Source organism: Vanellus vanellus (genome assembly GCF_965231255.1).
Source record: "Vanellus vanellus genome assembly, chromosome: 15".
NCBI lineage: Eukaryota > Metazoa > Chordata > Aves > Charadriiformes > Charadriidae > Vanellus > Vanellus vanellus.
The window spans coordinates 18867504-18937946 of NC_138920.1; the positions used below are offsets into that span (position 1 = coordinate 18867504).

A 70443-nucleotide genomic window follows, 5' to 3' on the forward strand; every position below is an offset into this window, starting at 1 on the left:
CCGGGTCTGAGCGATGCCTCCACCAAGGCTCCTGCTGCCCCAGCGCCCATCTCCAGCACGTCCTGCCTGCGAACAGGCCTCCAGCTGTGCCCTTCCACGTGCCGCCCCGTCTCCCGTTCCCTGGGCCCGTGGGTGACGCTGTGCGCAGTTGTGAATGGCGAAGCTGTGCCTGCTGCAGCAGAGCGCGTGGAGGACTCTGTCACCCGCCAGTCAAGGAACTGACCTGCCACAGAAGAATCACATATTACTTAAAGCTGTGTTTTCTTGCTTGAAGACCATTTAAGGATGTACTGTGTCTGTGTCTTAAAATACAAGAATCCTGAGTCAAACACAATCTGCGGCTGCATCCCCGCAGCCGACAACCAGGAGGGCTGGCTTCCACCAGGGTGGCAAGGCTTCTGCCGGCTGGCGTCTTGCGCAACACGAGGAAGCGTGTAGTGCTTACCTTGACTTACTTATGGCAGTGCTACGTGTTTTAAGTGCAAAGGACTGTTAGTTGCAAGGTGGTGGGCTCACCTTAGTTTACAGACAGCCCCCTTTTCTGGCCAGTCTGTCAAGGTCCACTGGAAGAGGGTCTCTAATATTCAGCTGCCAAGTGTTTTAAAAAGAAAAAAATATATATTTCCAGCTAAATAATAAGAAGTGGGTTGATTGATAAAGCTATCTGAACTGGCGTTGGTCTTCAGAGTTTTGACCGTGCGTGTGCCTTGCTTTAACTTTCAAGCTGGCCTTTCTGGGGCTGGCGGGCTCCCACTCGCCCGAGACCCACATCCCTGTAATGGGTAACATTGCTCCACATTTTCATGGAGCATTTCTAGAAATTTGCCTGTCACAAAAGAGACTGGGACTCCAGGACCACCCTAAAGGAATCAGCCAGAAGGCAGGTAAGAATTACCCCTCCTGCACTACTGATGAGGAAACCAATCCTGGGATCAAAATAGAAAAATAGGAGTGAAAATGCCTTATTTCCAGTTCTAGCGTAGGTTTTTTTCAGGTAATTGTCCCTCCCCTCTCAGGCCTGCATACTATGGCGCCGCTCTCCCCTGCATTTGGGGATCAGCACTTGTACGATAACTCACATCTGCTTGGCACTGGGAAGCATCAGTTTCTCAAAGCTCATTTCTATCCGAGCTGCAAGATCCTCTTCCGTGTTTCCTTTGGATTAGTAATTGTTGGGAGTTACCATCTGTCAAGTGGCAAAGAGTAAAAGATTAAACAACCTGGCAATTCCTTGTTCCTTCTTTTCGGGCATTTTCACAGGACTGGATGGGGCCACAGGAGTAACGCACAGGCGCATATTTAACATTAGTTTGTAAGTAGTCATGTAGAAATAAATTCCATTTTTGGGGGGGAGATAAAGGTTAAACCTTACCAGTGAGTGCCACCATAACTGGACCTGACTCTCGACACCATCTGTCTTGTGTGATTTCTACAGCTTTGCACAAGATTTGGGTTGGTGGCCTGTGCCCTTCTGGGTGTAATCTTCCTGGCAGCATTGCTCAGGAGCACAGACCCAGCTGGGGACTCTCCAGATCCTTCCAAATCCTAATTCAGAGCTATCAACAATTATGGGAAAATACACTTTCTTAGAAGATAACTGAAGCTGTCTTTATCTCCCAGTAACAGGATTCACCAAGTATTATACCAGCTACTTCGCACCACTATAGTTAAGCTTGTTTCAGCATTTTTCATTATAAACCTCTGTTTTCACAGGTTTATTTCCCGGAGAAAAAAAACAAACAAACAAAAAAAACCAACAACAACAAAAAAAACCCTGTCTTGACTAAAACTTGTCACACTAAGCACTCAGGGAAGAGATTGTTTTTTCCTTTTACCTGTCTGAAAAGTGAATGGGGTCGCTCCATCGGGTCGTTTGAAACAAAAATGGGAGAGAGTTTGAGCTTTGCAGAAGTGAACGGCATTGTTGCCGTTAGCACTGGAGCGAATGGCAGAATTTGCACCGAGTTCAGCCGTGGCCAAACCCGCACTTAGACTTCCCCCCCACACTTCTTTTCCAGCCTTTCCCGTTTTCCCTTTGGGATTCTGCATTTGGGCGCTGACGGTGCAGGGAACGCCGCAGCCCCTCTGCCTCCTGCGCCGGCGGGGGCTCAGCGGACGGGCGCGGCGGGACCGAGCCTGCCTGGCGCGCCGTTTTCCCGCAGGATGGGCCAAATCCAGGTGCTTTTGGGGCCGGTCCGTGAGGCCGCGCCGCCGCCGGGGGAGGACTGGCGCTGCGGTGCCGGCGATGGGTCAGCAGCGGTGGTTCGGGGGGTTCGGGGCGGGTCAGACCCCGGGGTGGCCGTTACCGGCCCCCGCCCCGCGCGGGCAACCCGGGGCGCGCGCCCGCCAGCCCCGCCCCCGCCCGCCGGCGGCGCGGGACAGGGCAGTCCCCGTCTGGCGCTGACGTCACGGAGCCCGCCCGCGGCAGGCGGTGGCGCGCGGCCGCGTCCCCGTGGCCGTGAATGAGCGCGGGGGGCGGGAGCGGAGCGGGAGCGGGAGCGGGCGGGCCGCGCTCCCACCGCGCTCCCACCGCGCCGCGCCCCACAAAAGTGCGGGGCCGCCGCGGCCGGGCCTAGCCCCGCCGCTTCCCGGGCTGGAGGGGGCGCGGAGCAGCCGCAGCGCCGAGTCCAGCCCCGCCGAGCCGCTGCGGGGGGCGCTGCGCCGCGCCGGGACGGGTTTTTTATTTCCAATTTTTGATCGCAGCTGCATTTCCCTCCCCCCGCCCCCCCGCGCCGAGGAGGAGCCCCGGCTTTATGTGGTGCTGCCCGGCGAGCGCTCGGCGGCCGTGAAGTTCTTTGTGTCGCCGTCGCCTTTTTTTCTTTTTTTTTTTTTTTTTTTTTTTTTATTTAAATGTATAACTTCATGGGTCTGAACAGCACGGCCGTAGCTATTCAGCCCAATGTGTCCTGCACATGCAACTGCAAAAGGTCTTTGTTCCAGAGCATGGAGATCAGTAAGTACTCGTCCTGCCGCTGCCGCGGGGCCGCCACGGCCTCCCGGGGGGGGGGGGGGGGGGGGCGCGGGTGCGGGCGGTGCCGCGGGCGGGGAAGTTTGCGGGAGGGCCGCCGGCGGCGCCGGGACCCTCCGCCGCGATGCGCTTTCTCGGAGTGACTGTGCCCCCCGTCCCCCCGTGCGAGCGCTGCTCGCCCATCTGTTGCCGTCGCGGTGTCCGGGGCGGGCGGGCGAGTCCCGGCGGAGCGGCCCCGGGCGCAGCCCCTCCGCGCTCTCCGCGGACCCCCTCTCCCCCCACCCCGGCGTCGCCCTGTGAAGTCCCAGCTCTTCCCCGGCTCGGCTCCGTCGCCGCCCGCGTCTCGCCCCTTCCCCCGCGGCTCAGCCCCGGCAGTGCTCCGGCCGCCCCGCGCCTTCCCCTCCTGCGGGGGTGATGCCGGGGGGCCCCGGCCCCCGAACTCCTCCGGGGTCTTCACTAGCCCCGGCGTGAATCCCCTTCCCCTTCTCACGGGGGGTGCGAGGAGCGCTGCGGTCCCGACAGCCGAGTAGGGCTTATATTTGGGAACCTGCGCCCCCCGCCTCCAGCCCCTGGGGGCTTTCTGTTATGCGGGGCTATTTGCCTTTTTTATGAACATTTTTCAACCCTCGCCGAGCAGCAGTGAGTTCAGCGCCTGACCTAAATATCCACTACTTTTCTGTTTGCTCTTTCCCTCTTGGAAGCAGAGTGCGTGGGGTGAGAGAGAAGGAGTATTATTGCAGAGGAAAGAGAAACGAGTCGGTTTCTCTGGCAATTTAAAGCGAATGGAGGATTTTCAAGGCATCCCAGGCTGGGTGGGTTGTCAGGTTTGTACCCCGCTTAACACCTTCTGTGCCGTGAAATCTAAACCCTACACAGAGTAATGCAAAATGGCCCCAAATGAAAACTTGGGAGAGAGTCTTGGTTTTGCATATGTTCCTGGCACTGCGATGGGGCAGGCTTGCGCTCAGTGGATGTAGGGGAGAGTCAGCTGCGCTGTGCCTGTTTCTGTTAGCACAGGATTTGCCCCGTTACCTCCAGCGGGGTTGTGGAGTGGTATTTTGGAGCCAGCATCTGTCCCTTGGTATTTTGGATGGCTTTTGTCCAGTGTCATCTGCCTTCGCCTTCTCCAGTTTCATGGCTGTTTTAATTCAGGTGTCTGAGTCCTGGAGAAGGTCTGTAGGCATTCGTATACCGACTACTAAAATGTGTTCGTTCTGAATTTTAGCATAAACCTTACCCTTTGTCCTGTATGCACGTTTAATCTTGATTTAATCTCATTCATGTTCAGACAAAACTAAGCTGGATTTGCCTGATTTTTATTAACGCTACCAGTACTGAATAGACCATTATTCTTTCCTGACTTCACCAGGCCGGGCTAGATGCGCATACCAATAGCAGCAGTGTATAAATAATGAAGGTACAGTTCTTTTTTGTGTCAGACGGTTGCTGAACATAAACTGTGTCCCACAGAATTGCAAGGATGAGAGACTTGACTTTGTGTCTGATTGAGGCTCGTGGTTGTGATAGAAGTTGTGAATTAAAATGTGTAATGTCTTTTGAAGAAAAAGCTTCTCTTCCAGTCTAACTCTTGGCATGAGCTTTTGTTGGAACAACTCGGGCCTTTAATTAAATTCCTTGACTTTTTAGAAATGGCATGTTTTGTAGTTTTTGTCCCATTTTTTCAGCGTATGAAAGGCTCAGTAGGAGGCAGATGCCAGTTCTGGATGGGGGGGGTGAGAGGCTGGGAGCAGTGAAGTACACTGGAGGACACCTTGCCTGAAGTTGGATGGGTGTTGTGGGAGCCTCATCCCTGACGTCGTACGGCTCCCGAGGTCCTTCCCCGGCTTGTCCCCTTCCAGCGCTGAGCCTGTCCCCCTGCGTCAGTCACTTGGCTCCTGGGTCCCAACATGCAGGCGATGAGTTCCCATTAGCTCCCAGGAGCCTTGGATGGAGCTCCCTTACTGCTGCCCTTCCTTATTTTGTTTTCGGCTAGGTTTCTTTATCACCAATATTATTTATTTATTTATTTCCTGCTGGCGGCGGGCAGCATTAGCTCACCTCTGTGCTACAGGAGGGCTTTGGTTGCACTGCAGAGGCTGTTACCTGATCGCTTCCTCCACCTGGGTTCAGTGGAAAGGACAGAGTTGAGCCTCCCTGAGATAAATTCATTATACAGCTTTTTTCCTCCTCTGGTCGCTTGATTTTATTTATCTTTCTAATATGACTTTGAGGGAACCTCAGAGCAGCTACCACCAGATGCTACTTAATTTTCTAGCCGAAAGTTAGCATGCAGGAATGCTTCAGGAAAGTGGCATAATGGTAAACTTTTTTAATTTAACCCTCTAATTAGGTTAACTGTACAACTGATCCCCAAAAATATTTCTTTGCATGCTTTATTCCGTATGGCAGGCTGCGGCGCTGCGATGGAGGAAGCAGCTGGTTTCTGTGTGTGGCGCTCCCAGATTAGGATTATAAAAGGGCCTTTTGGGGGCAGGGGCGCGGAGCCTGGCCCGCCGCTGGTGGGGCTGCAGTGCCAATATGCCGGGCAGCGCTAAGCAGCAGACATCTGCGGCTGTGGTCTCTAATCGCTTCGGCTGGGTGAAAGAGGTCAGGGGTGATTGTCGTGGCGGAGGAGTCTGTAAATGACTAATTATTTGGTGCAGGAAGCGGAGCGAGGCTGCGTGCCGGCCTCCCCGCGGGCTTCCCCGCTCGCTCACCTGGGGCGGCTCCGCTCCTGCCACCGGGTGGGTCGGTGCCAACCGCCGGCACCTGCTGCCCGCTGCAGCCAGCACCGCGGCCCCACGGCGGAGGGCCTCTCGCCTGCGCTGGGCATGCTTTTCACCCCGCGGGGACTTCTCCCAAAGGCTTTGGGTGCCGCGGGTGGGGGTCCTGTGTCTGCCCCGTGCCCCGGCATCCCTAAGAGTGGATGACTTCATGCGCGGGGTGTGAGGGCAGGTCCCTCTCCGGGCTGGGTGGCTCTCAGCAGCGGCTTTGCATGTGCAGCAATGTTAGCGTTCGGGAGTTGAAGAGGTGTCCTTGTGTCTCCGCAAGGAGACGAGGCCATCCCCTCAGCTGCCATCAGTGCCGTGATGTTTGTGTCAGAGCGGCGTGCCCAGCCGGTGGCGGACTGGGGCGAGCGAACCATGAGAGCCGGTTCCTGGCCAAGCGAGGACTTCCAGGTTTTCACATTCTTTGGTTTAATAACAAACCAAATGCAGATGGGTCAACCAGGGATCATGTCTCCTTTCCACTTCAGACTGCCTGTTTGGCAGATATGTTACTTTCCTGACACTGTGTCAACAGCAGTTGCGGCTTCTTCCAGGGCAAAGTAGATAATAGTCATGTACTCCTTTATTCCCCCCTGAGTTTTCCTCCAGGAAGTGGGGACACGGAGGGAAGCCAGAGCTGCTGCCAGTGTTTCAGCAAGCTAGAGAGTGTTTGCTCAGAGTATATTCAGTTTGTGGCATCTCCGTTTGACTTCAGCCAAGCCAGGGGAGGTGTCCGTGTCTGGTTCTGCCCACATCTCCATGGCAAGCGCCGCTTTTTGCTGCGGCCAGCGTCCCCAGGTATGATCCAGGAGGAGCAGAGCACGGGTGGCTTTTGCTTACAGTGTCCTCAGGACTTTCGGTGTGCGCCCTTGGCCATCCCCGGGGGCGCCTTGCAGTCTGCGGTCCCAGCTCTACGAGTCCCACCTCTCCTACCAAGGACAGCAGGGAAAGCCCTGGTTCCCTGAGCCTGGAGAGCACAGGGGTCTTAACATTACAGTTTATTTTGTGCCCTCAGGCAGCAATTTTAATCTTAGTGTTTTATAACCCGTGTTGAGTGGGAGAATGAAAAGACACAGAGGAGGAAACAGGAGGAAAATAGTCAAACTTTGTTTTTTTTTCCTCTGGGTGAACACCTGGATTGTGTTCTGCTGCACAATAGGATGGGTACACACATGGCACCAGAGGTGATCCTGTATAATCAGAGGTGATCATATATAATGTAAAATGGAGGCAAGACATGGCTAATTCCTCCTTTTTGGTTGGTATCAGGGTGTGTTCAGAGGAGAATGTTTGATCTTCTGCCGTGAAGGCACCCTCTGCCCCCTGAATAAGCCTTTTGTTTCATTTAGTAGTACGTTTTCAGGTCCTGGTTGTGAGATGTCTGGCACTGAAGGGGGGGGGGGGGGGGGAAGGGGAACAGCAACCATATTCCTTTCTTCAAAGCCAGGAATTCCCGAGTTAGGGTCTGGAATCACCTCTAATTTTCAGGATATTGAATTAGCTGAACTATGGTTGCTTCTGTTGCAGATGGAGATAAGACTACCTACAAATGTATGTTCTCACTTATTTTTATTGGCTGTTGCTCACCAAACATACTAATATTTTTAGATTTACCAGGCTGAGAGTTGGTGGCTAGATAAATCCAGTTTTAGAATGATTTTGTAAACCTAAATTATAAATGGATAGACGCGAGGAGACCTTTCCAAGGGAAGTACCAAAATGCATGGTGTCACTAATAGACAGTAATTACAATCCGGCTTCTTTCCCGAGTAACTCATTGTACAGTCATGTCTGTTTGGCTTGTTTCAGGTAATAGCAACCGTCAGAATTTGGTAACCCTAATTAGCTAAAAAAGGTCATTTATTTGCAATGGTGTTTCATCTAAAAACTGACTACCAGTTTTCTTCCTGGAAGAAGATCCCGTGCGTGGTGTGTGGTTTCTCTTACCAGATCGCTCAAGTTCTCCCATACACGATGCATCATCTGTTGTTGGCGTGTTTCATCACAGTAGTAAAACCCGGCTGGAAAGCTCGCGAGGAGAGAGGTACGAGGGCCACTTTGCTGCAATTAAGTGGAAACTTGGTTCATACCATGAGCACGCTCTCAGACATCCGTAAAGCAAAGGAGTCATTAATGTCGACGGTGATGTTTTACACAGTTTTCTTCCCGTCTGTGCAACTGAATTGCTGCGTGACTATTTTATAATTACTTTGGGTGGCAGAAGGTAGGTCACTTGGGCAGATCCCAGGTGAGGAAACACCTCAGAGAGCTGCTCTGGCTGCGAGCAGCGCGGCTGAGACCGGCCCCAGAGAGGAACAGGGAGACTTCAGCACAAGGCTGCCCTCCGCGAGAGCAGGATCTGACCCATCGTCTCCGTCTTTCAGAGCTGATGGTGTGGGCTGCTGCGTCGGTGCTTCCTTGCTGCACTGAACGTAATGGTGGTCTTGGAGCTCCCTGAGGAGCGATGTGCGAGCGCAGGGTGCAGTGGAGTGGTGTAACAGCAGTACTGGCATCAGGCACGGTGCTGCCGTGGCAGAAATAGCTACCTGAGCCGTTAGCGCTTGAGTGCCTGCGGGATGTGGCCGTATACGGCTACACCTCTGAGAGCTGACAAGTTTTCCATACTCAGAAAAGTATTGGGGTACTGTCTGTGTGTGTGTACAGGCATAAACACATTTGTGAAAGTTAATTGATTTAGTAATACAAGAAAGTAGTTCAAAATGAACTGGTTAATGAAGCCGTTGGTAACCAGAGAAAGGAGTTGTGGAGTTTGGGTTTGGTTTTTCTGTTTGATTGTTTTCTAAAAGCAGATAAATTTCAGCTGTAGGAGTTTATCATCCAAATCAGAGGATTTGGGGAGCTATTGAGAGTAAAGAGAGCTTTGATGATTTGGCATGGAATACAGCTTCTAAGGCAGCACTTTGATCTGCGTTTTAAATGCTTCTTTGTAATGACAGTTTCACAATTTCTTTTCTCGTTTTAAGTCAGTTTTGCAGAGGTATGTTTTGAGAGAAAATAGTAACTGCACACATTATTCTTGCTGGCTTTGGAGCCAGCTAGAACTTGTAGTTCATCCCAGATCTTTTGCCTACTATGGTAATTTTATGATTACAGCAAAGAGGAAATTAGTAGAGATGTTAAACATTATCAAAGCTTTGCAAATCTTTTGAAATATCTCCAGTGTGAAACCTAAATTTGCATTAGCATTTTTGCTGTGGTATGTTGTACAGTTTATCTAAGTATCCACCTAATATTGCAGGTTCCTGATTTAGGGTTTTTTTTCCCTTCTAAATGACACAGTACTGTTTAGCACATGCATCCTTTTAGTCTTGCCTTGCAGCTGAAGACCTTGATTCTAGTGACTCAAGCTTTCTGAAGATGACCCGGTGCTGCTGAAGTGGTGCTATTGGGAACCTTTTTCTTCCCCTTCTATCTTCAGCACAGATAAACTCTCGCTGGAGGGAGAAGGTTATTGTCACCTACGTATTCTTGTGCAAGAGAGCTTGTTGCATTAGTTTATGTAGTATGGGCAGAGTAGGAGAAGAGAGGGTAGGAGTTGGGAATGTTTATTAAGGTTTTCGTTTAAATCTTGCATAGCATCTTTCCTTCTTGTAGACAGTTTGGGGTCGAGTTTATACCTCTCTTGGGAAATCAGCGGCCTTTAAGGGAGAGGGACAAATACACAAGTTTTCCCAAATTGATGTAGAGCTGTGTGGTAGCTCTTCAGGTGCTGTTTCTGACCCTGCTGACTGTAGGCCGTGCCAGGCTGGCAGCTCTCTGCTTGTGGACCGGGTTCAGCTGGTGTCTAGAAGAGGGCACACATTTCATATGCAAGCTAAATTATCTGGTGAAGTTGTGCCTTTAGTGACACGTAAAGGGTAGCATCGCTGGAAGGCCTTAGACAAATAGCATTTAACTTACATCTTTCAAAATGTCAGTGACTTTGTTCAGTTGGACTTTATCCTTGTTATTCTGCATATCTCCATGGTACAGGATGCTGATTTGGAGCATGTGAGGCTGTGTGGCCATGAGCAGTTGTGCTCAGAGATGCTACAACCAATGCACTGATGCGCATTGCAGGCTCAGGTTGGCACCAAGTCCCCCATCACCTTTAGATTTTTTTTTTTTTTAATTTAACACTATTTTTTTTTCACTGCATACAGCAAGATAATGTTGCTGTGGTTGTAGTCGATACAGTATCTCCTTTCTCCAAGTATTCAGGCTTCCAATTTCTCGTTGATACAAGACTAAGCTTATGCTCAGTCTAGAAGAGGGTGTATTTTTCTCTGCATGTGGTAAATGTTAGTGCTGTCACAGCCTGTGGTGTTACATAAAGATACCGGGCACATCTTTCGAAACTTGCCTCACAAGTTGTTGGTGTTGGTGGATGTCCACAGTGCTTTCCAATGGTTCGCACATTTGTGGTTTTGGTGTTTTCAGTCTCGCACATATCTTTAATAAAATGCCTCAGACTGGCCAATTTTTCACTTGCAGTACGCATTCAAAAGTGTGTGTTTAGGAAGGCAAGTGCTTTTGCCCATGGCAGTTCTCTGCTCCGTTCATGAGACCCTGCTCGTGCCCGCCATGCTGGGGAGCTGTGCCTGTGACGGTTTGCTGGTGTGAGGTGTGTGTGCTCCAGCGGGTGCAATAGGATTCCCCACATTTGCAGACTTGGCCCAGGAAACCCAGCAAAGCAGAATTTAGCCCTGGAGAATAAAAGTTCATTAACCCCTTGGCGTGGAGCATACCGAGAATGAAAAGAGGTACTTGCGCAAAAATCACTAGTACTTTTAAAGAATATATGCAGGACATCGTTTGGGGATTTTTTTTCCATCTCTTCATTATGTCCAGTATGTTAAGTAGCTAGTTTGTTACTCCAACCCCCTACAAATGTTTGTCAGTAATAATTCTGTAAAACTATGAATCAACTCTGCATGACTTTGTGCAAATAGACTGAGTAATTTCTTTGTTCTTTTCTTCTTACTTTGTAATTGGAGTCTGTAAAAGCCCAAAGGTTTGGTCTTGTGGAAAGCATGATTCATTTATTGGTGTCTGTGCCGACTAGTTATCTTTCAGTAATTCCAGAGTGCTGCTACAAGCCAAGAGTGATTCATACATGGCTAAGTGCACAAACAAATGGGGTCATGGCCATCTGCAGAAACTTTTATAATCTATTTATGGTATCGGAGAAAGAAGTGGGTGTATTAAGGATGATGGAATAGGTGTCAATTACATTAGTGAATATAACTGGTTAAGTAACGCTAACCATTACTCAAAACCACATCTGCTCATTGCTAAAGATCACGACAGTGGGTCCTAGTTAAATGCTAACATAGGTCTGATATGAGAGAGGGATTGAGTGTCTAGCCCGCCTCCTAAGGCGCTCACCATCATAACTGCTATGGTAGTCTCTTCTAAATTCCTTAAAATTTAGACATTAACTTGCACTATGACTATTTATAGTAGCAAAGTCCAGCTCTTCACTGTTGCAGACCTCAGTCATTTTATGCTTTACATGCAGAATTTGGCCTGATACTTAATTAACTTGCCATTGATGATCAGTGGTGGAGTTTCTCATTTGCACATCACGCAGAGTGGCACCTCTCTCTGTAGAGACAGTGGTGGTCAGCTGAGTCGGTTTTCCTTCCAAATGCATCTTCAGTGCTTCAAAATCTCAGGCAGATGATGACCTGCATCTTAAGAGGTAGCCTTCCTCTGCCTCTGTCCCATTTCACTAGTGGGAGAATTAATTTTCCCCTTCATAACTCGGCTACCAAAAGCAGCCCTGGCTGCAGCTGCCTCAGAATTGCTTGGTTCAGATTTTAGTCTTTTACTTCGGGGGAGGCAGAGTTTGCCCGTGCCGTGCTCGTTAGCGGGGGAGCCGGCCCTGGGCTGGCGTTGGGTGCCCGAGCTGATTGTGAGGAGGGGGTTTGGGACCAGCGGAGGAGAAGAGCGGGGGCAAGAAGCGCTGCTGGGGCGCGGGGATGGGGGAGCCAGCAGTCTCACTGCAGCCTGCTCTCTGCCAGCGCCTGCCTGCGCTTCGTCCTGCATGCTGCACCCGAGGTGAGGGTGTCCAGCCAGGTCTCGCGCTTGCAGAGGCACTGGAGGCGAGCTGGAGGCACAGGTGGACCAGCGGCATGAGGTCTGGAGGCAGCTGTGGCCCCGTCTCCCCGAGCCCAGGAGACTCACGTGGTCACTGCTCCATTACGTTTGATTTCTTAGGGACTCGACTGGAGCACAGAGCTCGTGGACTCAAATTTCCGTGAATTGAATTCAAGCATCGGCACTGGCCAGAAATACAGAGGAATTTGGCCACACGTCGTTGCTGTCCCGTTACTGACGTTTTGAACACTGTGGCCGTTCCTGCTGCGCCCTCGCTGCAGGCGCTCTCACGGAGGGGGACAGGGCCCCGGCCAGCGCACGGAGTATGCGGCGGAGGGGAATGTGACCCAGACTTTTGCCCAGAGGACTGATGAGCCTCTCCTGATGTCTGGACAGCTTTCTTCTTATGCCCTTGCTTTATTGAAGTCAACAGATTGTGTAAGCCACATGCTAGATTTACCTGCAGGGCAAGTGGGAAGGAAGCAGTGCCATTTGGATGAATTCCCAAAAGATGTCTAACTGCTGAGCATTAAGACTTAACATTTCCAAGCCTGAGTCTCTACAACCGTCCTGCTGAATCTGCTCACTGCCTCCTCTGTCCGTGTGCGACGCGCCCGTGGCTTCGGCTGCCGAGGACGAGTCCCAGGGACGCTGCCTGCTGCGGCCGCGTGCCGGCCGGTCTGCTGCGGGCTGGGCCCTGTGCTGAGCCAGCTTGGCAATTCTCCCCCTTAGTAGTTTCTCTTTAATATTATGGTTAATATTGTTATTTCTAATAAACCAAAAAAACCCGCCCCCAAAGTGGAGCCATGCCCCGAGCCTCCTGCACCCTCCCGTGCTGTTTCCCACCGTGCTGAGGGTACCGGCCGGCTGTTAGAGCTGCAGGGATGAAATCCACAGCTCCGTAGCTTAAGTGACCCAGGGCTGGACTTGTTCCTGGTGCATGCTCTGGATTTGAAACCGCATTGGATTTCGTTGTGCTCTTCACAAGTATGCGTACAGCGAGACCCGGTTCCTTGAGAGTTGGAGAGCCTCCGTGTCCCTGGCGCTGCAAGGGCTCAGCTTAGCTGAAGGCAGATGTCTCTGCTGCTTTCCTGGAGGAGCAGGTCCTGCTCTTCCCATGTTTTTTTTCATGCTTTGCACCATCATTCCACCTTACCAAGGGTAGTCTCTTGGCTTCAATAACTTAGACCAGCATATATAGATTAGGCTCTTTAGGACTGAGCTCTGAAAGTACCTTGACCTGTTAGGTGCTTCCTTTAGGACACTTCAGAAACAACGTGATTTGTGGACATTGGCTTCACACAACTCAAAGTAAAATTATCTTAATGTGCAATAATTTCCCATATAATAAACAGGAATCTCACTTTTGTTGTTACACTTATATTGCTGTAATGGGACTTTGTTTGAATTGGAAGATGAACTCTCGAGTTCAGAGTGTTCCTCACCAGCACGCTCAGACACACACACAAGGTGTGTAACACTTAGTGATACTGATCGCTGGTGTGTAATGCAATGAATGCTTTACATTTCTCTAGTGCGACTTATTCCAGTAGTATATACAAATTGCACCTTTTTCAGCTTTTGCTGTGAATGGGGGTGATGGCTGTCCTGTCAACTGATGTGCCAGAGATGGGCTCAGCAATAAGGGGGGGGCAGGGGCCTCTGGCGCGGGTCCTGCATGCTCCCAGCAAGGCACAGAGCAAACTGGGGGGGTTATAGACGTATCCTGTCTTGCTGGTGGCGTTTAATCCTCATCATTCTCGTGGGTTTTCTTGATAAATACTTCTCAACATCCATTGGCTTGCCATCCAGGCCTGAATTGTAAGGAACAATAAACATAATGGACAGCCTCAATTTAATAGATTCACTGTGAGCGTTTTGATGACTGCATTTATTTAAGTTCAGAAAGTAGCTCTTCCAAACCTGAGGGAAGCCTGCCCGAGTGGGCTCAGCTCAGCTGGTGGGGTTGTGCGGCAAGGGGAGACCCGCCGTGCCGCAGCCTGTGGGCACCGGCCAGGCTCTGCCACGCGAGCAGCCACGCGCAGATGTTCAGGGATTTCTCTTTTGACTTGGCCGCAGGGTTTTGTTGCTCTTCAGACCGCAAGCGCTCTCCAGTCTCAGCAGGTTCATGGGTTTGGAAATGCTTTTCATCCCCTCCTGTTCTGTGTTTGCTCAGGAAGGGATCGCACTGTATCTTGTAGCCAGGTGTCTTCCTTGGTTACGCTTCCAGAGATTTGCAGACCCACGTTAAGCATCTATTAAATTAAGCAAAATGGCATTTAGAAAGCTACATTTCAAGTGGAAGAAATGCTTTATGTAACGTAGGGGTATGTGAGGGGACCTAAATGCAAGCTTAAATGGGCTGTTACAAAAATAGGTATAATTGGTTTTTTGCACAGTGATTTTACAGCTTTCGAGTTTAACGTCCTGCTGAAATCCTGCATCCAGTCCGTGCACAGCCGAGGAGATGGGGTTGAGGAGCCTGAGTAATGGGACTGGTTCTAGGAACAGCCTTGTCCTCGTTTGCAAAATCCGACGTACCTGACGTTTGCTGGCGCTCTGCTTTGTCATAAGGGTGTCTGGAGCAGCGGTTTGCCCTGCGCATGCTTGCGGGTCTCTCCCTGGAGCACTCGGCCACCCAGTGCTGAGGCTGGGCATCTCTTACTGAGGTTGTGACTACTCGCAGGTGAAAAATGCAAAACTCTTGCAGCCTAACTGTGCACGTGCCAAGAACTGCAGCTTTGTTTTCCAGCCTGATCAATGCTGTTAGTTTAAGTCATTGGATAATTTAGTAGCTGGAGGCATTTCTGCGGGCTTGGTGTGAGAGCGACTGCGTTGCTTCCCTCTTGGGGGAGGCTGGGGAGGGTTCCCCCTGCACTGAGGCTTCCCCGGTCGCAACCGGGGCCAGGTGATGCTGTGGGGCCATCACCCAGATGCTCTGTGATCGGGAGCCTGAGGAAGTGGAGGATATCACGTTTTGACCTTGCATCCTCGTATTAATCCAGATAGTCTTTCCTGTTTCTATATTTAAAGCCTTCCCGTTCTTCTGTCTGGAGAGGTAGAGTGTCGCCTCTCTTGGGTAAAGACTGACCCATCTTCTTTTGGAAAGCTGGTTCCCAAATAGCTTTTCTGAATAGAAGACCCCTCCTGCTCATTGCAGGGGAGGTTGGACTAGATGACCTTTAAAAGTCCTTTCCAACCAAAATCATTCTATGCTTCTTTGAAAACAAGGCTCCTCCAAATCTTGTTGGCAGGAACTGGACAAGTAATTTTTTTATTTGGTGTATCTTCAGCTAGTTAGGACTTAGAGCTGTTTTTCCTTCTAGCTTACTAAAGGTCTTGCAAGGATGAAAAGACATCGTTGCTTTCCTAAGAGTGTCTTAGCCAACACAGGGGCAGAAAGCTTGGCACTGTGAGACAGGGCAGGAAAAGCTGAAATAGAATTTGCTGCTTCTTTGAAACTATCCTTTTTTTTAATTGTCCAAACAGCATTTCAAAGAAAATCTCTGCTCTTCTCTATCTTCTTTCAGCATTATAATTCTATATAATAACATTTCTGTATCAAAAAAGAATTGGGCCTGATTTTTTTTTTTTTTTTTTTTTTTTTCAGAAGAAGGAAGGGATAAATTCCAGATGTTGCTGGGATACACTTTTTGCCTCTGTTTAATGTTTAGTGGCTTTCAGTAAATAGGCTGCGAGAGGTGGGGCTGATGTTTTTATTCCAGGATGAATCACGTACAATAAATCCCCTCTGCTGATGGGGGACTGTATCTTGGGCGTGCCTGGGGGCAGTTAGGAGCTGGTGCTGGCTTTTCTGCCTTGCAGGAAGGCTGTGACTGGCCTGAGTCCTTTGGGGTCTGCCCCTGGTCCTTCGGGGTACTTACCCTCCCCTTCCCACCTCACTGCCGAGCTCCGGCTCCGTGAGTGAGAAATGCGGCGTGGGGGTCCCCTGCCCGCACAGACTCCCGCACACAGCACGGTGGCAACGAGTGTTTCTGCTCTAAACTGACTGGGTGGGTTTTGGGGAGCAGCTCTGACCTGCAGCCAGCCATGGGCAGGCAGAGGCTGCCCCGTCCTGCGAGTGGTCCCTGGTGGGATGCCCAGTTTGGTGGGACTCTTGGCAACGCCATGGGAAAGGCAGCCTTCGTTGGTGCTGGTGTTGCAGCCCAGCAAAGGACATCCCTGTGCCCTGCACCAGAGCGTGAGGCCAGATCCAGGAGCCGGACCCTGGGAACGGGCAGACCTCTGCCCTCCTCCCACAGCAGAGACTTGTCTTTTCAGTGCAGGCAATGCTTTCACCTGCTTTTGGAGCCTAAACCAAAAATCATTTCCAGCCTGAGTTGCACACAGGTGTCGTGGGACAAACGCGGCAACTCCATTCCCCATTTCATGTTTTCACCTGTTTAGACTAAGTACATCTTTGTTTTGTTGGCAGCCTATTTGGTTGCACAAGCAGTGTAAGACAAAACCACTAACAGGTGTTGGTCCAGCCAGTGTAATTACTGGTTCCCTGCTGCTGCTGGTAGGCAGACAGCGTGAGCCACCCTTCACATGGAGTTGTCTGGCAGGACCGTGGCTGCAGAAGGGCTCCGGGCACGGATCCACGGGGAATATGCGCCGACTGCTCAGCCGCTCCTGTATCTCTTCCCTGCTGATGATTGCATTAAAAAAAAATGGTACACGTATATGGAGGAAGGGAGGAGGGCTGAGGGTCAAGTTTAAAGCACTGACTTTAAGTGCAAATTCTGATTTGCATTTGAAAGTTGGCAAGGTGCATGGCTAAACCAAGAGGGCAAATGTGAACGCGTGAGAGCTGGGTGAGCCCAGAGAGGTGAGAAGCAGCGCCCTAAAATCCTGCCTGACTTCAGAGGGCTCAGGCTCGCTTCTCCCACACATCCCAGGCCATAGTGAAACATCTTGAGTGAGACATCGCATGTTGGGGCGACGTGCCCGCATGTGAACGGGGTGTCACGCCTGGGCTGTGCGCAGCCTCCTGCACTCAGTGCTGGTTGGGGTGTCCCTTGTGCTGGGAGCAGGGTGTGGGGGAGAGCCGGGGGCCTTTTGGAAATGTAACCAGTGAACAACTGGTCCTCTTCCAGCCAGCTGCAGGCACAGAGGCTCTTCTTCTCAACCTCTAACTTTCTTTTGGACTCCCACCCCTTTTGGGCCTCCTAAGCCTTTTGTTGGCCTCTGCTTTTTCTCAGCCTTTACTTTTCCCTTGGCCTCCCACCCCTTATTCAGTCTCCGCTCTTTTGGCCTCACACCCCTTTTCGGGCTCTGAGCAGCAAGCTGGCTGAAGAGGAGGAGGAGGTCACAGCTTGTTGCCACCCGTTGATGTTTGGCTCGGCAGAGTGCCTTCCTTCTCCATCCGATGAGGGTCAGTGGTGGTGCCGCTGCTGGTGGGGGGATGGTGGTGGCGGGCGCGCAGCGCATGGAGGCTCTGGGCTGCCCCATAAATGCAGGCAGCGCCTACGTTCGCATGGTCACTTCTGAATGCCTCCTGCGCACAAAGCATTGATTTGCAGTATGTCTGAATTTGCTCCTCTAAATCAGCCTGACTTAAAATCAGCGAGCTGATGCCAAGCCTGCGCAGCCCAAGTTATTTAGCTGCTGCAGTAATTTACAGCGACTCTCTGACCCTTAATCTTTTTTGGGGGTGAAAAAGTTGCTTATCTCTGTCTTCTCAGGTGCACAGGAAGTAACTTTTTAAAGCTTGTTTTGGGAGGAATGATGTGTTACCATAGCCCCTTGAACCTGCCTGCTCGCTCTCTGTGCTCATACCCGCAGCCGTTGGGGGCGGGAGCGGGCAGTGTGCGAGCGCCCGGGCTGCGGCAGCCGTGGCTCAGTGTCTCTGGGGGCTGGGAGCCTCCCTGCTCCCAGGCTAAAGGCCACTTTTACAGGCCAGTAAGACTCCTTTGGCATCAGACTGTGGCAGGTGCTAATTAGTACCAATTAACCATTATCGGCAACAGACAGTTCTTATGGGCTTCATAAAAAAAGTCCTGTACACAGGTTTTCTCTGGGGTTGCAGAGTGCTCGCCCAGCCTGCAGTGGTGTTGGGGGATCCATCTCCTGTCATCCCACCAGTTTTGCAGGTTGTAATGCACTGCTCATGGACAGGCCACAGAGAAGTCTTGAGTTGTCTTCTATTCCAGACTTTCTGCTGCTTTGTCCCTCCATTGAAAATACATCTGCTGGGCATTGCAACGTGGGGTTTTGCGCAAGATTTTGCTGTGGGTTTTCCTCTTCAGCACCCCACAGCCTCTGCCCCCCACCAGGGATGGGGTGTCAGGAAACCCTGAGCTTTTGCTGTGGCTCAGCAGCACGTGGAGCTCAGCTGCATGTGTTTGCGGAGGAGATGGCACATGACGCACGGCCCACCGGTGCCTTGGAGCGCGCAGTGCTGCCCAGGGCCATGGGCAGGTGGTCTGGCGCTCTTGGACTTGGCGGGAAGGTCTCAGGGTGGGCTGAATGATCCCAAGCACTTTGCAAACCTTCATAAGGCTTCAGCATGTCATCAGGCGAGTTGGCCATGAGTGCTGGAGGAGAGTGGTTCTGGGGAAGTGAAGTGGCACAGCTGGAGAGGAACAGGACCTCATGCTGCAGCTTCTGGTGTGGGAAAAGCATGTGGCATCATTACCAGCAGCGGTGAGACCTGCCTTGTAGTGCTTTCGGTGCTCCTGGCCGCTGTGGAGGTGGTAGGCTTGGGTGCAGATGTCTACCATGGCTGACTACAGAGCGGCTCTTTGAGAAGGAGTCCCCAGGAGGGGAGCTGGGGGGTGTTGCCAGTGGTCAGAGGTGGCTTGCGTCACTGACAGATACTTTTCTGTTTCTTTCAAATGTCTCCAGGCACTGAATGTTTAAGTCGCACCTTTCCAGGTAAACTGGGTAAGTGAAGTATTTCAAGAGTTGCCAAGGTCTAATTATGAAGGCTGATAGTGTGATTGCAGCTGCTGTACTGTAAGCACCCTGGTTACCCGCTTGACGGAACGGGCGGTGCATTGCCCAGCCCCGGGAGCAGCAGTACCTGCTGTTTGGAGCACGGGGGGGGGGGGGGGGGGGTGCAGCTGTGTCTTCAGAGGCTGATCTTACAAACCCACTATTTTTTGTCTGCTGATAGCTGGCTGCACTTTGGTAATTGTGGATGGGATTTTTTCCTTCTGCTATTCAATGTAGAAACATCTTCAAAAGCTGAATGTCTCTTTAAGCACAAGTACTTTTCCATTTGCTGTTACTCTGGCAAACTGATGAGCAGCATTACATCAAGGGGAAAAAGTTTTCACTGTATTTTGGGAAAGTAGTTTGACAACCTGAAACTTTTTAAGTAATGGCATGTCAGACTCCTGTTGAGCATGGCAGGAGCTGCCCATGTTCAGGATGGACAAAACCAAGTGTCAGGAGCCCTGTTGAACCAGGCTGCTGGATTTGAGCTGAACATGTTTGCAAAAGAACTTTTGCTGCTTTAAAAAAACATTGTCGTAATGTGTATGGGTCTCTCTTTCAATTTAGAATTGAGTTTATGAGGATACCTCAAAAGTAAGGCGTCTTTGCTCAAATGTGGTGTCCTAAGCCTGCTGGGGAAGAACCGACTAAATGAAGTGTTAAGAAGTGGTGAATTAATGATTTTAATAAATGGCTAATCAGTTGTTATAGAGCCTGGGAAGTCAATAGAGCTTATGACCTTGGCTTATAACCACACTCAGATCTTTAACGTGCTTGTAATACCTACAAATCATTCATTAGGCTTTTATCAAGCATCTATCAGTAAAAGTCATAATCTAAAATAAGAGAGAATTACTTCAGTTGCTTATTTCGAGCCCAATGGCACCATTTGGTTGCACAGCAAAGTAGTCCTTGCTTATGCAGAAAAGCTGTAAGACACAGTGGTCCCACCAGCAGCGTTACTGAACATCAGGCAGGGAAACAGCAGGAGCCCGAGGCTGGGAGCAGCCTGTGCCTGCGGGGCAGGCACAGCCCCGGTGCTGGGACACGCTCGCCGGTCCGCAGGGGAACCGTCCTGCAGCAGTCAACGATTTATTTATATTTTTTTATATAAATGCCCTAAACAACAGATTTCAGCAGTAAGCCAGGTGGGCAGAGGGAGCCCCAGTGTCACACTGCTCCCAGCAACGTAGCTCGGAGTGTTTTCACTCTGGCAAAAGGTGTTTGCTGTTGCTCGACTGTTGTAAAACTTGCACCCATTTTCTTGTCCTGTGATTTAGGAAAGCATGCGAGCAGGGATGTGTTCTAGCTGTGCTGCTCTTCCTGCTTTCCCTGGTCTTCCCAGTCCCATTCTGTGCATACATTTGTGCCTCAGGGAGGGAGGCAAAGATGCAAGTGAAAACATGCGGGTTTCTTAGAATATTATTTATAATATTTTTTGTTGTTGTAGGGTTGTTCCCTGCAGTCTCCAGTTGCTTGCTCCTTTGCCAGTCTTATACTCTTTGGGGGTTTTTGCTCTTACTAGATGGATATTATTTGTAGTATGGTGTAGGACACTTTAGTGATCTTGCTGCTAGCTTAATTGTGCGCCCAGCAAGGAGTTGTGTTTGCAGACATCGGTGCGTGCCCAGAAAGTCTCCCCAGGCTCCTGAAAGATGTGGTCTGCCAGACACGGCTGCCTCTATCAGATGGCTTTTTGCCTGGCCTTTGTTGTCTGGGTCCTTGTCTGCAGCTACAGCCTCGGCCGGTATTGCCAGACATCGACAACAGCCACCTCCTCGCGGAGCGCCCTGGTGCTGGCTGCGGAGCCAGGACCCTCAGGGAAAGATGCCTGTGCCCATCCTGGTGCCGTCTGGGCTAAAGTCCTGCACGCAGGGGGGCGGTTAAAACACAAATCCTGGGCAGGGAGCACCACCTCACCCGAGACCGACCCAAGGGAGATTTATCTTTCATTGGTTTGTTTGGTTTTTTTCCTTAGGTTTTTAAACTGTTCGACTCTCTTCTGGCAAGTCCTGGGATGTCTGCGGTGTGCATGCCAGACCCTTTAATTTGTTGTGGATCTCTCGCTTGCTGAGAGGGGATCAGTGGGGCTGAGACGCAGCCTCTGCCCAGAGCTGTACCGGGGCAGGGTCAGGTGCTGCCATCATCCCCACAGGGGGCAAAAAGGCATGCAACAACTTCTGTCGGTGTTTGCTTCTCGCAGAGGGTGGCTGGAAATGGGTACGGAGGGTGGAGACACCCTCACCAAGGAGCCACTCATCTGATTTAGGAGGAGATGTAGTCCCTGAACTCTTTATAATCAAAGAGCAGGGTGGAGGGTTTGCACAAAACAAAATTCACATGGCGGAATACCTAACTAGATGAAAATGCTTGGTCTGCTGATTTCTTAGAGGTTTGAGTGAATTCTATCTGAGCAGACACACAGACCTCCTCTGTGTCCTAGAACCTGGGTCATGCTCTGTTTGCAACAGCGCTCCCCTATGAAAATGCCTACGTGTGTTGTTCTTTATTTTAATGTTGTGGGTTTCGGCATTTTGTTGTATTAGTCTAAATGGGTTTGTTTCCATAACTGCATACTGCTGATAAAATCCCTGGGTAGGATCTGTCAGTCTCCCTGTGCCTGTGGACCAAAAATAAATCATGCGCAGTTGTAAGAAGATGAGCTGCTGCCGTGGCGGATGCCAGGCTGCGAGGAAGCTTGGGCTGGGCCTCGCTGAGACCGCAGGTGTGTGGCATCTCACTCCAGTGCCACCAGGCAGCACCCTGCTGCAGCTCCTGGCTCTGCGGGCAGCATCAGGACCCAGAGCCCCTGGGGAAGGAGGTGCTGCAGGAGGGATGATGTGTTTTGGAAATGGGGTGGGAAGCGATGGAGGCAGGGGGAGAAGAAACTCCCTGCCCTCACTTTTTCTCTAGGTAGAAAGGTATGGATGTGGTGTAGGGTGTCCTGGGGAAGGATTGGCATCAGATGACTACCAGGGTAATAAAACATCAGCTGTTGATATTTCACCTCCCATCAGAAGGGGGTGGGCTTTTAATGGCTACATAAACTATCTCAGCTGCTGGGGGTGTTCTTGCTTGGCTTCAGGCTGTAATCCCTGAAGGTCCAGCCTGGGAGTGGACCCCTGCAGCCCACTGAGGTGGTTGCTGGTTGCACCCAGGGTTGCAGGTCCCATGAGGAGCAGCACTCCCAGGCCAGCAGGTGCTGCTGATGCCCGTGGTGGTGCCACCACTTCTGTGCATGTGGGCCCCTCTGGTTTCAGTGTCTGTACAGCTGATGTGGAACATGTCTTCTGGCAGAAAACCTAGTTTCTGAGAGGTAGTTTTTCTTTTGGGAAGAGTGAAACTAATGATTTTTATTTTGTGTTGGTTTTGCCAAAAGTTCTCATCTGTGGGTTGCTGACAATGGTGTGTTTCAGTGTGGGACCAGCTCTGCTGGCTGCTGGGGGTGCTCAGGGCAGGGGCTGCTCCCGTTCCCCGTGGTGGCTTGGCCAGAGCGTGGCCGGGAGCTCCCTGCTCCACCAGCGGCATCCCTAGACCCCCCCAGCTGCTCTGTCTCCTTTAATGCATCTTTTTAAGTACTGGGTAATAGTGTTTTCCTTCTGACAGAGGTGAAGGACTGCTTTTAATAGGTCTTTTGTCTTCTCTTTGTGCTTAGCTCTAGTGTTTATTTAAGGTGGTTGTATTCTTATGTGTGGGGAACCTACAACACAGAGAAGCCAAAGGGCTTGTCCACGCTCACAGAAGCAATATGTGGCAGAGCTGGGTCTCAAATTTAGCTTTTTTGAGTGTTGAGCTGATCACCATGCTTGGCAGAGAGGGAAGACCTTGGTTTGTCCGCTTTTAACTGAGACGGACCTGGAAGGCAAAATGTAAAGGCCCTGTGGAAGGAAGCACTTTTGTTGTTCTCTCCTGTTGATGAGCTGGAAGATGGGATGGTTGTGTCTGGGAGAGTGAAGATGGTGTGTGTGAAACGCGTGGAGGCATAGGGAGACTCGGGGCCAGTCAGGCTGGAAATCCAACAAGCTCCTCCATCTCCACTGGGTCCGGCTGCTCTGGGAGAGGGGAGCTGCCCCGAAACCGCTGCCTTCCCGTGCTGGCCAGGAAGGGTGGGCTGTGCGTAGCCATCCTCCCTCCCTCCATAACCCACCGCCTTCTGGGGGCGATGCCTGTCGGTGGCTGCAGCTGGTGTTTGCATCGCTGCTCCGTCCCGCAGAGTGTCTGCGCCTGCCTTGTCCGAGGCAGCCCCTGCGCGCCGCAGCACAATGCCTGCCTTCGCTGCCTGTCGGGCCGCAGGTCTAGACGCTCTCCCTGCCTTTTGTTGGTGGGGTCACAGGTTAGGGAGCGTTCCCAGCTCCCTTTCCCTCCACTGGTCAGGAATGCTTCCCAGAACTGGGTGCTGCGCTCAGGACTGTCGCAGGGACCCCTCTGGAGGGAGTCGCCCCACCACCCAAACACACTCGGATTTAAAATTCTTGTGGCAGCTCCCAAAAAGACATGCTTTTGAAATGCAGTCGGGATCACCCCCACTCCAGTTCTTGCAGGCACAGATGCTCAGCTGACACCAGCTAAATAGAAACCTTTTAGCCCTTGCCAGTAAGTCTAGAGCAAACTGCCAAAAAGCGTCGAGGACCAAGATACAGGACGAAGTCAGGCCTGGGCACAGTACTTCCAAATGGAGGATGGAACTGATGTGCTCTTGTCTCTTGATTTTTAGCACAGGGATGCTTCAGTCTCAGGGTTTTGTTAAAACACAATGGTGGAATTTTAAAGGTTTTCAGCAGATACAAAGCAAGTCAGTCCTCTAGTAACAAAGGAAAGTGTTTTTTTTCCCCTAATGGAGACTTCTGCGACCTGAAGCATTTGTGAAATTCCGCCCCCCTCCCCCGCCCTGCCCCTTTAAATCAAAGATGAGTTTTGCTGAAGGAGGCATTTTTAATGGCTTTTAGACATATTCAGAGATAGTACTTGAACCGACCAGCCGACCCTGGCTGGCCGAGGGCTCCTGCTGCCTCAGCCTTCTCCCAGCTGGGGGGGCCTTTGTACTGCTGCTCCCCGTGCCTGGGGCTGGCAGGTAAGGGAGGGGGGACTTTTCGGTACGTAAGTTGGTAGCAAGTTGCTTGCATGTTCTTTTCTTTTTATTTTTTTTTCTTCCTGGTAATAAGACATAACAAAAAATTGGCAGGTTCATACTTTTTGTTATTGAATTAAAATCTATTAAATAATAACAGTGAGCCAAAACCTGAAATCGCTACTAGGCAGCGCTCTTGGTGAAGTGAAACACAGAAGTGAGCCAGATCCAGAAGCATTTTTTGTGTATGTGCATGTGTATTATGTGTGAAGAGTGACTGTATGAAGCTCAAATAGAGATTTTAAATAGAAATAACACTGGCAGCTCTTTCTCTGTGGATGCAGGGCTATTATGTGTCTGGCTGTCGCCAACATGAATTGCAGAGGAAGTTCATGTAAACTCCATGGCTGATTTGACAGCTGCACAACCGTGGCGGGTTCAAAGCCTGGATGCCGTTGAGCAGAAGTGATGGCATTTTTCTGTGTCTGGTGGTTTACCTCTTTGTGCGGGGGGGGGGCAGACACCAAGGGAGCCTGTTTCCCACCCCAGTCCTGGCACCGCAGCGCTGTGTGGGGATGGGCACAAGCGGTTGGGCAGCGGTGACGTGTCCTCCCACCCCGCCGGGGTTCAGTGCTCCCACATCTTACCAAGGGGACATGATTCTGGAGTTGCAGAAAGCCATGACAACACAGGCATGCAGGGTGACTGCAGCCAAGCATTCGTCAGGGAGATTTTTTTATCCTTATGGCAAGACCCAGAAGTTACAGTCAGGTCAAGGCAGTGCAACAGCGTGAACTTGTTCCCCAAAGCTTTATCGGTGGTCTCTGTTGCTTCCCCTCTCGGGTGAATGTCACCAACGTGCAGTGCCTGGGAGACATGGGCCATCCTGCCAGCGGCAGCAGAGACATGTCAGCTGGGCGGGGGGTGAGCCACTCGCCCCTCTCGCGGGGCAGCGGGGCAGCCGCCGAGCTCTGCTCCGAGCATCCCTGGAGGGGCTGCGCTCCAGAGCCTGCTGGGTCGGGTGGCCTCAGGCCCCTCCAGCACCATGTCTCCCACCCATGGAGGCAAACCTGCGCTTTTTGCCCCTATGGAAGTCCTCGTGCAGCGCAGGGAGCAGAGCGCACCTGCACACACCATGGCAGCGGGAGCAATTTGGGGTTAATCCCTCTGCGCACCAGTGATGCACTGAATGATGCTGCTTTTACAGGGTATGGAGGGAAAGAATGTTAAATTAAACCCTCCGTAAGGGAAGAAATGCATCCAGCCCCATTCTTTACTGCTCATTTCAGTAATTTTTTCCAGATAACCTACACATCTGTGTCAGTGCAATTAAAGCAGAAATTCTGTCTAATGAACAGTTGTAGCCCTCGGGCTATTGCGGAATGAGCAATGAAGTTGGAAACAGTCTTATTAAAATAATAATTAAGAAACAATGTTGGGGAGACAGAAGAAGGTGCAGATGAGGTGGTGGTGGGATGCTACAGGGTGAGGAGCAGAGAGGAACAGCAATCAACTCGGCTTTGAACTTCTGGGGGTGACTCTCCCCACTGTTTCCCCCCCAGAAGCGACCGTATGGTGCGGTTGGACCTGGGGCTGGGCACATCCCAGCCCCCCTCCCTTGCCAGGGGCTTCTGGTCATGCCATGTCACAACAAAATAAAGTCTCTATAAGTCAGTCTTGCACTTTGTTCGAAAGTGGCTGCCTGTAGGGTAGCGGTAAACCTGCAGGGCGCTTGCTCTGTCATGGGCAGTGCTTGCTGTCTTGCTAGCTGGATCAGCTATTTTGCATGTAAATATTTTTTGAGACTTCAGTTCTCCAACAGCTGATAAAGCCCAGGGAGGGAGGAGGATGTTTCTTCTGTTAGACAGGATTATATCTGCTTTTGTTTTTTTCTACTAAATGGTCTTTTCTCAGTAAAAAAACATGCTGTGCGCACCCACATAGTTTGCTTTAACTTTTCTTTCTCTCTTGCTCTCCTGAGGATGGTGACTGCCCAGGCTGAACTGTATCAGTGATGGAGACTGGCCAGTTTATCTCATGTCAGATAGTTAATTCTTTTGCTTTTAAGTAAATTAAAAAAAAAAATCCTGTTCAATGTTAACCTTTGGAGTTTTAATACTGTCTCTCCACAAGTCATCATTTTATATCAATAAATCAATTAATTCTTGGAGCTGGCTTTTTCAAACTTAATACACTCCTATTTAGAAATGAGTGTGCTGCAGAAAACTAGTGACACCTCAGATTAACAAAATAAAAAAAAAATAAGCAAATGCCATTAAAAAAAAGGCCAAACAAATTTGAATGGAACAATACATTGGAATGATTTCAGTGGGATTTATATCTATGAGCTGTGGGGTGTTTGTGGATTTTTTCTTTTGAAATGGTTGTGAACCAGAGTGATTACTTATCGTTTTCGTTTTAACTCCATCTGACAAATCATTTTAGATGGAGAAAGCAATACTGCATCTTTAAATGGCTACTCTGTCAGCGCATCTTGCAGGGCTTTAAATGCCCTTTGTTATCGTAGTCTAGACAGGACGCAGGCGGAATATTTGATATGTTATAAGGCAAAGATTTGACAAGGTTGAATTAATTTACTGGCTTATTTAAAACTGAATTTAAAAACACTTTCCCTTACAAATTTGTCTTTCTATCCTGTTGGTTTTTTTTTTTTTTTTTTCCCCGAAGTTAGTACAGTATATTTCAACTGTTTAGACTGGGAGAGGAGACATTAGCTTACTGCAGCCTGCAGTACTTTAATTGCCCTTTTTATGACTGTCTAGACATCATGCAGATGCATGTTTGTGGTGAAAAGACATTTCCCCCTCTGGTTATATGATAGTCTGAAACCTTTACATTGCCTATCTTCTTACCCCCTCTGTCTTGGAATGTGCTTTACTTCCTTCATTTCTGAAAATCACTTTTTCTCCTGTTTCATTTTTTTAAGGATGCTTCAGTCCTTCTTTTTCTGTTCTTTTCCTCATGCTTATTTGCAACTGCTAATGCTTTCTGGGGGAAAAAGGTATGTGGAGCAAATCGCTCTTGGAGCCTCACTGGCACACAGCTGAGGGTTGGCTTTGCGCCCTGTTCGTTTCTGTGCAGTGTCCTGTATGTACCTGCATCTCTCTGCAAGTATCACAATACATATGGATGGCTGTGTTTGTTTGGGTTCCCCTTGCCATAAGAGCACAGCCTTGCAGGCCAGGTTTAAGAATGAAAATATCAGGGAGGTTTGAATGGGTTCAGAGTTTTAGTTATGCAAATCGGATGCATTAATTAACCCCGTTGCTATAGCTACTGCTTTATTGTTAAATGCAGTGAAAAGGGCAAGCTGTGTCCATGGATAATCCTATCCTCTGTGCTCTTGCCCCTTTCCCTGTCCTCCCGGATGTCGCCCTCCACCCTGGTGCGAGGGCAGCTGCCTCTCTCCTCCCTCGTCCCTGCGGTACTGCCCGCTGCCGAACATCCTCATCCCCACGGTACCGCTTACCGCCAAGCATCCCTGTCCCCGTGGGGCTGCTGGTGGGAGGCCCGCAGAGGTGGCTTGAAGAGCCAGGCTAGAAATCACCTCTGGAGGGATGGGTGAGCCAGGGGCCTCTCCCCTCCAACTGCTCCCAAAACCTATTGTCATGGCTGACCTCACAGGTTGGCTCTCCGCCGTCATACTGTGTCATCAGTCTGCTGTCTGGGGGCTGTGTGGAGACAAGATGAGGGTGCTGGGGACAATGGCATGGGCAGGAGGGGTGCAGATGTGCCAGAGGATGGGGATTGGGATGGGGAGGCTCAGCTTATCCTGCCAGAGCCAGGCAAGGGGAGGGCATGGGAACCCAGCCCTGTTCTCAGCTCCAAAACCATCTCTGCTGAGGGCCCGCTGCTGGGTTTTACATAGGGGAACAACTTCTCTTTTTGTGTGTGCTTAAAAACTCACAAATGCAAAACACTACAACAAAACTTAGACTTTTCAGCATATCTGCCGTAGGACTTAAAACCTTCCTCAGACTGTTTCTACAGCTGAGACGGAAGTAAATTTATTACTTTTAATTTTGTCAGATTTGGGGTGTTTTTACTCACCTCCCCCATTTGTTCTGGTGTGTGTATATATAAATATAAAATATTTTTCACATGTCTGTGTCAGAGTATGCACATGCGTTTGCTCCCATCTGGTGGTGTTCAGACCAGTTTAAGAACTGAACTTGGCTGTTGCAGTGACCAAACAGCAGTGTGTGTGTCTGGGCATTTGCATGCATTTTGCATATTTTTTTTCTGCAGTGCACAATTATGTCTAATTTAAGATTGTCCTTGTTCCATGGGAGCGCCTTACCTTGTGGAAGGTCACTTCTTTTGTAAGAAAAAGCTGCAAAGTGATATAGACAATAACGGCACTTAAGAAGAGGCAGAGAAGGGAGAGGTCCTGGACAGGGCTGAGGAAATCCGTTTGCAGTTACAGCCCTGTCGTGACCTGTGTGGCTTTGGCCAACTTGCTCAACCCGTGTTTCGACACCCGTCTGCGAGCTGCCCGTTGGGGTGGCCGCTGTGGCACCGCGTCCTGGGGGAACGCGTCCTGGAGCCTCCAGGGGAGCTGCTGCACTGTGGCCTTGGGATGGGGCACAGCGGGGTCCCTGGCAATGCTCGCGAACGTCAGTGGGCTCCTCGGGGCTGCGCCGGGTTGATAAGCGCGGTGGCGTGGGGGAGCCATGCTGATTCATGCAGGAGAAGTGCCAGGGGAGCGGAGGTTCCCCAGCCACAGCTCGCGGAGTTTCCACTGCCGCGGCCCAGAGCCAGGTGCTGAGCGCCCGTAGATGGGTGTTGTGCTTCCATCAGGGAGGCACAGGTGTTGCTCCTTGTCCCCATGTCCTTCTTGGGGTGCCCATGCTCCAGTGCTGGTCCCGCAGGACCAGAGCCTGTTGGGAGTCAGCTGAAGGACGGTTTTCCCAGGAATAAGTGGAAATGGAAACTTTCTAGCGGATAGCCGGGGTGGAGGGAAGTGGAGAGGGAGGACACTGGGGAGGGAGACCTGGTAAAGCCCAGTGTATACGGTGTTCGGCTGGGAGAGGCTGTGGTCCATGCTGATGACAGCCATAAACCTCCATCTCTGCACCCATGCACCGCCCCGCTGGCTGTTTTGCAGTGGGATGTCCCGTGTGGGGCCGGAGAGCCTGCACCATCTCCTTTCTGTGCATATAACAGATGCAGCGTAATGGGTCCTCATGACCTACAGAATTAAAGTTGCCTTGTTTTGATGGGCCTGGTGACTAATGAAAAGCATATTCCTTAGTGTCTCCACAGCAGTGGGAGGGCGTGCTACAGCACTGCTGGCAGCAGTCAGTGGTGCGTGCTGGGTGAGGTGGTGTGGCGACTGTGGCTGACTGTGGAGCTCAGGTGCCCTGTTGGTATGAGGCAGCTCCGTTGCAGCAGGAGGTGGGGCTCAAACGAAGTTGGAATCAGAAACCCAATCCCTGTAATGGCTGTTAGCTTTCTGGAGAGGTGGCAAAGCCCTCCCTGGATGGAGCACTTGCTCTCCTCAGGGCGTCCATGACTAGCAACTTGTCTGTCGAAACAGATGTGGGCAGCAACAAACATCTATTTCTATAACTAGAAACAAATTTGGTAATTGCCTCTTTCAACAGGACTTGCTCAAGCAGGAAATGAAATTCCTAAATGGCAGTTAGCAGAAGTATTTATAGCTAAGTTCATAAATGAGATGTGCTTTCCTTTGTCATAAGTTTCTGCTGGATGGAAGGAAAAAAAAAAACAACAAACCCTCTATGGTAGCAAGCCATATATTGATCGGGAGTGTTTCCAGGGCATAAGAAAATACTTATTTATTAAATGTGTTTATTTTTACTAGCTGTAGAAATACCCCTGATAAACAAAACCTCTTGGTCTTTCAGGGTCAGCTGGCAGGGTTTGATCTGGATATTGAGTACTGTGTCTTTTCACTCATTCTTTGGTAGTTTTCTGGTTCATGCTGTTTATGATTTCAAACTGTAAACTCTTGTTGCTGTGTCCCTTTCTGGATGCTTCTGTTCAAAGGGTGGGGGACGCGCTGCCCTCACTCCTGCCCCAGACATTGTCCGGGCCTGATGCTGTAGTGCCGCCTCTTGGGGAGCAGGAGATGCTCTGGTTGTTCTCAGCTTGGTGGGGGCCATGAGCCTTGCTCAACGTTTTCTAGTGAGCAAGCAAATTTACCTATCTTTTAAGTGCAAAATCAAAATTACTTTATTCTTTTAATCCAGTTTAGCTGTCCTTACCCTTGGGAGTAACTTCAAAAGCAATGTGCTCCTTCCAGTCATCTCAGTAGGCTGGCATCAGGCTTACTGCGCACAAAATACGTTGTCTCAAAATCCTTGAAATGGGAGGGTGAGAGAAATAGGCACACAAAGGTAGAGAAATGGCTGGCATGTGCAAGATTTTAGAGAGTCTGAGTGTCTTAAAGAACCTCATTAGTTCTCATTGCTCTGAGGGAGCTGTTTAATGTCTTTAGGAGTTTCTCTAAACAAGTCTTCAGTTGACAGGTCTCTGCTCAGAGCCAGGAGGTGTCCCAGTGGAAAGAGCTGGTGACCCCAGCTCTCACGTTGGCAATTTCCATGTGAAAGCTGAGTGCTGCCGTGCCGATCCTGCCTTTCTGGCCCTTGAATGCAGGTCCTGCTCCCTGCAGCAGCCACCGTGGCCATGCTAGCTCAGGAAGATCACCTTTTAAAAACAGGCACAGCGGTGTGATTGGGAAAGTTACTGTGTTTAAGGACTAAAAAAATTTCCTGAGGCCCAACCAGTCCAATACTTCTGTGGCTATAAGCATGAAATGGGACCATTTCCTTTAAAACAAACAAAAAAAAGGGAGTGGGGGTGCAGGATGAGGCCATCATTTGCCAGTGACTCAGAGGATGTGATGCTTGATTACCCAGGGTGGCAAATGAAGAAAACGCACTAAATTAAATGCACAGTTGTGGCCCAAGGATTGACACTATGAACATGACTTCTTGGGGCCCCATCACCCTTTTTCCAGCAACATTTTTCCTCAAACTGTCTCCTTTTCTGAGTCCCACTTTCTCTCTGCCCTCCTGCCCCCCTCTCAGCCTGCCATCACAAGCTTGCACAGCGTTATTTCTGCTTGCTACGTCAGAACTGGCCACGTTGAGTCTGGAAATGCAATTTAGCTGTTAACTGCACTGACGATGCATGAAGTGGGACCAAATCCAATGGGCTCTTCCCAGCTGTCCTGCCTGTTGTCGTGGGCCTGATCCTGTTCTCTTTGATGCTTGGTGTTGCTGCTGCAGCTCCAGCCTCAAGATGCTGCTGATTAGCACCCACAGTGGCGATATCAAGATCATTTTCTGTATCTATCTCTAGTACTTCCCGTGCTGCCTTGTAAACAAATACAATTGTTGACAATATGATGGGGCCTTTGTATGTGGTGTTATGGAGGTATTATTTAAAAGATAAATGTAGCAGATGCTAATACACAGATATTGCAGTAATGACTTTGCCTGGTCTGATTGTTTCTAAGGTGACCTAACAGACGAGTGGCGGAGCGTGAGTAATCTGCTATGTGAAGTTCTTTGTTCTTTCATCTCTTCTTCCCCGTCCAGTCTCCGAGAGGGAGAACATTGGTCTCTTTAATGAGTGGAGCTTGGCATCTGGTGGTTGAAATGGCCTCTGTAAACCAGGACCAGTGTTCGGTGCTGCAGCCTCTCTGGCAGCCTTTGGGTTCCAGCTGTTGCCTGGAGCTGTTTTGGTTCTCGCTTAAATTAGAGCAGTTCAAACGTAATGTTTAGCATAATGGGCATGTCCCTTTTCCAGGCAGGGCTGGGAAGGATGCACCAGGGCAGAACTGCTTCACTGGGCTGTGTTGCTGCCGTGCCAGGGTATTTTCCTCCATGGCATATGTATGAACAGGGGAGGGCAAGGGGCTGTGGTCAGACATGGTCCCAGCACTGAGCCTGCTGCCTCTCCAGTAGGATGGTGCAGAGTCTGAGTCCCTGCAGCTGCTCACTGAGGGGTTGTGGGTTTATTCGCTACCAAAATCATAGCTCGGAAGGGTGACTAGATTCAGAAGACTCTTCTCAAATTCACATTCTTTAGCCCTGAATAGAAAAACGAGGTCCACTCTTTGGCTACATTGCTTAACCCACATCCTTTTGCAGAGGCTTTGATGAGCATCTGACATAACAACCACACTTTGGCTGGACTTGATTCTGCTGAGTTTACCCTCGGGTCCTTCCAGGGAGCCACATGATGCTCCAAAGTGTGCCCAAATTTTGCTGTAACTTCTGTTACTTCTGAACTAAACCTGGCAAGGGATGTCAAGCTCAACAGGAAGGGCTTCTTCAAGTATATTGGAGGCAAAAGGAAGACCAGAGAAGCTGTGGGCCCACTGTTGAATGAGACAGGAGCCATGGTGACAGAGGATGCAGAGAAGGCAGAGCTATTGAATGCCTTCTTTGTGTCGGTCTTTACTACCCGGCCGAGCCCTCAGGAGTCCCAGGCCTTGGAGAAAGTAATGGGGAAAGAGGAAGACTTCCCCTAGGTTGAGGAGGATCAAGTGAGGGACCAGTTAGGTCAATTAGATATTCACAAGTCTCTGGGCCCTGATGGGATGCACCCAAGAGTGCTGAGGGAGCTCGCAGAGGTCATTGCTGGGCCACTCTCCACCATCTTTGAAAGGTCCTGGAGAACAGGCGAGGTGCCTGAGGACTGGAGGAAAGCCAATGTCACTCCAGTCTTCAAAAAGGGCAGGAAGGAGGACCCGGGGAACTACAGGCCGGTCAGCCTCACCTCCATCCCTGGAAAGATGATGGAACAGCTTGTTCTGGGCATCATCTCAAGGCACGTGGAGGAAGAGAAGGCTACCAGAAGTACTCAGCATGGATTCACCAAGGGGAAATCATGCCTGACTAACCTGATAGCCTTCTGTGATGGTGTGACTGGATGGATAGATGAGGGAAGAGCAGTAGATGTTGTCTACCTTGACTTCAGCAAGGCGTTCGACACGGTCTCCCACAGTATCCTCATAGGGAAGCTTAGGAAGAGTGGGTTAGATGAATGGACAGTAAGGTGGATAGAAAACTGGTTGCAAGACAGAGCTCAGAGGGTTGTGGTTAGGGGCACAGAGTCTAGTTGGAGGTCAGTGACAAGTGGTGTTCCCCAGGGGTCAGTACTGGGTCCAGTCCTGTTCAATATATTCATCAACGACTTGGATGAGGGGATAGAGTGCACCCTCAGCAAGTTTGCTGATGATACAAAGCTGGGAGGGGTGGCTGACACGCAGGAAGGCTATGCCGCCATACAGAGAGACCTGGACAGGCTGGAGAGTTGGGCGGAGAGGAATCTTATGAAGTTCAAGAAGGGCAAGTGTAGGGTACTGCACCTGGGGAGGAATAACCCCATGCAGCAGTACAGGTTGGGGGCTGACCCGCTGGAGAGCAGCTCTGTGGAAAGGGACCTGGGAGTCCTGGTGGACAACAGGATGACCATGAGCCAAGAAGGCCAGTGGCATCCTGGGGTGCATCAAGAAGAGTGTGGCCATCAGGTCGAGGGAGGTCATCCTCCCCCTCTACTCTGCCTTGGTGAGGCCGCACCTGGAGTACTGTGTCCAGTTCTGGGCTCCCCAGCTCAAGAAGGACAGGGAACTGCTGGAGAGGGTGCAGCATAGGGCTACAGAGATGATTAGGGGACTGGAACACCTCTCTTATGAAGAAAGACTGAGGGAATTGGGTCTCTTTAGTCTGGAAAAAAGACGGTTGAGGGGGTACCTGATCCATGCTTATAAATACTTAAAGGGTGGATGCCAGGAGGATGGGGCCAGGCTCTTTTCGGTGGTGCCCAGTGACAGGACAAGAGGTAACGGGCACAAACTTGAGTATAGGAAGTTCCACCTAAACATGAGGAGGAACTTCTTTACCTTGAGGGTAGCAGAGCGCTGGAACAGGCTGCCCAGGGAGGTGGTGGAGTCTCCATCTCTGGAGACATTCAAAACCCGCCTGGACGCGTTCCTGTGCAACCTGTTCTAAGGTGGCCCTGCTCTGGCAGGGGGGTTGGACTAGATGATCTCCAGAGGTCCCTTCCAACCCTATGATTCTATGTTCCCTGCTCTCCAGAAGTATGCTCGCAGCCAGCAGGCACAATGTAGGCTCTTGGGGCAGGCAGGGCTCTGAACCCAGCATGAGGACCAAGGAGACCTCAGGCCGGCTCTGTGGACCCTGCTTTGGTCCAGACCTGCTGCGGACCAGTTCAGTAATGGCAGCTCTGTCCTTTCTGGATCTCTGGTTGCAAAAGACAGCTTGTTGATATGTGTAAGGCAAGGTGGTACAGGGTGTCCTCAGCTTTCATTTTTCAAAACTGATTAGGACTTGTTTTGTGCCCTAATTATTGGGGCGTGCAAGGTAGTGGTAGGCTCTCAGTTGTTCACGGCAGGGACTGTCCTTGTGTGTCTCCTTGCTCTCAATGGTACCTCTTAGCAGTGCTGAAACTGTGGTCCTCTGAAATGTCAGCAAAGACTGGGGAGGGGAGCGGGTCAGGCTGTCAAGTAGCTGACAGAATGGATAAGGATGTCCCTCATCCTCCTCTGTAGCCTACTGGTGCCCGAGCCCCTGCCCTTGCTGCTGCCTTCAGCCGGAGTAGTGGGTGCTGAGAATGGCTGAAAGTCAAACCCATCGCTTCTCATTTAGGGCAGTGTCTCTGCCTATCCGTTGACAATAAGTTTTGTGTGAAGACAGCAGCCCAGGTCTGTTGGAGAAAATGCTGGGTCATGTTCTTCTTCTGCCTGTCCCCTACCTGGGTAGGTAGGGGAGCAGGCAGCAACCTCTGGATCAGCGGCTGAGAAGGGACGCTCACTATAGGTTGCTAATGAAGCAGCCCAGGTTTTGGGTGCTGACAGACGCTTACTGATGCTGGAAGAGGGGGACCTTGGTCTGCCCCTATTCCAAGACTTGTTTTCCATTTGCTCTTTGAGGAGCTGCACAAGCTTGTTTAGAAGCCTTTAAGGTTACTGGTCTGAAATCATTCTTGGCTGAAATCCTTAAGTATCCCTGCTTGGCATCCCACAGAGCTTGTAAGTGCAGAATTTGGGGAACCACGGACAGGATGGAAGGATGCATAGAATCATAGAATGGTTTAGGTTGGAAAGGACCTTGAAGACCATCGAGTTCCAACCCCCCTGCCATGGGCAGAGACACCTCCCACTAGACCAGGTTGCCCAAGGACATGTCCAGCCTGGCCTTGAACACCTCCAGGGATGGGGCCTCAACAGCCTCTCTGGGCAACCTATTCCAGTGCCTTACCACCCTCACAGTGAAAAACTTCTTCCTAATATTTAATCTAAACCTGCCCTCTTCCAGTTTAAAGCCACTCCCCCTCGTCCTATCACTACATGCCCTAGTAAAAAGTCCTTCCCTCAGCTCCAAGCTTCAAATTATTGCCAGTACCAGCCTGATTTGGACTTTGATTTCTCCCCATCACCTTCCTGATTACTCTTGAATAGCCTCCTCTGCACATGCTCAGTCAAAAAGTGGCTGTACCCTTATTTGTGTCTTCTACATGCTTTTTCTAATGTAACTAGAGCGCTGCCATCAAGGGCGATAAGGAACCTGTTCAAACAGGAGATGCCCAAGGGTGGGGGTGGATGAAAAGACAAGAAAATTGGGAGGACAGGGACTGCAGTCAGGGCTGTGCACATCTCTGCTGCATCTTGCTTGGAGTCATGCAGCCAGGGCAGCTCTGTGGATATCGGAGATGTTAATGGAAAATCAGGGATGAAAGTGATCACTGCAGATTTGTGAAGACTTTTCATTAATTCATCTGGTTAATTTTGCCATGCCTGGAAAGACTCGGGGCAGGGGGGGAGTGTGGAGACCTTTCTTTCCAGTGTGGGGGGTGCATGGAGGACGGAGTGTTGCAGTTAGTTGAACTTAGCCCCAAGGATTACGGAAGAAGTCGGGACACACAGTGTGACATTACAGTGCCACTGTATTTAGCTGATGGTAGGTAGCAATAAATTAATGGATTTCATAAGGTTCAGGAGTGGACGTGACCCGACTTGTCCCCAGTCCCCTGGGGCTGTGCCGTGGTGTGCTGCTCACCAGGCACTGCTACGGGACGGTCCCTGCTGAGCTGCCCCACTCCTCATCATTGCAGGCTCTGGGCAGGGATCTGTTGGATCACGGTGCAGTCACCTGCATGAGCCATGCTCCGTAAATAACCACAGGAGGCCCATGAAGCGGCCGTGTGCGGCAGGGAGTGGAAGGTGCTGCTTCAGAGTTGGAGCAAGGGCTCTGAGGGTGGAAAGCAAGATGCTTTTCTTAGCTTTGCTTTCTCTAAGCATCACCTGGCCCTTTGCGTGGTGCCGGCAGGTATCCTCCTGCCACCCCGCAGGAGGAATATGTTTGCCCAGAGGCTGGTTACTGGCAGAGGGCTCCGGTGCCCTGTGCTGCGCAATATGTTTGTGCCAATAGGTTTGTGCCCAGTGACTGTGTCCTGTTGCTGGTGAGCTCTTTGGCTCCACAGCTGCACCAAGGGCCGTGCTCTTCCTGCAGTCCTGGGAGGGACCGGGTTCCTCAACACAGCTGAGTCAGCGCTGGGTCTCATTCCGGGGCTGAGTGACCCAGGGAAAGACTTTGTCCCTCTGCGGTGGATGGGCAGGGAGCCTGGGCTGGCCACGGGGCAGCTGATCTAGGTGCCTGGGGTCAGGGTGAGCATTCCTCTGCTTGCTGTGGTGCATCTCCCATGCCAAGCTTTGCTCCAGCTACTTGCCCCCTTTGGTGTCCCCCCCGCCAGCCCTCTGTGTCTGTGCATTGACTTCATCTGTAGGCTGTGGCTCTGCCGCACGAACCAGCGGGGAGGCTGTGGTGTGCCCACCACTGTGGGCAAATCCTTGCTCTAAAACCCTGTGTGGGCACCTGCAGGCCCTGCTGGGGCGGTCAGGGGTGCTGCAGGGCAGCTCCGGCTACCTGCCATTAGAAGTCATGCCTAGCCTGTGTCTTCTGGAGGCTAGAGCGATACTGCCCAGGTTTGTACAAGACCTGATTACATCTCTCTGTACTTCAATAGGAAAGGCAGAAGTCTCAGTCTGTTCCTGCCCATTTATTGAGGGTTGTTAGGCAGCAGGAGGAATCTCTGTACAAAACTATCCAGTTCGGTCTTGGTGTAAAGGTTGTTGTAAGTGTGTGGGAGAAGGTGAAGGCCAGAGGTGAAGGCACAGGACGCAGCAGGGTTCTTTGGCTCTTGCATTAGGCACTTACAGGATGTTTCTGTGGGTACATAAGTGACGTTTAATTAAAAGTAGTCCCTATGTACAGTGGAAAATGGCCAGTCTGGAAATCTCCATACAGCTGGGTTGCAGAGTAATGTCCCGGTGTAAACAAGGACTCTGTTAGCTGGGATTGCAGGTGTTTGTGGAGGGTCTTCAAAAAGACAGTCCTTGTGCTCAGGTGGGCTAAAACCCGAGGCCTGGTCAAACACCCCTCCTGCTCAGCGCAGAGCCTGGCAGCTGCGGGCAAGCATGGGCAGTGGTGGCACAACGATGCTATTTCCACAGTTCTCTCAAACTTCTGAGATAGCAAAATCTGCGTTATTCTCAGCCCCTTCTTAGTCTCCCTGACTCTTGCTTCCTTTTGGATTTTTCTACTACTCAAATTCACGTCAGCTTCTAGATTAGGGGAAACCGCTGGAGTTAAGCTTTCATTGTAAACCCCCTTTTTTTCTTCTCTGTGACTTGTGCTATTGCAGATGTTGGAGCAAAGTTGGAAGTTTCCCCGTAGCGGTAAGGCTGTGCCTCACATTTCCAAAGCCTGATGAAGGCTTTACCTGCCTCTGTTACCAGACCTCCTCTGTCAGGCACATGGAGCAACCTCAAAATGTGTTTTTGGATGTATTTTCTCAAAGAATGCTAATAAAATGAGTGATAATGGGGCTTGATGCTGAGGGACAGTCATGGGAGCATCCAGAAGCTGAGGTGCATATACCGTCCTTTCTGGATAAAAATTAACTGATGGCTCATGAACTTTACAGAGCAAGGTTTGCTCATCGTGACTGGGGTGAAGTGGGGTGTTGAGTTGCCTCACACCGGGCTGATGTCCACCAGAAGACGAAATCAGCAGCAGCAGTTTTTTCTCCACACTCTTAAGAGCATGTTTTTGATAGTCTGTGAGCTTGTGACTGGACTTGTCATGCTTGAACTGTCCCAGCAATCTGTTTCAAGTCAGAACTAAGGGGTTTTTAATGATAAAAATACCCAGAGGAAGTGAAAGTGAACACAGGAGAAGCAAAGTATTCTGCAGGGGATTCTCTTCTTGCTTTAATTTTGTCTCAGCAAAACAGACTTGGGTTTTAGCACAGTGCTCCACAGCATTTGTGATGACTGGTGTATTTTTTTAGAATGTTTTTCTTAGGAATTGTGGCTAGTGCAGCTACATTTGTTCAGCTTAGCCATTATCTCCTGAGTAATTTCACTTTTCCTTCTCATCACTTCTCTCACGATGCGATATTCCAAAATATATAGAAATTACGATTGAAGCTTACAGATAACTGTTTTGACCTGCAGATGTGTATTATACCCAGCTGAAAGCAAAGGTCATCTTGACTGACACCCTGTGTGAAAGCTGTTCTGTCCACTTGTAAATGATAGCTGGAGTACCTGTAATTACTGCAGCAAAATGCAGGTGTGGGGTTTGGTTTTTTCCTTCCCTATATACTTGCTAGCACTTTGGAGTGTTTATCTTCAGCAGTGATACTCTTACGTGGAAGGAAGAGCATTAATATGGTTTACCGTAAGCATTTTATGAACTGTAGTATCACTGCAAAAAGTAAGGAAATGCGTATAAATATGTCGTAGCCTCACCTCCCCTGCGGCGGTTGTGAACAGTGTGTGTCTGCAGAGGCTCAGTGCTCCATCGACTCAAATAGCTCTACCTCCATGCAGAAATATTTATAAATCCTAAACCTGTGGGTGCTGAGCATTTTGTTCGTAGGTACTTGAAGAAGCTCTGAGATGCGCCTTCCTGCAGCTGCTTTTATCGAGCTGTAAATGTGGTCTTTGGTGGGAGGAGTGGGGCTGGGCGCCCCAGCAGCCATGGGGGTGAGGTGCCTCCACATCGGCACCAGCTGCCAACCACCTTCCATTTTCGTAAGTATCAGGCACTTCAGAGCCTTACCGTCGCAGTGGCTGGGCAGCAAGGGGATGTGCTGCCTTCCTCCGAAAAGCCCTCTGAGCAGGAGAGTAGCCGCAGCCTGCGCCTTGCGGTATCTGCAGGCTTCGGGAAGCGGTGGAGTCTCCTGTCGTTCCTCCACGTAACCCTGTAATCTGCTGTGAAACACTTATTCAAGGCCACGTGCGGCTTAAAGTGGCAAGCGAGTAAGAAACTTGAAGAATGGGACCTGACAGGTGATTTTTCTTTTATCATGAGTATCCAGTTTCAGGATTGTGAGAATCTGGGGGGAAAATGCTTAGTTGCAAAACAGTTGCATGTGTGCTGATCAACTCCCCAAGCTGCAGTGTCTAGACAGGAAAAAAAAAAAAAAACAAACAAAAAACAACAACAACAAACAAAAAAAAAAACCAAAACAGAAAAGCAGGATGTGTCACTTAAATGTGATGTCTGAACCTGTTAGTTTGAAACATGGTCTGGAGTAAAAATTATGCAAAATTAAATTAGTGTGACCTTACTTTGCATTTGTAGGCTGAATATGCCCATGTTGTAAAGCCTAGTGCATTTATAACACTTCCCTTGGGGAAAATTACAGAGAGAAATGGAACGAGGTCTCTTCTAATTGAAAAGTGACAATGATTAGGAAAACAAATACAGAATGTGTTGATTTTTTTTTTTTCTTGTTTTGTTGTATGTGTTTTTAAGAATACCAGTGGAATCATAAATTATGTGCTTTGCAGTTTGTCTTGTTTTTCATTCCCCAAAGGCTTTTTGTTAGCATAGCAGCCAAATTGCACTTGTATAATAACGTATTAACTCCAAGTTTGGATTTTTAATGATCTTTGTTCATTAGTTTGACTGAGCTGCTCGGATAAAATCTTACCGACTGTATCCAGCTTTCCAGTGTGTTGGGTTTTTTCCCCCCTTCTACAAGTGAAGGCCATGAAGACAAGTTAAAACAGAGGGAAAGTTGGCTAAAACTTTGTCGCCTTGAGTGGGTGTGAGTCTTGAAAGCACAAATTGAGCATGTGAGACTCTTTTTGGTTTGTTTTTCTTTTTTTTCTAAAAGCCAGACAGGGCAATATGGCTGTTCTTGGGATTAAAGCTCATCTCAAGGTACCCACTGCAGTGGCTCCTAGGCACCGCGAGGCCGCTGCTGCTGCCAGGCTGGGCTGGGGTAGGGCAGACCTCGGGCGCCGTGCGCTCCCCTCTCCCCTGCGCTGGTGCAGGGAGCGGAGGCTCCTGCTGGGTTTGGCCTCCTCACAGATACGTACAGCACTGGGAAGAAACTTTAACTTCAGCAGCACCACCAAAGAAGACGTGGGGGCAGATACGTTCCTGGTATACGATACTTAAAGGTTCCAGCCCTTGTCTGTGTTGCAGGACAAGGATAGATGTGCTCCGCTGCAGTGATTAGGCTGTTTGCTTCTCTGTGCTAATGAAGGAGATGAGAGACAAGAAAGGCCATTGGCATGAAAAGGCCAAAGTCCAAATGGGCGGAGCCAATCAGGTTTTGTCATCGAGACACGTTTCACCAAACCCATTTACAGAATGTTAATTTGCAGCTTAATTGGTCTCCCTCCTCCCACAAAGCGAGACACTAAAGCTGCTCTTCTATTGATAATGCCAGTGTGACTGCTGTAGCGTTAGGCTAGATTCCACTGAAATAACCCAATTTAGAGTTTGAAGAGCAAGGCATGATGTGTGGCCAAACGCTGCCTGGGCCTCCCGGCCTCCCACTGTGGTCCCCAAAGGCGTCCAGCCCATCCCCGTGACCAGCTCCAGGAGAACATCGAGGGAGAGGTGGGGCAGGAGGAGTGTCCCCGCCAGAAAGCAGCGTCCCCTTCCTTCTGGTAATCATGCTGGGCCTTACTATTGCACCTCTTGGCAACTGTTTTGTCGTACCCCAATTGCAGGAGTCCCAGAGCTAAGAATAAACAGCATTCGGGACTGGATGGGAATGGATGAGATGCCGGTGCATTGTCCCAGATTCTGGCGGAGTTCCCACCCTTTCTTCTGCTTCAGGCTCTGCTCGTTAAGTGTCTGCACGTGTGTGCAGGAAGCTTGGCTTAGGTCGTTTATGAATGACGCAGGTGTCGTGTGTGTTCCTTCCTAGGATGGAGTTAGGGCAGCTCTTCCTGATGGCCAAAACTTTGCCTGTGTCACCAAAGTACCGTGACCAATTTAGCAAGTTTTGGTTCACTTAAGGGACCTCTCATCCTAGGAAACAAACTTTCCTTTACAACTACCTTGGTCTTGGTTTTCTTCAGAAATATAGCCTCTTTTAACAGAAAAGGAAGTTTTCCATCACTGGCCTCATCTGTATTTTTTCTTGTTTTCTTACTGTGGCTAAAGCACATGCTGCATTTTGAGGCTACACTGACTCGTCTTCCTAAAAACCTTGGTTGTTTTTTGTTTTCTATTTTCTGTAATGAATTTTGCAGAGAGTGGGCTCTGTACCCAAGCGGAGTGGCTGCTCTCCATCCTGTGGGCTCTGCTGCCCAGGTGTAGGTGAGGCAGAGTTGCTCTGGGTCACTGTCCCCCTGGGGTCTGGCTCTTTATGGGGGACACGGGGATTGGGATTTGGGGCATGCTGTGCCTGGCTGGGGTGCTGCAGCTTCACCCTGCCGGTTGGGGGAATAGCAGTCAATGGGGATGCTGTCAGTGTCTCTGGGTGCAGCTGGCACTAGGATGTGCCTTTGGGCTGTGTAGAGACACTCCCCTACGTGGGGGGGCGACATGGGAAGAAACATTGTGCCTTTTTCTTCTTTTTTTTTTTTTTTTTTAAATGGTTTTGCATCATCCTCTTTTTCCCAGCCCTTTAAGTTTGTGCATCTGGCTAATCTGATTTATGTTTAGAAGACGAAAGCTCCTGTTTCAGCCTGTTCCTCCAGCACAGGGCACCCATGGCAGCTCTTGGGTCCAGTCACCTGTCATTCCCACGGGCGAGCTGTGCCGCTGCTTCGGGACTGGATCATAAATTTTGGGGAACATGTGTTTTTCCAGGCTCTTCCCCTCACAGTGGCATTTGGAAAGCTTGCCGGGGTTGCTGTGAAAGACCCAGAGCGCCTCTTTTAAGAAGGTGCCTTTAGCTAAAAGGCATTTTTAAGGCAAAACTACTTTGCAGTGTCTGGCTTTCAATCCCTCTCTTCTCATCCTGTGTGTGATCTTCCAGTGTAGAGGCAGCTGCGTTTTAGGGGTGCTGTAAGTATATGAACTACAAGTCACTCATGCATCAAACTCTAAGTGACAGATAAGTCTCCTGCTTTCAAGGCATAATTCTGCTATTTGAAGGTGGTGGGCAGAGCTGGTTAAGCATTTTGGGCAATGGCAGAAATAGCTGCTGTTTAACAGAATGAGCTCCAAGGTAACTGGCAGCACTTACCACCTGGGCTGTTTTCTTGACATTTATTTGCTTTTACTGGCACTTAAATGCCACCTGCCAGGAGAAAAACTTCCATAAAAATAAAATAAAACTAAATTTGCCTGACTCAGCAGAAGCCACCCCAGCTGGTACAAACAGTGTGATGATGCCCTTCGAGGCATGATGGGTTTTCCTATGTATTAGCAGATATATATGTGTGTGCATGTCTGTATAGATAAAATACAGATAGCAGCATCCATGATAGCTGAGGGCACAGCTTGCCAAAACTGGATTTTATAGCTGTCCCTATTGAGAAGCAAACAAAGTTTAACCCCCCAGAACTATTGAGTTTTGCTGGTCTGGCCCCTCCTTTACGATGAGCACTGGAGTTGCTGCGGCCCCGTCCTGGGCTCAGCGAGCCTGGGGTGCTGCTGCCACCCGGGGGCTTGAGGGGAGTGACCGAGCAGTTTGGGGATGGCATCTGCTCTCTGGGTCCCAAAATGTGTGGAAATAACGACCCCAGTGCTACATTTCCCTCCAGTACTCAATTTTCTTTAGCCTCAGAGGGGTGTGAGGAATTATTTCCTTAGAAAATTTTAGGAGTGGCTTCTTACTGCCTCCTGCCAAGTGTCTCTGGAGTTAACCGGATAGTCTGTTGTTTGCTTGTTCGTGTTTGGAGGATTTTTGGCAGTTTTCCTTTATGCCAGTTTGAGCCACTCAAGCTGCCACTGTCAGCTGGCCGAGCCCTGAGCTGAGGGATATCTGGAGCTCTGGGACACAGCCCCCATGGGCAGCTGCATTGCGCCCATCTGGCATCTCACCAAAAAGAAAGAGGTCTCCCTGCCTGCGCCCAGCGGCGGATGGGCTGGCACTGGGGAGAGGGGGGCTGCCAGCACCAGTGCCTGCTGTGCCATGCTGCGGGCTCCCTGTGCCACTGTCCGACCTCCCTGACAGAGGGGACAATGTGTGCCTGGTGTGACGGTGTGCTGAGGAGGACTTCAGTCCAGTCCTCCCTGGAGGAAGGAGTGGTGGTGATGGGAAGAGAATTGCAGAAATTTGGCTTGCACTTAGCGAAATTGTTTCATTAGGATGAATTATGCTGACTCATGGCTCCATGGCCCCGAGTGAGGCATGCACAGCACTGAGATGCTGCTGGTTTTGTAGCTGGCGGTGGGGGCATCCAGCACACTGCAGCTGGGAGGGCTTTGGGAAGTCCTATCTGCATTCTAGCTTGGAAACATTCTGCTGTGTAGATCGTCTTTAAAGATCCCTTCTAGAGACTCTTCTGTGGCACTGAAAAGGTGAATGAGTTTTTATTAAGTAAGTAGCTGGGCTCAAAGCACACAGAACCCAGGTAGGCATGTGAGAGAGCTTTATGGGGGAAGGAGGATGCAGTGGTGTCATTGGTGTCTTAGCCACATTAGTTCTTGTGCTCAATTACATGCTGCTTTTTCTGGTGGCTTAAAGTCTGTCTGTCTCTCTTGCAGCGGAGTTGGAGTTTGTACAGATAATCATAATCGTGGTGGTGATGATGGTGATGGTGGTGGTGATCACGTGTCTGCTGAACCACTACAAACTCTCTGCGCGATCCTTCATCAGCCGGCACAGCCAGGGGAGGCGGAGAGACGAGAACCTCTCATCAGTAAGTCATACCCTGCTTTTCAAACCCACATCACCCTATGCTGTTTGCCAGATGATGTGACATTGGGGAAACATTAGAGCCAAAGGCATTTGCTTGGGTCAGGTTTGCCCATGTGCCACTTGACACTGCATGAAGAGACACCCTCCAGGCTGGGTATTGGCATCATCTTCTGTCTCTCAGCCATTGGGGAAGGGGCCCTTTTCGGGATGCCTCTGGCTCTTTAGGGTTCTGTATGTTGTAATATATGGACAGCTGTAGCCTCTGCCTTTGCCCTGAGCTTTGCAACTCAAACTTTACATCAGTAAAGTAACTGCATGAGGCTGTTCTTGGCGTGTTCTATTCCTGAAACCACCACATACCCTCAGCTGGTTGGGGTGCATATGCCTTGCCTTTAACAGCCCCAAACTATCGAGGGCTTCAGTGGCTCCAGCTGGAGAGTCTCAAGTGACTGTATAAAAACTTATTGCCTGCCTTGAAGAGAACAGGAAATCCTGAAAGACTTTTTCACCAATGGTTCTGTCGTTACTGTGGTGGAGGGGAGGGGTCAGAAAACACTTGTCAGCCAGACAGGCAGAAATCTCTCCCAGAGGTTGCTCAAGGGGTTCCCTGTGTAACCCAGGCTCCCCGCTTCATAAAAGCCTGAGGAGAATAATTGTACCTGTGATGGGGACTCGGGGGGCAGCCTCTCCAGCCTTGAGGCAGATGTTGGTTTATGTTGTTTCCTCAAATGCAGCAGCTCAGAGACACCTACAAAAACTGATAGAGAAAGGACTTCACGTTTTCTTGCAGGGTGAGCATGTACTATTCACTGCTGCCTACGTGGCTCTGTTTTCAGTGCGGGGATATCTTGTACTGTTACTTCTGGTTTGGTGTTGGTTGTTTTTTTTTTTAGTGTTCACCCTGAAGGATCTTAAAGCCCCTTAAATGATTGGGCTTCCTCAAGGTCACTGCTTCGTGCCCTCTCCTCTGCAGGCTTCCAGGGCAGGCTGAGCATGCCAGAGCTGCCTTGTGGTGGTCTGTGTGGAGCCGTGCTCTCTTGTATCAAATCCATGCTTGCTTCAAAAAAGATCGAATACTGGGATTGCTTGCTTTTTTCTTTTTTTCCTTCTATTTTTTCTTTTCTTTTTTTTTTTTTTTTTTCCCCCAAGTGAGAGAGATACCTAACATCTTTTGTTAAATAAGTCTTTGGTACAGCGCTGTTGAAGGCTGTCCACCCAGCAGATGACCAGGGTGCGGGCTGTCCCTCTGCTCTGTAGCTGCTCTTTTTGTCCTACATTACACACAGCAGAGAAGGTCCGTTATCGGACGCTCTGTGCCAAAGTGAGGAAGACATTCCTTGGGAAGGAGAGCTGTGCAAACCCCAAGCACAATTAAACCGCACTTTGTTTTGTGGGCTGTGGAGTGCATCTGCGAAGGGCATGGCAGCGCACACGGCTCATGGTCGTTTATTGATGCTGTGCAACAAGATCAAAGTTCCGGGAGTGTGTGATCCTGCATTAAACCAGCAGGTGCAAGGGTGGTGATGGCTGAAGCGCCTGCCTGCTTTGGGGATCAGAGCTAAACTCCCCTCATGTGTCTCAGCTCCTCACAGAGTTGCAGAAATCTCATGTCTCTTGCCGTCCCCTGCATGCGCTTCCAAAAGCAGCAGAATGTGAATATCTGAGCACGTGAATTATTAAACATAGCAGAAAGATTGTTTTCCCATTTCCAGATTTTTTTACTGTTTTATCATGTCCAGAATGTTTTACTTGAACAATACCAGAATGTTTCATTTTACGTTTTCAAAGCAAATATCAGATAAAACATTTTTTATTTTAATACACTGTTTTCCTAAGTGGTCTTTTTTTAATTTTCTTTAAAAAGAGGAAAGAAGGCTAACATGGAAAGAGAAGTAAAAATCACATGGAGTTTGAACAAAAGTTTCAGGTTGAAGCAAATATTGTTGACTGTTTAAAAAATAATGCCTTTTTCCCCTTTTTCCTTTTCTTTTTTAAATTTTTTTCATTTTTAAATTTCACCAAGCCAAAATTTCCAGTCATTTTTTGGCCCGGTCCCCACACCAAAACAGCTCCTTTATTTATTCAGCCTTCAGACACATCAGCAATTAAATGGCTTTTCAGCCAAGGTTTACCTCCATGCCTCTGCTGGACCTCAGTGAGGATGTGGAGTCTTCAAAACCTTTCTCAGAGCTAAGGAGAGAAATGCAGATGTACCATTTTGGGGGTTTCCACACCTCTACGATTCTTCCCCTTCGCCCTGCCCCTGCCTGTGCTGCGAGTGCAGCGTTGATGGACTGGCAGCCAAGCTTCCCTCTGGCCCGAGCACCCTCCTGGCAGGACAGAGAAGCCCCTCGTGCTAAGTGGGAAGCTCGTTACAGTGGCACCAATAATAAAGATCTTAAAGGTAGCTCCGTTTGGATTCGGCACAGCATGTCTTTTTGCAGAAAACAGCTTCGGTCTACACGAGTGCTGAAGGCTGGCAGGCAGAGGCTGCGCTGAACTGGATACTGGTTTATGTAATCTATTAAACTTGCCCTGAACTGGTGTTGGGCTTTTCAAATCCCAAACTTCATTTTGCTGCCGTGGCTGCAGACAGGCACCAGAGCTGCATACACGCTCCTCATCTTCTGAAATATTAAAGTAGTTCATCCTGTGGTCAGGATACTGCTAGGTCTCCCAGAGTTGTCCTTTTTTGTTGTTGTAGCTCAGAAATTACAGCTGAAGGAGAAATTAATTTCCCTGAAGGGTTTTCTTAATGCGGTTCTTGCTAGCAAGGAATTTTTACGCCACGTGTTTTTCCATCACTGTTCTTGCTGTACTTAAACTCTGTCTCCTTTTAACAAGTACCTTTATTTTTCCAGAACTAAGAATATTTAAGAAATGATACTAAAAACTTTGTTGCAATACGAATGGCACTGTCCTTGCACCTTTGGAACACTGATGTCATAGAAGGGTTTAGGTTAGAAGGGACCTTAGAGATCATCTAAATGCAATTTCCAAGCATACCTTTGTCCCCCAAGATGGAAAATGTAAATCTTCCTGAAGGCTCAGAGATTTACTCTCCACCATGCAGCTTTACGGAGAAAATTCTCTGACATTACTAAAACAAGCAGTTCTATAAAAGATGAAGATTGAGCTCTAAAAAGAAATTAAAAAGTAATTGTAGCTTCTGCAGTGAGTCCTGGAATACTTGCGGAGGTTTTTGCAGCCATATTGCTCATCAGGTAGCAGAATCTCAGCTTGCATTTCAGAAGACTGTAGCTTTCTAGACTCAGCCATAGTCGAGATGAATTCAAGTCGTAAGTGTTCTGAAAATCAGAGGTAAGCGAGGAGGGCCCTGAGGATGAGGGTTTACAGTGGTGGTTCCCCGTCATGGGCAGCGTGGTTTTGCTTGGCTCGATGGGGCTGCGTAGCCATCCCACAGCCGAAGCGTGACAGCTAAAAGTATGTATGTTTTCTGTCTCTGAAGCTTTGCCCTCCTCTGACAACTGACTGCCAGCAGTTTTCATCCCACTATGGAGTTTTTAGGAGAGATGAGCTGTTACCCAGATGGGCCGCACAGTGGCGTGTGAGGCAGAGGGTTGGTGTCAGCAAGCAGCGACTGTGCTGGTGGCCTGTCGGCCGTGGGCACGTAAGCATGTCCCGATCAAGCCCTGGAGTCCTGGGAGAAGTGGCTAATAACAGCTGCAGAGACCCGGCTCCTACAGAAAGTGGGGTTGTCTGTCCCTTATCTCTCCGCAGGTCCCATTTTATTGGTGTTTCTACTGGTTTGCTACTCTTGCATCCGCGTGTTGCACAGAGCATCGTTCCTGGACCACATCTGTACAAACAGATGAGTTAATGTGTGAGACGGAGCCTTTCCTCTGAACACCTGGGTGGGCTATTGGGTGCCAGCTTTGGGTGAGCGGGTACTTAGGGGTAGGGGTCGCTTTGGTCAGCTCACGTAAGGGTGCGTAGGTGCCTTCCCCAGCGCCTGCTGTGGCGGGAAGCCCCATCTGAGCATGGCGATACTCCGCACCCCGGGGAGCGCCAGGCTGCAGCTGCCCTCGTAGGAGCCAGCTGACATCGCTCCTGGGAATGGGGGAAGCAGATGGGATATTGCCATGGCACTGCCCGCTGCCAAGTTAAATATAAAACATCTAGCAGAAGGCAGCAGGGTACTTGCTGCTCAGGAAGTCTGCCACAGGGGCATGGCAAAGTAAACACAATTTTAGGAGTGCTTCCCGCTTCTGCCTGCTGCTTCAGTGTCCTTCGGGATGAGGTGAAGGGCTGGCAGCACATGTGACTGCGCTCAAAATCCTCCCCATGCCCTTGATGTCAGCTCCATGGCTGAGCAGCGGGTAAGAGGCGAGGATTTGGTCTGTGGCAGATGCAGTTCCTCTTGGGTCTTTTGGCTGCTGGGAGAGTTTGACTGTAGGCTATCCCTGCAGGCAAGAGATACCTCTAAAATGGACGAGACTAAACAGTTGATGCCTGTTTAAAGTTACATATTGAAGTCTCGAAGCCTGTATAAAACTTGGTGTTGCATTGCTCAGGAAGGGCTGTGTGGCACACAGCTCAGCTAGCACATACATTAGCTGCAGCTGGGGAGGGTGCCAGTATTGCAGCACTTAACCTCTGCTCCAAGGAGATGCTCCCTAAAAAACACCGAGAAGTGGGAAGAATCTGGGCCGTCTCATTTCCATATAAATCACTGTTTTCCTTGCACTGGCAACAGGACCGCCTTGAGGTTTATGTGCAGAGCTGAGCATCAAAAACAGGAACCCGATGGGATTCTCTCCTCAATATCTGATACCATGTGCAATGACACAAGAGAAAATATATTCCAAAGTTGGGGAAAATAAAGAAGAAAAAGGGTGGAGGGGGATCTAATGGGTGGCTTCTTTGGACACTTGAAGGTGGTGCTGGTGCTGCGTCTTGGGCAGTCAGCTGCCTGTTGTAGGGTGCCCCAGTGCTGAGTCTCCTGCTACAGGGCTTGGGGCTGGCTCTGGCCACAGGGACACCCCCGGGCTGTGCTCTCCGAGCTGCTTCTGGGGGGAGCGGAGGTGCTGCTCAGCTGCTTACTGGGATAGCTGCAGGGGTATGCAGCAACATTTTTCCCTTGCGTGCTGCAGCCTGGTATGAGGCCAGATGTGCTTCACAGCTGGAAGAGGTCCAGGGAGCATCAGACAGGTAAAATCCCTTCTGACTATCACCAAAGGTGTCCGTGGTGCTGCAGTACCTTTGCAACTTTTTACAGGCTTTTACTGGGGCACCAGGCGGCCCGCACCGCTGCCGCTGCTACTGTAGAAATAGGGTTTTTTCATAGTAGGAAAGCTCGTGGTCATCTGAGAGCCCTGCTGCGTAGGCTGGGCCACAGAACAGCCTTTGGATGGGACACCTTAAAGGGAAAAAGGGGAAAAAGAAACACCCTTCGCATTTTTTTCTCCACTGGTGGTAAATACTTCTGCATGTGCCTGGCTTGCTAGTGCCTGAACTGGAGACTCACCTGCAAGGAACCAAGAAGTGCCAGCTATTCCAGGTTATAATTGTGAGCCTTCTGGCTCGTTCTCCTCCAGCCCTCCCTGCCAGAAGGATGTTGCTATATGTGAATATCAGCAATATTTAAATGTTCTAGTTCTTAAGGCAAAAGTGTCAAGGGTGAACTGTGTATGCTCAAAGTATCACCAGCAAATGGGAAGAACCTTTGTTTATTTTGATCATGAATTGTAAACTAATCCCACTGTCTGGGGGAAATTGGCTTGTGGCTTTATCATACCTGGGGTTGTTGGCACCTGGGTTCGCATTGCAGGATCAGGGTGATGTGATGCTTGCAGTGTAAGGAAGCATCTAGACCACAGTTCTAGTTCACAGTCTGTTTAAGCCAAGGGCCACTTATCCTTTTAGGGAAAAAATACTCTAGAACCATCCTGTTGCTACAGATTTCTGGGGTTTTATAGCCAAATCAAAACCAGGCTTAACATTTTGGTTATTCACTTATCTTTATTTTCCCATGATTTCCATGATTGTGTGCATCAGAATGTGGGTGTGAGGTTTTTCTTCCTTTTTTTTTTTTTTTTTTTTTTAAATCTTGTCATTATTTCATGGAGAGTTTTCTGATGAATCACCCACAACTCATGGATCACAAATTGAAAAATACTCCTCTGGCATGTTTGAACCAGGGAGAGAAACATGCTGGGTGAGTGTGGGCGGGAGGGGGGAAATCTGCAAACGGGGGAGTGTTGTTTGCTGGTGTCATTCTCATCATTCATTCTGCAAGTGATCTATTAAATACAAATGGAGGTGAAAATTGAGAGAAACTTCAATCAGAAGTGTTGTTTTCACTGGTAATATGCTAATACCCTTAGCACATACCCATGTGATACCCCTACTAGAGCCGGTGTCCTGCTTAGAGGCAGGTGCATGCCACGCGTTGCTGCAGCCGGGGAAGGGACACGTTGGCAGCGGCAGCAGCAGCAGCAGCGTCTTACCTGGGCTCTGGCGCAGGATGAAACCAGGCAGGAGCCATTTGCAGAAGGAGCGTAACCCCTGCTGGCAGTCAGACTCACTCTGCGCTCTCTTCTCCTTTCCAATGCAGGAGGGGAGCCTGTGGCCTTCAGAAAGCACCGTGTCGGGGAATGGAATAACAGAGGTGAGGGTGATGCGGGTGCGGGTGCCGCTGCCTTTCCCCCTGTCCCGGGCTGCAGCATCTCACATTTCTCGCCCTCTTTATCTCTCGTTCTCCCTTTCAGCAGCAAATCTACACCCCAAGACCCAGCGACCGCCTGGCAGTGCCATCCTTTCTGCAGAGGGACCGCTTTAACAGATTCCAGCCAACCTACCCCTACATGCAGCACGAGATTGACCTGCCACCCACCATCTCGCTGTCGGACGGCGAGGAGCCCCCCCCGTACCAGGGACCCTGCACGCTGCAGCTGCGAGACCCCGAGCAGCAGATGGAGCTCAACAGAGAGTCAGTTCGGGCCCCCCCCAACAGAACCATCTTCGACAGTGACTTGATAGATAACTCTGTGTACGGGGGGCCATGCCCCCCCAGCAGTAACTCTGGGATCAGCGCGACCTGCTATGGGAGCAATGGCAGGATGGAGGGACCGCCGCCGACGTACAGCGAGGTGATTGGGCACTACCCCGGGTCGACGTTTTACCAGCACCAGCAGAACAACAACGGGATGCCTTCCATCTTGGAAGGCAGCAGACTCCATCATTCACAAATCAATGGCCTTGAGAGCACAACCGCGTGGAACAAAGAGAAAGAGAAACAAAAAGGGCACCCCTTTTAAAAAAAAAAAAAAAAAAAAAAAAAAAAAAACACCAACAAAAACGCAAAGGCAAGAAAGTAAATGAAACACTCTGCACTTCTCGTACAAAGAAAAAGGAGAGAGAGAGAATGAGTTGAGGAAGATGAGCAAAGGAAAAAAAAAAAGCCCTTCCCCTTCTCTCCATGTATAAATATTTACTTGTTATGTCTGGTCTGAATGCACAAGCCTACCAAGCTTGCAAAAACATTTCTTCATTGATCTGTGTCTTGACATTTAAAAAGGAAAAAAAAAAGCCCAACCGTAGTCCTTTTTGTTTGTTTGATTCTAGTTGAGCTGTGTGTGAATGCTTTTTTTTTTGTTTATTTCACGTATCTTTAAAAACAAAATATTTGCACAAAACATTTTGTTTAAAGATCTGCAATATAAATATATAAATATATATTAAAAATAAGAGAAAGTGTATGTGTAAGGAGCAGGAGTATTTTTGTATTAGAAGAGGCCTATTCAAAAAAAAAAGTTTTCTGAACTAGAAGAAAAATGGCAATTTTTTGAGTGCCAACTCAAAAAGCGTGTATTACATTGTAAAAAAAAAAAAAAAAATCAAAAGCAGGGGTTTAGAGTTATTTATATAAATGTTGAAATTTTGCACTATTTTTTAATATAAATGTCAGTGCTTGTGTTGGTCAAAGCCTCTATCATGTCTACCATGAACCTGTTAAGGGATATATGTTGAAGTGAAGAACAAAGTAGCTGGAAGGGGGTGGAAGAATGCTGAAGTGGAGATGCAAGCCCTAGGAGGAGTGGTGAGCGAGACTGCATCTTATGCAAATCCTTGATTTCCAGAGTCCTTGTGCGTGGCCACCGACAGTCATGGCTTTATACATTCCCTACAAAGAAAGAGGAGTTGGTGTGTATCTGTATGTCACCTGGTAGGATTATTGGAGTAAAAAGGTAAAATGAAAACTCCCTGCTTCTGAGAGTCAGTAATGACTGAAGCAGACAAAAATTACTTGGTTGTTTTTTTGTTTGTTTTTTTTTTTTTTTTTTACTCTGGACAACCTCTAACTTTTTGGAGGGGGGTGGTGGGGTTGAGAATAAACTTCTGTGTCTGAAGGAACAAAGTGGTTTTTGATTCATTTCTTTCAATGTTCAACTAAAGGGCCCTATTTGGAGCTAAAACGGTGATTATGGAAGTTAATCTGAGTAAATGGTAATGTACCCACCGGCTGCCTTTCAGCTGGAGTTTAAGTATCTCATTGAAGGTAGGAGCTGAAAAGCGTGGTGGTGATGAAAGTCATTTTCATTTTGTGTTAACCTCCCAAACCTCTGTTTGGGATAAATGGGCACAGCCATGTCTCACAGCTCTGCCATCCCCTGGGCTGCCTCTGGTCATCACTATTTTTTTACTTTATTATCCTAGCTAAAGAGGCATCAGGTACAGTAGGTGGAAATGAATCTGCTCCTGTGATGTATTTATTAAAGGCTAAAGAAATACGCTTTAGAAGCAAACCTCCTTTACCTATTCTGAAGATGTCCTCATCCACAGCAGCACGGTCCCACCTGCCCTCCTGCCCACCAGGCATCGTGTGACTTTAATTTATCTTGATTTCGGAAGCATTTTGTCTTACTATGCTATTGTTTACATTTTTATATTGCGTAGGTGTTTGGTAGGTGTTTTACGCTCATGGTGAATTTGCATGTGATGGAGTGAGCAAGTGAGAAACCTGACAATGCGCAAGAGAGAAAGCAAAAGGGAAAGAACCTGTTCTCGGTCCCGTCTCCCCGGCCAGGAGACCATCTCTCTGTGCGCAAGAAAGCATCGGTAGGGGAACCACAGAGAGCGAAGATTTTACAAGGAGGTGCGGTTTCATTTTATGCAGGATGCTATCTAGTAGAGTGACATAAATGAAAGATATAAAGGCAATAACTATTGTTTTTAAGCAACTTTTCTATTACTTGAAAAAAAAACCCACAAAAAAACATGAGAACGGTTTTGAAGTTCTGACCATTTGAACAATATTTATATATTTTAAAGATGATGAATAGCTGAACTTGAAGTTTGATCATTATTTTTTGCTTTTTTTATTTTTGCCTAGAAATAGTCCTGTACCTTCTCAATATTTCAGACTGCTTTTCCACAGCTCTTGAAATCTTCATAGCTTTACAGTCATGTAACCTAAATTTTGATGACCTAAAAAAAAAAAAAAAAAAAGCCACAAAAAAACATAATACAAAGGAATAAATCTAGTTTGTCATGAAAGGTACAAAACCGATGAATTTATACGAGTTTTTAAAATGTATCTTTCCTTTATGTAACATGTCTATTTAGTGCCTTATTAAAGAAACAGTAACCCTCCCTTTTTAGAGAGGGAGAAACAAAATCATCCTTAGCGTCACAAGTAACCAGCGTCTGGTCTCTTGCTCCTTTGGACCTTGCATTCAATTTTCCAGTCCCTTCTTTGCCAGCAGCGCTGCCCGCTCCCCGGCGCAGTGCCGTGTGCCTGGCCGCGCGGGCGGCTGCCTCTGCTCTCCCGCTGTTCCTAAGGGAACTCCAACACATTTATGCACATTGTCCTACCCGGGGAGGTAGGAAACTGTGGTGGATATTGTAAATGAGATACCAACCGAAATATAATATCTACTGCCCTCTTGAGCCAAAACGCATGAATAGTGTTGTTGGGGTTGTTGTTGGTTTTGTGGCTTTTTTTTGGGGGGGCGGGGCTGTTCTGTGATCTGAACTGCTTTGTTTTCTACAAAAAACTGGTTACCTCAGCAGGTTTTGGCGGAATATGCGTCACATGTTTAAAACTGAGCAGTGAATAAGGAGGTGTTGTGGGGACCAGAGGTTGTTAAGTAACGGGATTGTCTTGTCACGTGGCATCACCTGGTCACCAAACCCCATAGAGAGATCAGGGAGGTGGGTAGGGTCTGGAAAGGCATGGAGGGGTAGTGGGAGAGGGCCTAAAAACGCAGTGCAATTAAGCCCAGCTGTCATGGTTTGAAGTCCTCAAAATTTCAACCGATTCTGGGGTTTTTTCCCTATTTTTTTTCTCTCTCCCCAATCCACTCCCAGTGTGAGCTTTTATTTCTCAAGCATCACCCCAAGCATCTGCAGTTGAGCGACCAGTTTGTCAAGTTCCTGCATCCAGTTTCATTTACCTCTCTCTAGTTTGGTGAATTTAATGAGTGTGAAATGGGGTGGCTCATCAACACGAAATTTCTATTGCAAATGATGCCTTTCAGTCCATGCCATGCACAAATGAAAACCAAGCTGCCGCCTTTCCCACTGCTGGTGCAGGTCCCTGGGGGGTGGCTGCAGCCCTGGTGGGGGGGAGCCCCGGCTCCCAGGCAGCAGGTGCAACTCAAGTCCGCCTCCACAGAGCCAAGTTGTCACCTTTTGTCTTTCATCTGTCCATCCCTCTGCTTTGCAGTCCCAAGAACTGTGTATTTCAAGTGCAGATACCAGATCTGGGGCCCAGATCAACTCCAAGTTCTGAGTGGGTGTTTAGAAATAACGGTCTGTTCTTTTATTATTGTTGTTGTCATTATCGTTACTGTTATTATTATTATTACTATTTAATGTTACATTTTGCCTCGGGATCCTTTTCTTCCCAATTCCCACGTCCCGTATTGCCACCAAGGCAGAGAACTTGCTTTGCACACTCTTGATGGTGTCTCTGCTCGTTTCCTTCTGGCCTTCGTGCAGCTCAGGAGAGAACTGTACCAGGAGCTGGACTGCAGTCCTGCTCCATAGGAGCCCCTAGCGTCTTGCAGCTGCCAGCAGAGAGATTCAGGCCCCTTAAGAATGGAGAAACAAGGCATTGCTCATGCTTAGCAACCTCTTGTCCTAGCCTGCCTTTTTGCTTGAAGTTTTAAGAGCTGCGTTAGCTTTAAAAGGGGTTGTTAATCCTACAGAGTTTCTTACCTTACAGTACAGCAAACAGCGTCCTTAAAGTGCCCCCAAATCTTAATGGCCTGGAATGAGAACATGGCTTTGTCGATCAGGATGGTGAGGAAGGATGGGTTTCATTTGGGGCTGACACTGGTACAACTTGTGTTCCCTTCACAACCCTCCATTTCACCAGTTTGAAGATTCAGCTTCACTAATCTAGTGTGTTGTTTCCATAAGTGTTACGAAATTAATTCTATCTTAAGTGGGGGTATAAGGAAATCCAGTTGCTTTCTGGAGAATCACCCTTTTGTATGTGTATTGAACTATAAAATTGCACTAACTGCTATCTTAGAAAATAAAAGCCCAACATTTTTACTAAGGATCAGGAAAAGACTGAGTCCAGATGTGTAGCATTAACAGTGCTAGGCGAGAACAGAATGAATTTTTAATCTCGTCTGTCTCTGTATTGCTCAGAGATTTTCTATGTACAACACAAAGCTACAAAAAACAAAAAGAACTTTTCCAGAAACCGCACTTCAAATTTTTGCTGTACTATAGAAGCTCATGAAGGACAACATTAAAGTCCTAATTTGCCTGCCTTATAGACACATTTCATTGTATTAATATTTTCTTAAACTTCCAGTTGCATTGCTTTGGCTTTGGAGTTTGTTATAGGCAGTTCTGTATCCTGAGTTCTGTTCAAGTTTAAACTTATGTAAACTATTGACAGCACATGCAATGCAGTACTTATCTATATTTTGCTGGTTTAGTATGAATATGTACTCTGATGCCAATTTACAAAAATCTGTTGTAAACGCTTATTGTGTAACAGTAACCAATAGTGGCAATTATATGTCATTTTAAAAGCTGCAATACTTATACAATAAATTTTACAATACTTTGGAAAATTTGCCTTCACCTTTTGCTTTGTTTCCCAAAAATCAGAGTTTGCCAACACAGTGTAATTTCAAAAGCTCTTCCTATTTTATTTTCAAATATTGGAAAATCAATATTCTCTTTTTTTTTTTATATTTGTGTGGTTTCCCCCCTTCCTTGTTAAGTAGCCTTCTGAATAACCAGCCAACCTCTGTATTGCCCTGACGTATTTCCCATGAAGCTGTAGCTGGTTCCCGGTGTATTTGCATGCTCGGTCCATGTGTACACATGTGTGCGTGTACAATTCTGTTTCCTTTTGAGTAGATCAGGTGTCGCAGCTTTAATCCCAGAAGAAGCATTCCTGGTTTGCACCAGTATGTCCAACACTTGCGATCCTGCCTTTCAGCCAAGAACATCACTGATGGTCAGAAGGTCTTAACTTGAATAACCATCAATCAATAAGAACTGTATAGATTGACTCAAATTCTAAGCACAGGTAATTTGTGTGACTTTCCTTTCTGAGACTGTGGTCAAATTGCAGTGATCACATTAAAATGATTGAAAACTTAACTGTTTGCAGTGGGTTTTCTTTTTGTGTTTCTGAAGGATGCCCTGTAGATTCACCCAGACCTTGAGTTCCCTCTTGGGACTAAGGAGTGTGTAGTAATTAATCCCTGGGCTTTGCCTGAAGGCTGTCAGCTCTGCCTTAAGCCCTCCATCTCCCCAGCCTGTCTCTCTGGCTGATTGCAAACCTCCGTTTAAGGTGTCAGCATTTTTAAAAGTGGCCCCTGGTTTTACAAGCGGCCTCTTCAGCTGGTTTGGATGGGCAAGTGGTGGATACTTGGCTTTAGTTTGGGGGAGCCATGAGTATGAGGAGCTTCTGCAGACTTCAGTGGGACATCTGGATGCTCTGCACAGTTGGTTACTTGCAACACAGCCCTGAGCTGATGGCCAGTTGGGAAAATATGGCTAGTAAGGACTGAAAGCAGCTTAATTGCAGCCCAGGACGGAGAAGCCCACATCCAGCCCTCTGGCTCTGATCCTGGAACTGTGCCACTCACCTCCTGGTTGCGGTTTATTTTGTGGGATTCCTGACGTCCTCTGTGCATTGCTGCTGAAAAGATGACCTGGGGCTATACAGTACTGGAAAGCAGCTGCCCTGGGTTGGAATACTTTAATTTTTCCCCATGATAAGCAGTTGGCTGCTTTTAACACCATACTGTTGCCTGGTTCGTTGGTGGGGCTCTCCTGGCTTCAGGCAATACTCACCAGTAACTGACCACAGGCTCTGATGGACCAAATACCCAACCAAGTCTGGTTTGGAGCCCTTCTACCTTTAGACCCAAATTACTCAATGAACCCCGTTGTCAGCAGCTGTAACATGGCTGGGGGAGTGTTTGGCAGGGGACTGTCCCTGCCTGCTCTCAGGGCCCTGGTGAGCAGTGGGGCTTCGAGCCTGGTGCTGTCCCTATTACCCAGGGAGCCAGAGGTTCCCAAAGAGCTGGGGTACTGCTTGGAGGATGAGTGTGTTGCCGTGCAGGCAAGGTTCACAAGCAGCACTATGGCTTAAGTTGCTCTCATTGCCATTTTAGACCGTAGGTCACTGGCCCCAGCACTCTGGGCTCCGGGATGAATCGGTGAGTGATGATTCGGAGGTGCAAGTGGGCTTCTCTACGCATCACGGAGCACTTGAGATGATGTGTTGGAGGTACCGGAGAGCGTGCTGTACGCAGTACTGCTCTGTGCTGCCAGCGTTCGATGCCTTCCAGCCCATTTACAAACCACCAGCTGTTAGCCCGGAAGCCTTTTTCGTCTAAATCATGTTTTAAATGAGCAGAACCCTGCTGGCTCCATTTTAGTGTCTGACCAACTTTCACATAAGTGTTTGGAGCTAAGACTTTTAACCCATTTGCAATCGAGTGATGCTTTGTCCCAAAGCCAGGCTCTCCAGGGCTGGATTTCTTGTTTCCTTTTGGGATGGCACGTCAGCAGCTCAAGCAGGCTTGCGAGTGGCAGTGGCAGCCCGGGGTGGGCGGAGCTGTGCTGTGGGATAGCTTTCAGGAAGCAAAATCTTCATTTCAGTCTGAGTGCATGGACCAAAATAAACAACCCCCCCATTGCATGTGTTCAAGCAGGTAATGAAGACATGAGCTTTGTCTTCTTTGCAATCTTCATTAGCCTTTCTCCTGCCTCAGCTGCCACGTGCATGTGAGCATGGCGGGATTAACCCTCGACACGGTGGGAGCTCCACAGGAGCTAACACGGCTCGCGGAAACCGAGGCCCCCATCCTGAAAAGGCACAGATGTCTCATTTTATGCGCTGTGAATAACACAGATAAAAATTCAAATGGCCTACTCGCTGTATAGCACTGCACACGGGAGTCTTGTGGGATGGGGGCCGGCAGGAAGAAACAAGGTGAAGACCCACGGCGGGGATGAGTTGATTTGCTTTACCAACACAGCACTTTGGCTGACAAATGTGACGCTGTGGGCTGTGAGGGGCAGCACAGCCCGGGCGGGACGAGGAGCTCAGTGACCATGGCAGGATGCCAATGGCCCTGGCGTTGGCTCGAGCTGCTCCAAACCTGCTTTCCCATCCCATGTGCAAAGAAACACCAAAATGCTACATTTCTGAGAGGGGGGCAGCACCCCTGCCCCAACCTCAGGATTGCAAGTATCCAAGTGGAAAACATCCACCTTGCTCCAGGAGTGGCGAGACAGTGGAAAGGGCAGGGTTTGGTCTGAATCACTGTTTCGAAATGACATTTTTCATTTTCAGATTCACAGCTGAAATAAACATCTTCCCACAAAAAACGGGAACTCAGCTGAAACCACATTTTCCAAAAGGGAACTTTTACATGGGAAAAAAAAAAAAAAAAAAAAAGCCAAGTTCAACCAGCACAGTGCGTGGGAATGGGCAGAGAAATATTGTTACTAAGCTACCTTTCTGCAGCTAATGAGGTGATCTCAGGACACTGCAGCACAGCTGAACGGCAAAAGATTATTTTTAACACTTTTTCTTTTTTTTTTTTTTTGCAACTCAGTGGAAGAAAAAAAATTGTGACTTTTGGAAACCACAAGTGGCAAAGCCTTTGATTTTAAACAGATTTCTGTGCTGCAAATTGAATAGGACTTAAGAAATCAGACTCGTCTTTCCCCTGTGCTTCCAGCATCAAAACCTTTTTGCAGCGCCTCTGGCCTTCCCTGGCTACACTCACTGGAAGGTGTAAATTCCAACTTCAAAGTATCTGAACTTCACAGCAGCTTTTTTTTTTCCCCCCACTTTTTGTCTCCGTATTTTGTCTGCTTGTCCTAATCCAAACTCTTCCCCTCCGTCTGCCGGCGCCTCCTTTCTGCTATTGCCCTCCTCGGGAGCCGCGTTAATCCCCGCTCCTGCTCCCCCCGGTGGATGATTCATTTCTTGTGCGGTCTCAGCTGCAGCTCGCTCTATGTCGCTGCCTGCACCTGCATTTAATCCACTTTGCGCCTGGAGGGCACGAAGCAGCTCCTCCCCGAGGGCTTCTTCACCTCCAGTCCCAGTGCTCTGGGATGGTGCCAGCCAGTGATTCCCTCCCAGTAAAGATGGAGGAGATGGTTTGGGGTGCTTTGAGGTGGGGAAGGTGTGAAACCTGGAATCAGCCTCTTGCTTTTTAACCTGATCAGGCTGCTTTTCCCTCGAGTTGATTTATTGGAGGTTGTTTTTTTTCTCTCCGTGCTGCTGGCCCCGAAGCCCCTGCGCAGGCTGAGACCTGTCCCCCCCATCAAGGGAGGGGAAGCCTTGACCAGGGACAGAAATCCCCGAGTAAGGTGGCTGGAAACACAAATTCTCCCTCATGGTGAGTGTCACAGTGATGGTTACACGGAGATTTATTAAGAAAGCAATGTACTCTCACAGGAATCCTTGCTGTTGACTATCCTGACTGCAATGGGAATTTACTCCAAACGCTTGCCACTATCCTTTTTATTTCTTTAAAAAAAAAGTCTAGAAATTCCCACTGCTCTGACGTAAAACAGGACTGTATAACAGTGTTAGTAGCAAAAGCAAAAGACTGGACAGGAAAAAAGAGGAAATAATTCTTGCCTTGTGCTCCTAGACACGATCAGGCTGTAAAAGCACTGCTCAAGATCCACTTCATTTAAGGTCTGATGGGGTCAAAACTGCTTTCCCCTCCCTCTTTCCCCTTCTCAGGAGCCCTGCAGACAGCTCACACCTCTCCTTTGAACCCAGCACAGGAAGAATCAAGGGTTGTGCTGAGTCAGCAGGCAGGGCAGCTGGCCCAGCTGGGGGCTTTGACCCAGGTGGGCACAATCCTGCCATGGCCCAGGAAGCAAATTTAAGCAGCTCCAGGGAGGGTGGTGGCTGGCTGTGGGGATTTCCTCTGCTCTTCTGCTGAGTAGGAGCTAAAGGAGGTTTAAAGAGGGTCTTTCCTGACCACCCTTTGCAGTTGCATGATGTGGGACTGGGTTTTGGCTTGGTGATGTCCCAGCTGCCTGGGTGATGTGAAGGAAAGATAAATCCTTGGAAACAGCAGCTGCTTTAGTGCTTGTTCTTTTGGAGGTGAGATTGAGATTTATAGCATTTTTTCAGGGTACACAACAGTGGGCTTCAGAGTGCCCAGGAGCTGTAGGTGTGCTTTTTCTTCCTCTGTGCCTGAAAGTGCATTGATCCCTGCAGCTCTGGGGCCTCCTCCCTGGCTGCCTTCCTCCCTGGGGGAGCATGACCCCGCTGCTCCTGGGGCTTGCTGCCTGCCAGAGAGTGTCTCTCTCTGCTGGGTGGTGTTGCCCAGCAGGTTGAATTGGTGGCTGCATGGCTCCCCGGCTTCCTCCTTGGCTCTGCATGTGGAAAGCCCGTTGTCAGGTAAGATTAAAAGGTGCACAAATGAAATTTAGAGCTCTGGCTGACCAGACTGATGGTCCTGGACTAGGCAGAGGAGAGATGGCATGAAGTGCTCTATGCAGTGTACTTGGAGTAGGTTTTGCAATGCAGAAATGTGGGAGAGTGTTGATTGCTGGTCAGCGTTGGTTAGTTGTCAGCTCTTGCTGGGTGTTTTTTTCCCCTGTGCCCCCCCCCCCCCCCAGTCCTGACTCTCAGTTCAAATGCACACAGTTGCCTTGAGATTGATTGTTAGCAGCAGCAATAAATCACAATCACAGCAGCTAGTGGTGAGTTTTGGATGCCAGTCAAAATGCAGATCCTCAGAGTATTTATCTCTTGCAAAGGTAAGGAACCCGGACGTTGAACAATGAGATCAGCATGGCTCTGTGAAGTTGCATTTGATTAAGAGAGTAACTCTGAAGTACAAAAGCTATTGCTTTGGTGTTGATGTGCATTGCTAATAAGCAGCCTGGTTTTAAAAAAAGAGACTGGAGACTTAAGTATAAAGCACCTCTGCCGCATTGCTCACCAAACAATGTGCTGCACCAAGGCAGGTAGCTTTGCATCAGGCTCCCATCTTCTCCTTTCTGCTGTGGCCTTGCTATTGTCAAGGCATAAATGGAAAGAAAAAGGTGGCTTTTGCTGCATTGGAGGCTTGGCACAGGTGTCATATCTTCTTTCCCAATACTGCCAAAGATACAAAGATACAAAAGACCCTTAAGATGAATATACCTGACCCAGGGAGGGGAATGGCTGCACAGTCCTGGGGACGACGGCAGCTCTGCTGAGTCGCTCATCAGCAGGATGTAGCAAGTGGCTGTAAGTCCCAGGCAGTCACTGTAGTGTCACAGATGGATGTTCTCAGTTTATAACCTGTGTCCCCTTTCTGTTACCAACAGAGGATGGGCTGTGGCCACAGTTCTTGCTCTTGCATTGTAGCGTTCAGTTAATATCTGCAGTACCAAGTGCAGTCAGCTACCTCTTTGCAAGAGGTGTTTACAGTGTTTTAGTACTCGTGCCCATTAAGATGGGTAAGAATTAGGCATCCAAACACTTTATGAGCTCTAAAATATTCATGCAAGTGTGCAGTCATGCAAGACCAACCCCTCTGGGGTAATTTGTAGTGTTTTCAGGAAAGTCTGTGTAGGTCTGGGGCAGTCAGCAGAGCTGGTGTGAGTGTGAGGAGGGAGTTGGGCTGGGTTTTAACTCTGGGTGAGTGCACACCCACGGCCTTCTCAGGGAAGATGATGAGCTGTAAGCATGTGTTCACTCCAGACAACTTATTAATGTACCTGTCCATCACAGTGCAGGCAGACAGGTTTTTTTTCCTTGAATCTCAAGCCTCTGCAAGGTTCAGATGAGCAGAATCAGGTTAAAAACCAAATAATGCACAACCCTGGTGGGCCCCACTGCTTTCTTTTTCTCATCTCTATTTTTCTCTTGTCAGAGCTGCTGTTTCCCTCTGCTGAGCAGGCTTGTCGATTTTCTGCTCTGAAGAGGAAAGCTTGAGGTTCCCCAAGAGCCCTGGTCCCTTGCCTCCTGGCTGCCAGGGCAGCCCTTGCATGGGCATGGAGGAGCCAGAGCTAAATATAAGCTGGGGAAAGGAGAAAAAAGGGGAGTGGGGGAGGGTGAGCAAGAGGATCTGTTTATTTTCCCTCTGATCTCTGAGCACTGTTATGTTTTATTGCTTTGCAAACAGGAGGTCTGGAAAGCTTCCTTTCCTCCTGCGCCAGTGCAAAGTCAGCTGGGTGCATAATTCCTGCACTTGAAGGAAAAAATACTTAATATGACTAGATTTACAGTAATGTTATGAGTGGCATGGAACTGGAACTCTATTTACCCTCTCCAGGCCAAATTTTACTGTAAATGCTCAAATAAACAATTTCTACAAATTTACGCAGTGCCTGGGCGCACTTGCACCCTGCTGCTGAGTATTCAGATCTGATGAGTAATCTGTGGCAGAAGAGCAACTTTTACTGTAGAAAACCCATGCGGAAAGTGTTGCAGTCAGGTGCTTTAACATGCAACGGATCTTGAGGAAGGCGTGGCATCTTCAGCACACTTGCTCTTCATGTACAGATAAGGATGTGGTCGCCGTTGCATATAGCCTGGCAATGCTTCAAAGGAAACTCTTACGTTTTGGGGTGTGTGGTGTTTGAGTAGCTGTGTCAGAGAACAAAGGGACAGTATCAAGGAATATAATTGAGACTCTTTGTGGTGTAGAGAAGCACAGTATGAAGCAAAGCTTTAAGGAAGGAGATTAACTTTATGATCAAGTTTACTCAGCTCTTCCAATTCATCAGAAGATGCCGGACTCCTGGGTGAGGTTTCTGCCCCAAATCGAGGTCTTCTCAGACTGAATCACGAGCAAATGTAACTAGTTGTGAGTAATTGCTGGTACCAAATGTGAGTTTGGAAAATGGGCTTTATCTGTTCTCTTAAAGTTTTGGCTTATTGGAAAAGACATTGGTTTTGCTTTCCTGCTCTGGCTTTCAGCGCTATGTGTGGGTAAAAGCCCAGCCACAACTCACTGCTTCTGCATGTGCTGCCTGTGCGTGGGGGTTTCTAACACCCGCGGGGAGACTACGTCCATTGCTTACTTTCTGTCTTGGTCTTCAGCTCCTGCTCTGAGTTTAGGACATGAGCAAACAGCACAAATGTCATCCAGCACAGCTTCATGTTGCTTTTAAAGAAGTTCTGCATTATCAGTCCTACACAGAAAAATCCCAAAGCCCTCAGGGACTGCATCATGTTGTCCTCTGTACCCATGTGCTATCTGTGTGTGCTGTCTTCCTCTCTGCTTCTGGGTTCCCGTTAACCCAGGACTTGTTCATGGCTTGAGGAACAAGGTTCTGCTGCAGAAACAGCCCAGTCCCCCAGCCTTGTTCTTCAATGCCTCTCAAGATCTTCACGGCAAACTGATGGTTGGTACCTCCCACCCCTGTGACCCCTGATCTGCCTTTCCTGGAGACTCTGGCTTCTTCTCTAAATCTGCCTGAGATTCAGGGTGGCAGTACAGGACTTGAGTGGAATCAAAATTGCATTTTAATTGTAAACATTTGTCCAGAAATTAATGTTTCTGAACTAATGTTTCCCTCCAACCAATGCATTTGGAAATAAATGACTCTTGCTAACTGATTTTTTTTATTTATTTATTTTTTTTTCCCTCTATAGCAGGAGATGCACATGTAGAAAATCAACCACGCATAACTGAAAATCCCCCTCTTCCAGCAGGTATCCACATAATCACTCAAGTGATGTGTTTGCTTGTTCTCTGGCAGTTATCACCTAAGAATCACATGGCTGTCTGGAGGGGGTTAATTTTTCTAATTTTTGCTTCTTGAGCTGAATTAAGTGTTGAAAACCACTATAAAGAGTCTTCCATGTCTAATAAGTTTTCTTATAGTCCCAAATAAGTGTACCCTCTACTCTGCCCTGGTGAGACCGCATCTGGAATATTGTGTCCAGTTCTGGGCCCCTCAGTTCAAGAAGGACAGAGAGCTGCTGGAGAGAGTCCAGCGTAGGGCAACTAAGATGATTAAGGGAGTGGAGCATCTCCCTTATGAGGAAAGACTGAGGGAGCTGGGTCTCTTTAGTTTGGAGAAGAGGAGACTGAGGGGTGATCTTATTAGCGTTTATAAATATATAAAGGGGGAATGTCATGAGGATGGAGCCAGGCTCTTCTCAGTAGCGACCAGTGATAGGACAAGGGGTAATGGATTCAAGCTGGAACACAAGAGGTTCCACTTAAATTTGAGAAGAAACTTCTTCTCAGTGAGGGTGACAGAGCACTGGAACAGGCTGCCCAGGGAGGTTGTGGAGTCTCCTTCTCTGGAGACATTCAAAACTCGCCTGGACGCCTTCCTGTGCAACCTCATCTAGGTGTTCCTGCTCCAACAGGGGGATTGGACTAGATGATCTTTTGAGGTCCCTTCCAATCCCTAGCATACTGTGTGATACCCATATAGGGAATGTTATTGATGGCTTCCTCCTCTGGTTGGAAAGGTATATTTGATGTCTTTGCGCCTCTGAGATCAGTAGCTCCACTTGTCACAATATGCATAACAGTTTTGAGCAACATCCAAGGGCCTTTTAGCAGCTGATCAATGGCTCCTGCACAGTATAGGTACTCTACTCCAAAGCCTTTTTCTCCACCATGCCAAACCAACTGCCTCAAACCATAGAAACCTAACATATATAACTGACAGTCTGAGTTGGAGCAGAGTATAAAAATAAGTGTAAAACAGGTTGTAAAACTGAAAAGCTGTGTTTTACTGCGTCTCATATAAGGCAGATGAGATCTTGCCCTGCTGCAAACCAGGTCTTTAAGGTGACAACAGATTTCAGTTACTTTAGGAAGGCAAAAGCAAGTCCTTCAAATAGCTGGTGTGTAAATCTGTGTGTTAAAGGAGAGCTGCAGGGACAGTGTCCTGCCCAGGAGTATCCCTCGCCTCCCTTTGCTGTTTTGGGTGCCTTAGCCCAGCAGTGCATGAAGCTCTCCTGTCAGCGGCGTTTCCTCTTGGAAATGGTCAAAATGCAACAGTTATGCTTCATTTGGCAGTCTGAGGGGAAGGCAGTAAAGCTCGACTGGGGAGGGAGCAGAGTCAAAAGGAGCAAATCAGATTTGACATGTCTCTGCAGGAGGGGGAGCAGCAGCTTCTAGGGATCTGAGCAGATGGATTGGCCCTTCCAAAGGGGCTTGTGGCAAAAGAGGCCCCACCAGAATGGCACCTGGCCAATGCAATTTGGAAAGTAGGGTTTGCATGTGGGGAAGTCAGCTGTTTACATGAGCTGGTTTTAACTTCTTTGGTGGAAAAGATTACAAGATGTTTGGGGATCTTTGTGAAAGATGCTGTGAAATCCAGGAGTTAAGAGGCTGCTGAAAGCACGCTTAGATGGGATGGAGCATTGGATGACATGGTTATATTTAGCGGCTGCTTGAGGTCCAAATTATACCCATATGAGATTTGTAAGTGGCCATGAGATTACAAGACTCTGCTTGTACCAGGAGTGACCGCACAAATGCAGCTTTGGGCCCCTCTGAAAGCTGGAGATTACATGGGACGCCTTTCCAGGCACTGGTTGATTGCTGAGGTCTGAGCCTTGGAAATGCTGAAATCCAGGAGTGCGGAGGCCAGTGAGACCACAGCCTGAGGCAGCTCAGGGCGAGTGTCCCAGCTCTCTGGTGGCCGCAGGCAGGGAGGGCTTGCGAACTGGGCTGCTCATTGTGCTGACAGCTGTCCAGTAACCTGGGCTATACATGGGATGGATCTACCTCTTGTAAGTGTATGGCAACAGCTTACTGTGTACCATGATGTTACTAGTCAACCTTGCTTCATACAGCGTTCTCACTGCACATCTTCAGTAAAAGCCCATGATGGGTCCCAGCAGTTGTTTAGTATTTTACAGTAGTTTCCCTGTGTTTCTTTGACCTTCCTTACTATCAGCCTGAACGAACAAAAGTAATCAAGGTTTGTTCAAAAGTAATTTTGCATCAGCGCTTCTGTTGAAGAGCAGATAATCTGTGGTGAGGGTTTTTGTTAATAAAGCTGCATAACAAAGGATTCCATCACTCCAGCAATACTGAATGTCCTGTGCTTGCAATAATTAATACCACTACTAATGGTGGATTGGAATTTTGCCTTAATAATATAATTAAGATACATTTCATGCATTTAATTTTTTTTGTAAAATGACAGCTAAGATCTCATGCCTCCCATTTCCTGATTCAATTACTTCACGTGCAAGGGCAACCTGCTAGTAATGGCCTTTCACAGCTTTTGCTTTCCAGGGGAAATCAAGTGGCTTTTGGTTAGATATGCCGATACATTTCAGGTTAGCAAAGCTCTTCTGTGCTGTTTGTCAATGTTAGCGGTGAACAGATGCACTGAACTCTCTCTTCCTCCTTGCTGGCCTGGATTTTGTGAAAAATAGGAGGAGGGGAAAAAAGTGTCAAGACAGGCCTGGGAAGAACAAGAAGGTTAAAAATCAATCTGCAGGCCTTATTGCATGGCCTGCTGCAAGAGTGGGAGGTTAAGGTTGGGTAAAACACACCATGTCTGGCCCAAAGGCAGGAGTCTTGGGATCAGTGACTCTAGCCTCAGAAGGGATGATGTGATGATCCAGGGATTCACTAGCAAAACTTCCTGAATGTTTATCACATGAAATCCAGCTGCTGGAGAAGAGCTGGCCACTCCGAACAGGTCCATCCCCTGCCACAGGGAACAGACAGAGCTCAGCTATGAGAAGCAGGATAGGATCTTCTTCTGTGTGTCCCCAGCTTTGAAGCTGATATAGTTTGCACAAGATAGTGTGAACACAAAGGATATCATGTTCTGGAAGAGATGTTTTTGCAGGAAGACCTGGGAGATCTGCTTTCCTGGTTTGTTTTAGTGTGGTAGCACGGATTCATTAGCCGTTACCATGCTGACCTGTGGGAGCAGGTCGCTGATGTGAGATGGAGCTGTAACTCTGAGCTTTCTTGTGGGACAGCACCAGCCAGGATGCTCAGGGTTTCCCTCCGGGACACAATGCAAAGTTTCCTGCTTGCTCTTTGAAATTAAGTCAGCTTGTGTCTTTGCAAGGCCAGAGCCAGTCACCCACAGCAAGCCCAGTCTTCTGGCAAGGCATCTAGAAGGCCTATGAATCAGTGTGGTCCAAAATAGGACCTAGAGCCGTATGTGGATTTGTTTTGGATGAGTAAATACAGCTTTCACTGGGCAGGAATTTGTAGTTATGTTTGCAATTCCCAGCTGCTCAGAGGGATGGGAGTGGTGTGTACTCTCTACTTCGTGCCTTTTCTGACTGCAGCTCCCTCCCAAATCCATAATCATTGTTATATGACTACATAAAGGCAAAATTCAGGATGAGGGTGGTTAGAAAACAGGTGACTCTCTACAATAAGCACTATAGAAAATATAGTGAAGTTGCCTTGAGGGGTAGATAGCTTTTTGCTTGTCTTTAGCAGCACCACTGGATTTTGGACCATACTGCCCCAAAGACCATTCAGAATGGCTACTGCTATTTGCATTGCAAAGCAAGAAACCCACAGTGTTATATGTGCTATGTAATGAAAAGCAGGTAAAGCAAGCCGAGAAATAAAATGGATTTGTGCAGATGACAGAGTGGAAACATCCATGCAAGGTGACGGACACAGCAACTGGTAAATACTTTGAAAACCTTTCCGAGTTGTTACTGCAACATTGACTGTGGGAAGCATTTGGGAGCAGGCTTTTTTCTCCAGACTATAACCATGCTGCTGACTTGGTGAGTCCTTGACCTCAACTAGTTGTGCTTGTTATTTGGAGTCCAATGGGGATGAAGTCAGTTACCTCTTTCATTCTTCTTTCTTCCCGTCCTTTCTTGCTTGGTGTATGACAGAACTTGGTTGAGGCACAAATCCCATCCAGCACTTGATGGGTTTTGCCCTAACAGTGTCCTGGTAAATCTGCAGAAGAGGCACAGGAACCGTTTGGGCTCTGTAGAGTCACAGCCAACAGAGGGGACTCCTACATTAGAAATATCCTGCTGGATAGGCTGCACATCTGCTTTCTGCTGGCTTGCTAGAAGCCTTGAGCAAGAAGCTTCACACTGGTCTTTCTTCTATCACTTTCAAAATATGAGATGTTCACACACTATGTCCCAGTCACATGAGGCTCATTAGGGCTAATAACTCTGTTGCCACATATAAAAAGTGTTGTTGACCCTGAAAAGTGTCAAGGCACTAGAGCGCTAGTACACCATGACCTGTATCTGCTGGAACAGGGTCTATGCTGTATTGTCAAAGCTCTGGAAGTCGCTAACCTTCGTGTCGCTTCTCAGGTAGAATAATTGCCTGTGTTTCTACATCAAAACAGACCTCAGAGGGCTTTAGGGGCTGCTTGTTGGAAAGACAATGCAGAAGGATGTCAATCCATGTTATACAAACGGCAGAGAAAGTCTTGAATTCTGATCAAATACAAAGCAGTCAGTAAACAACCATGCAGCAGGTATTGTTCTGAGATCTATTTTTTTGTTACATCAGGTGTTGGGTAACACTTAAAGGAACTCTGTCTCTTTGTTTATTGACACTTTCAATTAGCCAACAAAATGTTTCCTTCCAGTTCTCTTTGGGTTAGAGACCACTGACTGCTCTTCAGTTTTCTGATGGTTTTCTTGAGTTACTGATGCTAATGGTTATCACTGGATTTATCTTTAACTTTTATGGTCAGGAGTGGGGAGGCTGGGCCCGAGCTGCCTGCGCTGTGATTGGGAAGCGGGCAGCAGGTGAAAGGAGATGGAAAAAACACTGAGCTCCTCCTCCTTTCCACCCTTTGTAAAACAGGACTAAGTCTGAGACACCATGCGTTTTTGGCTGTATATAGGGATGAGACACTACGAAAAGACAGATTTATGTCAGAAAAAAAAATCCAAAATTAACTAGAACTTCCTTCTATCATTAGATAAGTTGCACTTGCTTTCAGGTTGTTCCTACTGATGCTTGGGCAAATGGCAGTCTGAGACATTAGAGAAACACTAGCTACCAAAAAGAGTTAAATAAGAGGTTGAGGAGCACTGATTTCCACTATGTAAAGTAACGCAATACCATCTCGCATCTTTCTACTAGGAAGCTGAATTTCCAGTTCAATTTTGCTTATAGATTCTGTGTCTAGAATATTTTGTTAATAAATACCTTCCACCTACCCACCTCCTTGCTGTGATTGTTAGTAACAAATTTATGTTGTGTTTTATTTCAGGTTGTCCAACAAATTTTGGAACAAAACTGAGCACCAATAATTATTCTCAGAATAAACCAACAATATAATTTATCAATGTGTCAATAACAGTAAATGTTTGTATTTCTCAGTCTTGAAATACTTGGATTGGAAATGACAACATTATTATTGAAAATAATGGTAATTGTCTCTCTGCAAAGGTGTTCTGTTGCTACACTCAATGTTGTCTTTGAAACTAGCCATGAACAAAAGTCACCATAAGCAACAATAAATTAAAAATTCCTTTTCCTATAGATTGTTGCACTGCACCTGTTGTGTGGGAAATAACAACTGTTTTCTTTGTTTGGGATTTCAAAGGGATTTGTGGATGGGAAATTTCAAACCAAAACCATCAGGAAAAGCCAACTGCTTCTATTTAGCTAAATTTGAAGTGTTATATGATAATGAGTGTTTCAATGCAATGTGTGTATATGTATTTATATACACCTTGAGATCAATATTAATATGGAAACAAGATGCTTACTATACCAAAATGAGAAGGAAACATCAATGTAATTCTTCATACTTTGCTACTGGAAAAGCCCACACTTTGACAACATACAATATTTGGCAAACATACTGAGTTGTGTATGATGGAGTTGAGCACTGCCTTAGCCCAAGGGAACAGTGATTTCTCCTGGAACTAGGACCCTCAGCTGCACCTGCACCTGCCTTCTGCTCAAGGACCATGGGCAGAGGCTTGGTGAGGTCTCTTGCCCAGCCCCAGCAAACTTTGGTTGGTTGGTCCAGAGCAGGTTTAAACTTCCACTGCTCAAATGCATTCACAGTCCTTC

At 48.6% G+C, this 70443-nt stretch overlaps 1 protein-coding gene across 2 annotated transcripts; it reads left to right on the forward strand.

The window, feature by feature from the left end:
- Positions 1–2834: 2834 nt before the first annotated feature.
- PMEPA1 (prostate transmembrane protein, androgen induced 1) lies at positions 2835–51304 on the forward strand. Of its 2 annotated transcripts, XM_082491280.1 has the most exons (4): positions 2835–2953; positions 43840–43994; positions 50571–50624; positions 50725–51304. In XM_082491280.1, the coding sequence occupies exons 1-4, from the start codon at positions 2851–2853 to the stop codon at positions 51271–51273; spliced, it is 861 nt and encodes a 286-aa protein (XP_082347406.1). In that variant the 5' UTR covers positions 2835–2850; the 3' UTR covers positions 51274–51304. The 2 variants fall into 2 exon arrangements, with proteins under 2 accessions (XP_082347406.1, XP_082347407.1); XM_082491281.1 differs by lacking the exon at positions 50571–50624.
- The last annotated feature ends 19139 nt before the right edge of the window (positions 51305–70443 follow it).

Bases quoted from the DNA above. Each gene is read 5' to 3' on its own strand.
- PMEPA1 (XM_082491280.1), top strand. From the start codon at position 2,851: ATGTATAACTTCATGGGTCTGAACAGCACGGCCGTAGCTATTCAGCCC. The intron at 2,954-43,839 runs GTAAGTACTCGT...TCTCTCTTGCAG, and splicing joins GTTCCAGAGCATGGAGATCA to CGGAGTTGGAGTTTGTACAG. The intron at 50,625-50,724 runs GTGAGGGTGATG...TCTCCCTTTCAG, and splicing joins CGGGGAATGGAATAACAGAG to CAGCAAATCTACACCCCAAG.